General features: G+C 42.1%; 1 protein-coding gene and 1 non-coding gene across 3 annotated transcripts; both read right to left on the bottom strand.

The window, feature by feature from the left end:
* Positions 1–31,725: 31,725 nt before the first annotated feature.
* CF2H8orf37 (chromosome F2 C8orf37 homolog) lies at positions 31,726–55,158 on the bottom strand. 2 transcript variants are annotated; one of them, XM_030304066.1, is made up of 6 exons: positions 54,958–55,153; positions 49,570–49,657; positions 45,896–45,960; positions 45,289–45,354; positions 37,467–37,562; positions 31,726–33,863 (listed from the first exon to the last, which is right to left on the bottom strand). In XM_030304066.1, the coding sequence occupies exons 1-6, from the start codon at positions 55,110–55,112 to the stop codon at positions 33,710–33,712; spliced, it is 624 nt and encodes a 207-aa protein (XP_030159926.1). In that variant the 5' UTR covers positions 55,113–55,153; the 3' UTR covers positions 31,726–33,709. The 2 variants fall into 2 exon arrangements, with proteins under 2 accessions (XP_030159926.1, XP_030159927.1); XM_030304067.1 differs by lacking the exon at positions 37,467–37,562 and having other exon boundaries at positions 54,958–55,158.
* Positions 55,159–55,609: 451 nt separating this feature from the next.
* TRNAS-AGA lies at positions 55,610–55,691 on the bottom strand. The gene has a single exon. It is a non-coding gene; the product is annotated as a tRNA-Ser (tRNA).
* Positions 55,692–72,089: the final 16,398 nt, after the last annotated feature.

The following is a 72,089-nucleotide window of genomic DNA, read 5'->3' as shown; positions in this document are numbered from 1 at the left end:
CCAAAATCAAGAGTAAGATACTTAATCGACTGAGCCACCCTGGTACCCCTAGGAATTCCCTACTGTCTTAATGTTGATGCTTTGCTGGAGGGAAGAGCAGCCTTCACTCTACAATAGTGAAGCCTACAGTAATCTGTGTCTTTAGCATTGGAAAATCCCTTTAGAAACTTTGCCTTGACTTTCTCTCCCCCAACTCCATAGTATGTAAATCACTCTTCACAACTCCAGTTCAGCTCTTCCTGCCCACAGGTCCTGTCCCCGTGCTCTAATCAATTCACCTTTTTCTGCACCAAAGTTGTCTCAAGAATTCTTTCTTGGCCTTTGGCTCCGGACTCCACCAAAACCTCATTACCAGACATTAAGTGTTAGAATCTCTAAGGATAGGACTTAGGTATCTGCATTTTTAACCTTCTCACCAGATTATTTGGATACATCATCAGCTAGGAATTATTGACTCTAAAGGTACTTCCAACACGGCCCACCATTGCTGGACTGATACAAAGCAAGTGTGTGGGCTTTGGGGCGGAGCCCCATTCTCTCCTTGGGAAACTGATCATGGAATATGGAGACTTCTTGGTTCAGAAGAACCCTGAGCTGTGGGCAAGCCTGGGCAGGCTGAGTGCAGGGGTTTAGTAGTTATAAGGTGGCTAGCCTGGGATTCAGTGGGAAAGGCTTTGCTACTTATTCCCTGGTTGGTCTTAAGCAAACTGTTTAACTTCTATCTCAATTTTCTCATCTGTCAAGTGGGGCTACCAATAGAACCAACCTCAAAGTTGTTGAGAGGACTAATGAGGGCATGTAGGCAGTGCCTCACCTGATGAGCTATACAGCTGAATAAAGCAGATTTTTTGTGTTTGTTTTTAAATAATGGTGATGAATAAAACTAAGTTATAGCCTATCTAGAAGAGAAAAAAACTAGATTGAAATCACCATTACAAAGCCCAGTTGACATTTAGCTGTTTAGGAGCTAATGATCAAGTTGGTGAAAATAGGGTCAAGTATGCCTGAGGGTAAGCAATGATTCTCAATAGAGTGCACCTCAAACCCACTGTGTTCAAAAACATCAGTCTAACCTCGTCCCTGCCACCCCCATCCTGTTGAACTGTAATCTCTAGTGAGGAGGTATCTGTATTTAGAGAAAGAAAAAGAAAGATTTCCTATGATAAGAATCAAGTGAGAGCACTTGTAGAAATTACAGGTTTCCCGACCTCTCCTGGAGATTTTGCTTCAGGGCATTGGGGATGGGTTGTGGAATTTGCATTTTTTAAACAGGGGCTTCTGTTTAATTTTTTTTTTTTTTTCAACGTTTATTTATTTTTGGGACAGAGAGAGACAGAGCATGAACGGGGGAGGGGCAGAGAGAGAGGGAGACACAGAATCGGAAAGAGGCTCCAGGCTCTGAGCCATCAGCCCAGAGCCTGACGTGGGGCTCGAACTCCCGGACCGCGAGATCGTGACCTGGCTGAAGTCGGACGCTTAACCGACTGCGCCACCCAGGCGCCCCTAACAGGGGCTTCTGTTTAAAGCAAGTTTGACCTTCTCTAGCAGAGAGAATTTTGGTGTCATCTGACTAGTCTGGAGTCTCTTCCTTTACTACCCACATTGTGATGGTCCCACCCCCAGCCAGGACTCCAGCAACACTGTTTGTGGAGTGGAGACCTAAGAGTTGTCTGGAGGTTACAAATCAAAAACCTAAGTGCACGTATGTGTTTATAGAAACTAGTGCACACTCACACACACTTAGGAAAACGACCTAAGATGACATTAGAAAAAGGAATTGGCTAAAATCATTGAATTAGGGCACAGAGACTGTGCTCAGACGAATATTATGTCTAATAAATGAAAACAAAAGGATGAAGGGATATTCTTATGGATAGTTGGGGAGAATTGGGGTCTCAGTCCTGAATGGAGGCTCTTGCCACTGAAACCCAATAGTCCCCACTTCTGTCACCTACCAAGATAGTGCAGCTTCACAGACTGTTCCCACCTGGGAATTCTGGGAGGGCTAACACCTGTGTGCTTTATGCCTAGAAAATACTAGAACCAGTCCTGCTAATGGTGGAACAAGGAAAGTTCTTCTTAGCCAACCTCTCAGTGAGACATGAGCCAGGAGAGGCTAAGGCTCTTGCTCCCTTCCTCCCCATTGTAGAGGCCACCTTTAGGCAACAGGCTTGAGCAATAGAAACTAGCAAAGCAAAAGGGCCAACAGTGACCACTGAGCTGAATGCAAACAGGCTCACTGAGTGACCCACCTTGAAATAGCCATAGGCCCTAACTAACCAATGGGCTACTTATAACTGGGCACAGACCCTAAGATTACCAAAAAATATTCACTAAACTTCTCTCTCTTTTGTTCTGCCTTCGGTGAATTCTTTTACAGCCTGAACCCCGCCTCTGGCAAGCCCCCACCCACCTGACTGGAGCTTCCTACACCCACCTCTAAGGAACACTCTTCCCTGGGGAGCTATATGTGAGATTCCTCAGGCACTCCTGGCTGCCCAAGAACAAAGGAAAGGGGAAAACAACTGGTTGAAACTAATGGTCTTCATCAGTTTACTACCTTACTTATTTACTATCTTACTGTTATTGCTTTGCTAGAGGGAAAAACAACCTCACCTTGACAATAGCTAGGCCTCCAGTAATCTGTAAACCCTCTTTAGCATATGGAAATCCCTTTAAGAAACTTCCTCTTGACTTTACCTCCCCCAGCTCTACAGTATTTAAGCAACCACTCCTCCCCCCCCCCCCCCCCCCCCGTGCAGTTCTCACTGCTCACAGGTCCTGTCCTCCGTGCTTTAATAAAATCACTTTTTTGCACCAAAGACATCCTCAAGAATTCTTTCTTGGCCGTTGGTTCTGAACCCCAAAGCCTCTTCAGTAGGGCTCGTAGTATCTGCATTTCACACATGAGAAAACTGAAGCACAGTTTCAGGAAACTGCCCAAAGTCACTCAGCTGGTAAATGGCTGGCCACAGTTCAGCCTCAGGTTCTAAACTTTGTTGCACATTGGAAACATCTGGAGAGCCTTGTAATTCACTGGTGCCTGGTTCCTGTCCCTGGAGGTTCTAATTTTATTGATTTGGGGTGCGGCCTGAGCATCAGACTTTTTTTGGTTTTGTTTATAGCACACCAGGTGATTTTTTAATTTTATTTTATTTTAGGATACAAGTGGGGTAGAGGGGCAGAGAGAGAGACAGAGACAGAGAATCATAAGCAGGCCCACACTCAGCACGGAGCCCCACATGGGGCTTGATCCCACCACCCTGGGATCATGACCTGAGCAGAAATTAAGAGCCGTACCCTCAACCGACTGAGCCGCCCAGGTGCCCCTATAGCACACCAGGTGATTCTAATAAGAACCTATCTCCAGAGTCTAAGGTCTACAAGATCAAGGCTGTTCACTCCTTGCAGGCACCATGCCCATGGCTTGGGCAGCTGTTATTGATAGTATGGCTGAATTCCTCCATTTGGGGTGAATACAGGGAAGAATACGAGTTTCAGGACAGTGACCATGCTTGCAGGCTCTGCATTATTTGTCAGGCTTTGTTTGATCCTTGACCTTTGTTAGCATCCTCTCCCCACAGCTGAAGACCATGATCTCACCCTGAAGTCCAGCCCCACTCTACCCCAAGCCCTCGGCCCTAGTCTGGGCCCTAGGTGGGGCGGGCAACTCTTCAGCTCAAGAGTGTGTATCAACAACAAGAATTCGTGATTGTTAACCCACCTAACCGTGTGCTAAGTTCCTATGAGGAGCTTCTGGACTCTGTCCCTGGTCTGCCCTTATAACCTAGTTAAGGCAACTGTGTATCTGCCCAGCTTCCTGCAAACGAATTCTGTGTTGCCTTATACATATGTGGCCTTTGCATTTCACCTAGCAAGAAGCAGGTCTCTCTTCAGCCTTTGACCCCGTAGCTGGCCCCTCTACAATTACAGTCCTGAGTCCCTATCCTGTCTCCATTCCTGAGTGGATCTCCCTCTGTCTACTTTTGTGCTGGCTTCCTTCGGAGTCCTCGCAGGCAGCTGCCTAGGAAGTGGTCCTTTTTTTTTTTTTTTTTTTAATGTTTATTTTTGAGAGAGAGAGAGAGAGAGAGAGAGAGACAGAGCACAAACAGGGGAGGGGTGGAGGGAGAGAGGGAGACACAGAATCCGAAGCAGGTTCCAGGCTCTGAGCTGTCAGCACAGAACCTGATGTGGGGCTCGAACTCACTGTGAGATCATGACTTGAGCCGAAGTTGGACGCTCAATCTACTGAGCCACCCAGGTGCCCCTGAAATGGTCCTCTTAAAGACCCACACATTTGCCCAGGATTTACATTTTCAATTGTTTATCAATCTGCCCTTCAAAAATAGAGATGTAGAGTCCTCTAAAGTTAGTATGGAAATTAAGTTAGAAACACATGATGAAATACTCGAGAAGACCAAGTGGGAAAGGAGCCTCAGAAAATGGTGACCCACCTCAGGACTTCTCTGCCCAGAGTGGGGTGGGGGACTCCTCCCCACCCCAACCCCATGCCTGGACTGGCCTTGGCTGCAGGAGGGGCAGTTTCCCTACCCAGCCCTCCAAATTCAAGGTGGCTTCCTGCCAACCTTTACCATTAGAAGGCAGCTGCTGCAAGGAAACTGAGTCTCTAAATTTGACATGTTCAGCAGGAAACCGGCTGAACTCAATTGAAAAATGTGAGACCTGGGGCACCTGGGTAGCTCAGTCGGTTGAGCGTCTGACTTCAGCTCAGGTCATGATCTCTCCGTCTGTGAGTTCGAGCTCCGAGTTGGGCTCTGTGCTGACAAGCTCAGAGCCTGGAGCCTGCTTCGGATTCTGTGTCTCCCTCTCTCCCTGCCCCTCCCCCGCTCATGCTCTGTCTCTGTCTCTCTCTCTCTGTCAAAAATAAATAAACATTAAAAAAATTAAAAAAGAAAAGAAAAATGTGAGACCCTTGACTCTCATTGTTACTCTTTGTCCTGAATATGGACCCTCTTGTGGTCAACCACATGATGCTCTGACAGGCCAGCTCTTCGTCTTCTCACTGCTGAGCTCCCTCTCTCGGCTTTCAGGTTTGACTTTTAGAAACACTTCCTTAATGACACCCCACCCCCTCATGGCTTCTAGCTCTTTGCAGAACCTCCCTCCCCCTCCTCACTTCAGCTAAGGAACACAACTGCCTAGAGCTCTTGTGAGTGGAGGCTGTTTGTTCTCACACCTCCGATTTACATTAGGCCTCGAAGCCACTGTTGACATTCTTGTAACTTCTTATTGCTGTTTATAGGCAAATAAGGTTCCGTCCTTTGAGAACTATGCCATCCTCCTACACCATCTGTAATATTTAGGTTTAGTTCTTCTGCTGACAGAAAACTAAAGTAGCAGTGTCTCAAACACATAAGACTTTATTTTTAAGTTACAGAAGTCTCAAAGGTAGATAGCCCGGAGCAATTAAGTTGGCTTCTCGAGGTCCTCAGGGAACCGGTCTTCTTCCTGCTCACTTCTCTGCCATTCCTAGTTTGAGACCCTGGTCCTCATGGCCCAAGACACAGCTCAAGCTTCAGTTGTTACACAGGACTTCCAGGTTGGCCACGGAGGGAAGGAGATAAGAAGGCTTATAGAAGTACCAGAGAGCAGTCACCTGGCCACCCCAAGATGCCAGCTAGGTTGGGAAATGTGCTTTTAAAGAGCCTGGGTGATGGTGGTTCCAGCCAAAAATCAAACTCCGTATTGCAGAGGAAGAAAGGTCAGGTGGGTATTTGGCAGCAACTTTCAGTCTCTTCCATGCTCTTCTCTGCCATCCTTGTTGTGTCCTCTGGCTACTGCTTGGTTCTTCCTCACAAGCTCTGAGGACTTTAGTGCTTGCATCATCCTGGGAGACCTCAGCACCCCTGTCAACGACCGACTCTTTGACCTTCCTGTGCCAACAATCATTACCTCCATCCAGCCTTTCATCCCCATGGCCGCAGCGTGGAGCTAGTTGCCCCACCTCAGAGAGGGGTGGGGTGTTGTCTGAGCACAACCGCTTATCCTTCAAGCTCCCTCCTCCCTCCTACTGAGGGATTCTGTTCCAAGACCTCCTTAGATCTTGAGTTCCTTGACTCCTGCATTTAGCATCCTCAGTTCACTCCCCAGGGCACATGACGTCCTGCCCGTCTCTTCCCCACACCCCCAGCTCCCTCCCGCCCTCACTAACCCAGCCCATGCCTCTATCTGCAAAGCCCACTCCTACAGATGCCATACAGCCCAGACTCATGGTGTCCAATGGCAGCTGCCTCCACACACTACTTTTAATGTCTCTTACGTGGACTTTGTCAGCTCCTTCTCCCAATTCTCTCTGCAGAGATTTCAAACCCTAATGCCTCCCTTAAGCCCTCCCTGCCCCCCAGTAATAACCCTGCTTCTGCTTTAGCAAAAGGGTCCTCCACCTCCTTCCCCCCACTTGCAAGCTTCTTCAGTTTAGCCTTTTCCTTCTGCCCCCACCTCCAAGGAGGATGGGTCTCCTCACTGTGCCAAGGTTGAACCAGCTACAGGCAGTTATGCTTCTACTCTTCCTTTGAGTAGCCCCTCAATTCTTCTGTTCCTTCAACCTGTCTTCCTTGGCTTCTTCCTGCCTGAATAAGAATATGAAAAAGCCCTCGTGGGGGCTCCTGGCTGGCTCAGTCGGTTATGATCTCGCGGTTCATGGGTTTGAGCCTGGCATGGGGCCCTGTGCTGACAGCTCAGAGCCTGGAGCCTGCTTTGGATTCTGTGTCTCTCTCTGTCCTTCCTTGGCTCATGTTCTCTGTCTCTCTCTCAAAATAAATAAACACTGAAAAAAAAAAAAAAGCCCTCATGGATCTCACTCAATTGGCCTATAGAGATCCTTTCAGCCCAGTTTGCAGAAGAGTTGCCTACCTTCCCTTTCTCCACTTTCTCACCCCCTTCAGACTTCCACTCTTTCCTGTCTGGCTCCTACTCTTACTATTTGCTGGAAACTGGGCCAAGGTGCCTTTTCTTGGTGAGTCCCCTGGGGTAGGACTATCAGCCACTCCCTCCCTCCTTGGAAGTTCTCAGTCCCCTCACAGCTTTCCTGGCAACACCTTCTCTCGTTACCCTTTAAGGATCTCCTGTGTCAACTCCTTTTCCTCTGGCATAGATAGGAGTAATTCACACACCCTGTGATATGGAGACTGCCCCCATGGCCTGAACCACATCACAAATCTAAATCAGCCCAACTGATGGAAATGCCTCACTGTTAAGAAAAGCTAACATGGACCAATCACAATCCTCTAACTCAGCTTTAGCTTACCTTTCCCTAGAAAATCGGACCTGATGGCCTTATAGGGAAATTCCTGACCTTGGCATTCATACCCTGTTCCCCAGTTGCTGCTTCTAAAGCTCTATATAACTTGCTATTGCCCAAACATCTCTCTGGAAGAGCGCTCCACTGCTTGAGGGATACTGTATTCCCCATTCCACGGATTGTTTTCCCTTGCACAAAGGGCATCAGGCTCCTATTTTTGTCACCTGACAGAGTCTTGAGACGGTTGGGTTCTCCCCCCCCCCCCCCCCCCCCCCCCCGTTCCTCAGGCCCACTGCTCTTCTCAGGGTCCGTATCCCCTGTGATCTCCTTCTTACCCACATCCTGGCAGGACTCTCTGGTTTGAACTGAACTAAGTCCCCTGGCTCTCAGGCATGTTTGGGCATGTCTGGGGGCCAGTTGGATGGGATTGGCTCAGGTCTGTTGAGTAGTGGACTAGAGGTCTCCTGGGGGAAAAACACGTTTAATGTTTCAACTTCCTCCATCGAAGATCAACAGATTGATCACAGAGTTAATCCAGTACACATTAACACTCATCTAGACACTGGTGGAGGGCACTGGGGGCTGGTCAGCAGGGAACAAAAAAGACAAAATCTTGTCTTCATGGACACAGGCATAAACAGCAAAATAAGGAAGATACATTGTGAGAAATGCTGAGGAGAATAATCACACAAGGTGAAGGGATAGGAAGGGATAGGTGAAAGGATCGGAAGTGTGTGTACGTGTGTGTGTGTGTGTGTGTGTGTGTGTCGGCATTTGATATAGCATACTGAGATGGTGAGCCAAGACTGAAGGGGCAATGTGTGGCTGTATGAAGGGAGAGTATTCCAGGTGGAGGGAACAGGAAGTGTGAACGTCCTGAGAGGACAGAAAAAGTCCTTTGCTTGAGGACCAAAGGGAGCCAAGTGAATAAGGAAGAGCAGCTTAGAGATCAGGTCAGAACATTATGAGATGTGTGTGTGTGCGCGTGGCAGTGGGGCAGAAGGGGGCTGTGTTCAGGGCTTTGTAAAGACTTGGGTTTTATTTTGAGGTGGGAGGACAGGGGAGGGTTTTGAGCAGAGGAGCTACATGGTCTGATGGGTTTAAAAGTTCACTCAGATTGCCGTGTTAGGCATGGGTTAAAGGGCAGAAACAGGAAGACTAGCGAGGAGACTGTTGCAATAATCCAAGTAAGACATAATGGTGTCTGGGTCTGGGCTGAGAACAATGGAGGTGGTTAAGTGGTTAGAATTTGGGTAGGCTTTGAGAGTAGTGCCAACAGAATTTGCTAATGGTGGACCCATAGACGATATTTAAGAATGAACGATCCAGACTCTGGGTTACTGATTATGACCCACATGGACTATGCCTTCGGATTACACCATGTGAATGGGGTTAGGGATTTTTTTTTTTTTCCCCTGAAGCAAATTGATGTTTCCAACATCGATCATTGTGGAAAGGTGCCAATCCTGGGGTGGGAAGGAAGCCAGGCTTGGACTGGGGCCAGGCTGTGGAGATGCTAGGAGCATTCCTAGTGATGGTGGTGGTGGTTTAGGTGTTGGTGGCAGTGTGCGCTGAGTTAGTCCTGACCTAGGTGGGACCTGGCCTGCTAAGGGACTAGGGTATAATTGGGTTCTGTTGGTTTTCAGAGTAGCCACTTATAACAATGATCATACTTGATTTGCTTATTGCACATTTGTTCCTTTTTTTTCTTTCTTTTTTCTCTTTTTCTTTTGGTTTTTGTTTTTGTTTGAGAGAGAGAGAGCAAGAGGGAGAGAGAGAGAGAGAGACCACGTGAGCAGGCATATGTTCTAGCGGGGGAGGGGCAGGGAAGAGAATTTGAAAATGGCTCTGCACCTAGCGCTAGAGCTCACAGTGGGCCTTGTTCTCAAGACTGTGAGATCATGACCTGAGCTGAAATCAAGAGTTGGATGCTTAACTGACTGAACCACCCAGGAGCCCCTCATTGGTTCCTTTTCATGGTAGACATCAGTGCCCTGGATGGAGGACACTGGCTCCACCTGGGTCACGGCTAGTGTCATGGCTCTTAGAGAGCACTGGGCCCTAGGCATGGCTGAGCCCAGGTGGCCCTCAGTGAGCAGAACAGGGCGGGGGATGGGGGGAAACCATGGATACCATGTGGCAGCAGAGGACTAGTTCATGAAGTAAGTTCATGTAACATACACCCTCTTCACACAGCCAGAGGTCCCCAGATTTCCCTGGGATGTGTGTGAGAGGGGCTGGACTTTCCTAGGAGCAGGAGGAGATCCAGGCACAGAAAGACCATATTGGGTGACTCACTGTCATGCTATTTTCCATGCCAGGCTTCCGTTGTCTGGGAAATGTGCCTTCTCCTAGCTGGCTGACTCCTGGTCTCTGGGTCCAGGCTTGCTTTCTCTCCTGGTATCCATACCTCCCGGGCATCTTGGCTCTGGATATTCAGGAGCTCAAGCCCAACATGTCCCATAGTGAGCTCTTCTTCTTCTGCCAACCTCTCTCTGTCCTTTCAGTCTCCAGAACAATACCATCACCCAGCCAGCTGCTGGCCAGACCCTGGAGTGAAACTTGACTCCCTCTTTCCTTTTGTCTGTCACACCCAATTAATCATCTGGCTCTATGTGCCACCTCCCAAACACCTCGATTCCCTCTCCTTGTTTCCATCCTTGCTGCCCGGACAGAGTTCTAGGGTGACCCCTGGCAGATTACCCTCCCACCCTCCTCACTCCACAGTGCCCAGAGTGAACTTCCTAGTCTTCCTAGTGCTATCACCGCCCTGCTCACCATTTTTCAGTGGCTCCCCATCACCTTCAGGGATGAAGCTCTCCCTCGCTGCACACCATATGAGGCCTTGTGTGGCCAGTGTGGCCTCCCTCTGCAGCACTTCCCATGGCAGCCACTCTGAACACTACTGGGATGGGGTGGGCTGGAGTGGGGGCAGTTATTCCCAAGGTCTTCTGTTTCTATAGACTGGAAGGAGTTTCAGACTCCCCAGAGGGAATGGTTTAGAAGACGTACAGCCCTCCCCTCTGTTCTTCTGGGGCTGGGGTTGGGCCATTTGTTGACTTGGGAGAAAAACAACACTTTCAGCCAGGTATCTTCCCTTTCCTGTCCTGCAGAAAGGTGCATGTGGGCATGTTTTCCAATGTTTGTTGACTGAGGTGGGCTTTGCTTTGGGAAGGGGGAGGCCTGTGGTTTGGGGTGGGAGGAATTCACTTTATGGAGGACCCTTAGAAAGCCTACTCATTCCAGAGTGCTATTTATTATTCCCCTAAAACCCTTGCTAAATTAGGCACTCTCAAACCCTCATGCTTCAGCCTCTGCCCTTCCCTCCCTGAAAGGTCCTGTCCCTCTTCACTGTGAATTTCTTTCTTGTGTGTAATCTCACTCAGGTTCTGCATGAGCTGTGGTGGTCACCCCCAACCCCTTTCTCCAGGCCAACTCCAGGATCCTTCCTCTTGTTTCCACCATACTTTGTTAATCCTTCCATCCTTACAAGTTCCTAATTCTACTGGAATGTCTGTATGTCTAATGCAAGTTTTTAAAATTTCTTTGTTACCTCTTTTTCATCTTTGTAGCTCTTGTTCCTAGCACAAGCAAGGGCTGGCATGTTGTATTTTGAATAATTATGCTGAATAATTAGTTGTATGCTGAATAATTTAGTTCAATATTTGGTATAAATTATGTTCTAGGCAATCTAAGCATTGGGATACAAGAATGAATAAGATGGGGGCCCCTGGAGGTGTATGGTTCAGTGGAAAAGGCACCCATACTTGCAATTAAATAATTATCAAATACGCTAAATCCTAAACCAAATCTATGAAAGATGCAGTTCCTATATGTTTAAGTACTGGATCTGGAGTTATGACCCAGGCTTTTCTTTCTTTTTTTTTAAGTTTATGTATTTGTTTTTAAGAGGGAGAGCACAAGAACAAGAGCGTGCACACAGGGGATGGGCAGAGAGAGAGAGGGAGACACAGAATCTGAAGCAGGCTCCATAAGCACAAAGCCCAACAGGGGACTCAAACCCAGGAACCATGAGATCATGACCTGAGCCAAAGTCAGATGCTTAACTGAGCTACCCAGGTGCCCCAGGACTCAGAATTAAATCCTAGCTCCACAACCTCTGTTTTCACAGCTGTGAAATGGGAGCAACAGTACCTCTCTCAATAGACTAAGGATAAAAGGAAATAAAATATGCAGAAACATCCTGAGGGGTTCCTGGGCCCATAACGGATGTCCAGTTAGAGTTTGCAGAATTGTCTCTGCTGCATCATGTGGGAGCCTAGTGTTGGGCAGACTTCATGGAGGAGTGACACTGGCACTGGTCTCAGAGACAGCGCTCTAAGTTGCATTTCTAGAGAGAAGTGTCTCTGTGAGGGGGGCTGTCACTCTGTGAAGCCTCAGGCAAGGCAGTTTCCAGGGGAGAAGTGAGTGCACAGGAACAGTAATGAGATCTGGGGTAATGTGTCCCCAGCCTGCCTCTGAAGTTGCTGAGTTAGGCCCAGGCCCAAAGGGCTCTGTTTTGCTCCGAGGGAACTTGTGGCTGAAGGGACAGGCCTGGGCAGGGCCGGGTGAAGGGACTTTGTGCCCAGTTGTTTCCTGGGAGCAGCTCAAAGCCCTGCCCTGCTGGGCCCCTCCCCTTCCTCCCACCCCTGCAGGCAGCAGCCTCCTCCCTACCCCCCACCCCGGGAGCCTCAGCCCAGATTCCTAAAGTGAGTTCCAGCTAGGATTTACGGTGGGGATGTTTTTGGCCTGGGTTTTTTTTTGTTGTTTTTTTGTTTTTTTTGATCCAGCCCCCGAAGCAAAGAATTCCTGACTGGAAAGGTGGTTTCAGCCCGGGGTGAAATCCCAGGTCTTTGAGTTTGTAGCCTCGAGCGAGTAGTCTCGCCTCGTTAAGCCCAGGCGCTCTTCTGTAAAATGGAGAGACTACCACCAACCTCCCAGGATTGTTACCAGAATTAAGTAAGAAAAGCTGTGTTTTCTTACTTTGCACAAAGACCTTCATACCGAACATTTATTATTCTCAGGGGTCATTTGTGAGAGTGAAAGAAATGAACTAGAGACTCACCTCTGATCTAATCAAGCTTGGAGTTGCACAGAAATCAGTTTCCCAAACGTTCATGCCGCCCAGAAATCTGCACTATGGATTCTGATCCTGCAGGCCTGGGGTGGGAGCCGTATGTCTGTTTTTCTAACAAACTCCCAGCTAACAAGGGCTTCTCACCTCCTTCAGGGTTCCCTACCCTCTTCTCCTCATTGGCCTGGCTGTCTCCAGCCTTCCCCAACGCCCAAGTGGACCACTCATGGTTGCCAGACAAATCTTACTGAGGCGAAGGAGGAAATTTCTGATGTACAGCCATGAACGATGGCAGAATTAGGGCATCTTTGTCTCAGGAGTGGATGGGCTTTTATCTAGCAAAACATTTCGGAGGCTGCTTGGGCGTGGGAGGTGAATCACCCAGGGCTTGTTTTTAAGGAGACCTTAAGTGCTGTGAGGCAGAGCAAGAAAGGTGGCTATTTTTTTTTAATGTTTTATTTTTGAGAGGGGGGTGCGGACAGAGGATCTGAAGTGGGCTCTGTGCTGATAGCGGAGGGCCTGATGCGGGGCTGGAACTCATGAACCTCAAGATTATGACCTGAGCCGGAGTCAGATGCTTAGCCAACCAAGCTGCCCAGGTACCCTGAAAGGTGGCTATTTCAAATGTGACCTTTCTCCAAGTGGGGGATGGTTGCTGTTAGGCTTTTTGCTGGGACTCAGTTTCTCTGAGAAAAAGGCTGAACAGGTTTCTGGAATTCCTGGATGATTGGCAGTGAGGAAAACCTGTTCTAGGAGAAAGGCCAGATGCAAGGCCCAGAGTCAAATCTTTCTGCCCCCTCCCTGTTGAACTCCAGTGCCTCGAGGTGGGAGGAGAAGGAGAAGGCTTGGTTTAGTTCCTTAGCCTTTTAGAAACGATGATCACATAGGCATTCACACAGATCAAGGCCTGCATTAAAAAGCTGGCGCCGTATCCACAGTGTGCTTGGAGATACTCTGGAGAAAAGAAGAAAATGGGCAGACAGGTGCTGGGGAATAGTGTAGGTGTCTCTGTGGTGTGGTTCCCAGCATTGCCAGGTTCTGGATCCCACACAGGCCTTCCCCTCAGCTGGGACGACTTCCCTGTTTTCTGGTAGCTGTAGTGTCACCTAACAAGAACTGTGCTGCCTTCACATAGTTCAAATGTCAAGAAATATAAAATTGAGATTTAGTAAACTGCACAACACTGAAGGAGGAGTTGTGACTGGGCAAGGAGGGGGGTGGCGCCTGGAGTTGTAGCCAAAGATTCCGCCACCAGGGGTTGGAGTGGTTGATTTCTAAGGTCAGATTCTAAGAGCAGATCCGGAGGAACGTAATTTTCTAGCTGACGAATGAGAAAATGCAGATGGCAATTACTGCATATAAACTGCATTCAGGACACTGGGGCCCCTGTGAAGCTTTATGCACTTTTTTGGTCTCCTTGCATAAAAGAGATGATTGGCGTGAGCCTGGCTGGTCTGTTAGCTAAACACAGATGTGTGCTTGCAGCTGCAGCTAGACTTCCCGGGGCCGTCAGGAAGAAATTGCGTATTGTGCATTAGTGAGAGACTAATCAAGGAGAGGAAGCTGACGGTCCACCAGTGGTGGCTCTGATTCCACTCTAACAACATGGACATAAGATAAGGAAATGCTTTAAAACACGGGAGGGCCTGGAGTTAATCTGGCAAATTATTTTACACCCATGGTGGCTCTGTGAAAAAAACAAACGAACAAAAAACCAATACAAAACCCAACCAAACCCATTTCACAATCTTCTTCTTCCATTTATTTATTAATTTACTTCCAGAAAGTAATGGAGGCAACTTATAATTAAAAACACATACATAGCGGTGCCTGGGTGGCCCAGGTTTAGCATCCGACTTCGGCTCAGGTCATGATCTTATGGTCTGTGAGTTCAGCCCCGCATCGGGCTCTGTGCTGACGGCTCAGAGCCTGGAGCCTGTTTCAGATCCTGTGCCTCCCTCTCTCTCTCTGCCCTTCTCCTGCTTATACTCTGTCTGTCTTTCTCTCTCTCAAAAATAAAATAAACATTGGGGCGCCTGGGTGGCGCAGTCGGTTAAGCGTCCGACTTCAGCCAGGTCACGATCTCGCGGTCTGTGAGTTCGAGCCCCACGTCGGGCTCTGGGCTGATGGCTCAGAGCCTGGAGCCTGTTTCTGATTCTGTGTCTCCCTCTCTCTCTGCCCCTCCCCCGTTCATGCTCTGTCTCTCTCTGTCCCAAAAATAAATAAACGTTGAAAAAAAAAATTAAAAAAAAAATAAAATAAACATTAAAAAATATATATATATATGAACTGGATAGCTTGAATAGAGAGGAAACAGGGAGAAAATTCTGCCCAGAACCTAAGGTAAGGATTTTAGGCATTACTTGCTTGTTTTCTCCACCTTCTTATATATGTGACCCTGAAGAAGTTGCATTTCCCATGGCTCCCTCCCAAAAGAAGTTACGAAAAATTTCTCAAGGAGTTCAAAGCTGGAGCCTGGATCAGCTCTCAGGAGCTTTCAGAGTCCAGGGAGACAGTGCAGGACCATCCTTTTTGATTCTGTGGCCCAATGCTGTGCTGCCTTCTCCTTGCCCGGAAAGGTCACTGCCCCATGTTTGTTCTTGACCACAGACCCTGTGAAAGTCCCTGTCCTGGTCTCAGCTCACAAGATGGAAGTCCATTTGAGAGGCAGCCTTGGCGAGTACAGGGAGGACAGGTGCTGCACCTGACAACAGGTCTCGAGGACAGGCCCTTGGCTGGTGCTTGCACCTGGACCAATTCCCCTCTGAATGCTCATCTGAGTTGGGGGCGTAGCACTAGCAGTGCAGGGAGAAGCCAAGGTGGGAGAGACAGGAGGCTGGAGAGTGGACAGGGCACTGAAGGTCATGGTGAACATGGAACTCTGTGTTTTAAGCAGGGAATTGACCTGGGCAGATTTGATCCTCATACTCACATAGCACTGGGTCCCCAGGTACTGTGATGGATGACAGTCCTCAATGCTCCTGTGGTCCCTGTCATTCCTCAGGCCTGCTCTCTGAGATTCTGTCATATTGTAAATCTTTAAGTTCCTCTAAGGGGCTTCATTCTTTCCCATCCCTAGGCCTTTCCATGGGTTTCCCCACCTATGAATATGAACCCACAACCTTCACTTGGCTGATGACTGCTCCTTCCTTAGGGAACATGTCCTTGATGCTTTACCCTGGGACAGGTGACCCATGGCACCTTGTAGTTTCCCTTTGAAATATTCTCCTCACTTGAATTACATGGATAGGGTGGATAGTGCCTATTTTTTTTTTTTAATTTTTTTTTTTCAACGTTTATTTATTTTTTTTTTGGGACAGAGAGAGACAGAGCATGAACGGGGGAGGGGCAGAGAGAGAGGGAGACACAGAATCGGAAACAGGCTCCAGGCTCCGAGCCATCAGCCCAGAGCCTGACGCGGGGCTCGAACTCACGGACCGCGAGATCGTGACCTGGCTGAAGTCGGACGCTTAACCGACTGCGCCACCCAGGCGCCCCAAGATAGTGCCTATTTTTGTGGTCTAGCAGCCTATTTTGCATGTATAGCTACTGTACCTTTGTTTTATTTTGGGGTACCACCTCACCTCCACTCTCAACCTATGTGCTTTGGGTAATGTTGACCCCTACCCTGGGCTCTGAGAGTGGAGCATTTGACCTAGACTAGACCAATCAGTATAGTCCATCCCCCTTGGTTTCAGTGATTGGCTCAGGAATGGGCAGGTGACCTAAATAAGCCAATCGGGGCTAAGGGCACTCAATCCCCGAATATTTGAGTTTTGGGGATCATTGACTCACTCACTTCTAATGGCCTAAGGTGGTAATCATATGAACCTCAGGTTGCCTGGGCCACCATTAGTTGTCTGAGAATTGAACCCAGAGGGAGCAGAGCCAAGATGGCTCCTAGTGACATCATTTAAGCTCTGAATCAAGCTGTTCCTAAAGCCAACTCTATCCTTCTAGGCTTCAGGTATAGGAGTCAGTCAATTCTCTTTTTAAACATAAACCTGTTTGGGTTGGATTTACTGTCAGTTGCAGTTGAAATAATATAAATGAAAACTTTGGTCTATGTTGTCTTCCTTTTGCCCTGAGTGCAGGGACTACATCTGTGTCTCCAGGGCCTAGTTTAGTGTTTGGCCCATAGGAATGTTCAACAAATGAATCAAAGAATAAACAAAGGGGTCTCAGAGCTTCTCCAACTCCACCCCTCCTCCTTTCAGACTTGGAAATGAGGCAGTAGGTTGTGATTCTCTCTGGGTGATGATCTTATTACAGACTCCCATTGGAACTAATTTTCATTAGAGCAGGGAACATGGACTACAAGAAAGCAGCTGCTTATAAGTCATGTCCAAAGCGGTTTTGGGGAAGATCTGTTGCTCAATGAGATTTTTAGAATATGTCAAGTTCTACTGTCAAGATTTCTCTGGATTACAATTCTGAGAATTCTTTTAAGAATTCTCCGTTAACACATATCTGTATCTGCTTATATGAGTACAAAGAAACTCTGAAAAGGTATAGAAATGGTTATCTGCAGAGTTGAGATGGGAATTGGCTCAATGGAAAGTAGGCATAGGAATGAAAATTTTTATATTGTTTGAATTTGAGCCATATGAATTGAGCCTTTCCAAAAACTAAGAAAAAAAAAAAAAAGAATATCCATGAGTGCAGAACCACTAGGAGCCATTATCAGCTTTTAACAGCTGGGATGGGTAGCATTTATTTATCACTTGTTTTTCAAGTGGGAGAGCTGGTTTCAGTGGAGGAGGCCATGATAGTCTGGATAGGAGTGGTTTGTCTTGGTTGAGGGAGGGGAGGTAGAAAGAGGGATGAAGAACCTGGGGAACCATCTGGTGAGGTCCAACCTAAGCAGGCCGCCCATCTGACTAGGTGAGAGTTAGGAGAATTAGGTCAAAGGGAGGGGTAGGGCATCAAAAATACTCTTTCCTAGGGGCCTACCTGCCTCTGGCTGGACTTGATAATTTCCAAGACTCCTCTTATCTAAAAAAATTCCTGATGCTATTATCTCTATGTCTGTAGGCATGTCCTCTCAACTTTCTGAGATTGTTAACTTATCTATAAAATGAAGGGGCTGGATGTCTGATGTCCTTTTCAGTTCTGATGCTCTCATTCTAAAATGCTGTCTTCTCTTCTAGCAATCTGTTCTAAAGCCCTGCCCCATCCAGAAAAGACACAGGTTATAATCAGGGAATAATACATGTATCTTCAGGACATGCTTACAAAGTGTTTTTTTAGCGTTTATTTATTTTGAGAGAGAGAGTGAGCTGGGGGAGGAGCAGAGCAAGGGAGAGAGAGAGTCCCAAGCAGGCTCCGCTCAAACTCACAAACGGTGAGATCATGCATGACCTGAGCTGAAATCAAGAGTTGGACCCTTAAGTGACTGAGCCACCCAGGCAACCCTAGGACATGCCAAGCTTAACCACTGAAGAGAGTTTGGGATTTATAGTATCTAGCAAGGACGTTCACAGTTCCTTCCTGTATGTAAATGTTGCTCATGGAGGTTAAGTGGATAAGTGAGCATGTGATGGCTTAGCTGACTGTGCTGTTGACATGCTGCCCGCCATGCTCACCCTGCACCTCTGAGGTTCGCTTGCAGACCCTCTAATGCCCTCCTGATGCAGCAGACTCCTTCACTGGCTAGTGGGCTTTTGCAGAGCCAAAAACCTGTGCTGGTGACCATAACCCTAGAGAGGCTGCTGTCCCTCACCTCTCAGAGAATGGAGAAGGCCCTTACCTTAGAAGCGTAGCAGAGGTAGTTGCTGTGGTTGTCTGTCAGTGGCCAGGGGGCACCAAAGAGGGTACAGGTAGCATTTGGGGATGACTGGAAGAACATAGACCTGATGTAGGGTGATGGTGGAGAACCCAGGCTGGTTTGTAAGACTGGAAGATGGATGTGGACCCTTTGGCACAAGGTCTGTTAAGGGATGGAAAGACAGGAGGCCCAGAGGGCACATTCACCAAGTGCTCAGGTTTATATTTCGATATTACAGCAATAAATATAGGCACAGAGATATAGGGACAGGACTGGAAGGTGTCTGGCAGCTTCTGGCCTCCAGCTCTTATGGTAAAGCAAGAACAGCAGCAGCTGTTCACAGGTAGGAGAACAGAGCAGGGGTAAAGATGTCAATCAAGGCATGTAGGACCTACTGCCTATAATGTGCTGTTAAAAATAAAAGGAGGGGGTGCACCTGGGTCTCTCAGTTGGTTAAGCATCTGACTTCAGCTCAGGTCATGATCTCATAGTTCACGGGTTCGAGCCCTGTGTCAGGCTCTGACAGCTCAGAGCTCAGAGCCTGCTTCAGATTCTGTGTCTTCCTCTCTCTCTCCCCTCTCCTGTTCATGCTTTGTCTCTCTCTGTTTCTCAAAAATAAGTAAACGTTAAAAAATATTTAAAAAAATTAAGAATCTGCAACTTACACTAAAAAATTAAATAAAAAACAGATAATGAAAAGGTATATACACACATACATTTTATATATCATATATAATATATATGTGATTAAATTCTGTAATAATCTTGTGTGGCTTGTACTTTTGTGTTAATATAGTAATTTGCTCAATGTAATAATTTAAATGATATCAGAATTTTTGTGACCTTGTTTCGAGCGTTCATTTTCTGACTGACTGGGAAGCATAGCACATACAGGCAGACCAGGCTCTTCTCTGCCAGGAGGCCCTGTGGGGGAGACCGCTGTCCCCACTGAGCCCTCCTCTGCAGATGGTGGGCTTGAGTTTGCCCAGTCTGCTAATAGGACTCCATGTTTGTCTTTGTTAAAAAAAAAAAAAAAAAAAAAAAGTCAGTAAATATCCCTAATCATCCATCCATCCATCCAGGAGGATGGGCACCAGATGAACAATGTTTACCTCTTGGAATAGTGGAGGGATGTCTGCATTTTTATACATTGTATTTCAATACCCAAAAACGTGAGAGTTACAAGTGATTTTTTTTTCTTTTTTGTTTTTCTGTACATTTAAATAAGCAAAATTAAAAATAAAGCCAGATCCCGGTATTCTGGGAATATTTGTGCTGAATAATCATGCTCTAAGGTCATGAAGATAATGGTTTCCCGGTCTCAGAAGGCTAGTCAGCACAAACTTGTTCACCCCTGCAGTCTCCTCAATGGCCTCTGCCAAGCCTGTCATCTGGATTTCCCATCTTTTGTTGGTGGTGAGGAATCATTTCATTGCTCCTCTTTAACTTTCGACCCACTTAGATTCCTTGAAGTACTTAAGGAGTCTTTTTTTTAATTAAAAAAATTTTTTTAATGTTTATTTATTTTTGAGAGAGAGAGAGAGAGAGAGAGAGAGAGAGAGCGCGCGTGCGCACAAGTGGGGGAGGGACAGAGAGAGAGGGAGACACAGAATCTGAAGCAGGCTCCAGGCTCTGAGCCCCAAGCTGTCAGCACAGAGCCTGACGTGGGGCTTGAACCCATGAACCTTGAGATCATAACCTGAGCTGAAGTTGGATGCTTAACTGACTGAGCCACCCAGATGCCCCAGGGAGTCAATTTTTTGAAGTGAATTATTTACATTGTTCCAATTTTCTTCTAGAAGTGGGGCCACAAGTTCAAGATGACAAGGGCTTCCATGTAGAGAGGGCTGTTAAACTTCCTTGGTAAAACATCTAGTGTTTAGTGCCCACTCTTTTCTCCTAAAAACAGACAGATGGTTTAGACTGCAGAGGATTTCTAAATTCGGCCGGAGAAAAAACACTGAACTCCACCACTGCAGGATATCATTAACAACAGCAGGCAGACTGATGAAAAATGGAACGGATGATGTTTTAGAACAGTGTTATGGGTGCTTTTTCCAGACCACAGCCCAACAAAGAAATTTTATCCCATTCTCAGTGCCGGTCTGCCCCCTATTGGCTAGATTCTCAATTTATTAGTTTCATGGCTTTTCTTAAATCCCTAAGTCCCTAGAGTAAAATTTGTGTCTTTCTTCTCCACTGTAACTAGCTGTAGCTCCATAAAGACTTCTTCAGGACCGACCTCCTTCCTTTGCTGGGTTCTTCAGGCCTCAGGCATGGCCAGAGTTGGGTTCAGGATGTGACCCTATGACTCAACAGCTGACCTGAAATTACAGTAAGAATTTTAGACTATAAAAGGGGAAGTTTAAGCAAAGTGCTTTCCTTTCTCCTTGCCTGGGAGAAGTGTATGTTTCTAGAACAATTACTGGCACATAGATTAGCAGTTTCCATTTGGTCACATTATAACCAATGATGAACAAATGGCAGGGGGTGTCCTGTGCAGAATTTCACTAGGTTGTGAAATTGTCTATGTGTACCAAGTCTGCCTGTAGATGTCTGTATTTTGATGTTTGGTATTCACCAGTCAGACACTGAACATAAAAGAACTCATTATTACAGTTCCTTAAGAAATAACCCACTTTTGGGGCGCCTGGGTGGATCAGTTGGTTAAGCGTCCAACTTCGGCTCAGGTCATGATCTCACGGTCCGTGAGTTTGAGCCCTGCGTCGGGCTCTGTGCTGACAGCTCAGAGCCTGGAGCCTGTTTCAGATTCTGTGTCTCCCTCTCTCTGACCCTCCCCTGTTCATGCTCTGTCTCTCTCTGTCTCAAAAATAAATAAGCGTTAAAAAAAAAAAAAGAAATAACCCACTTTTTACCAACTCTACTCCTGGATATGACCAGCAAATCTGGGCCTGCTTGCTGCTAACCCAGCATAGTGCAGGTGGGCACTTTAAGTTAAACACACGTGTGATTTGAGGCTTCCTTTAAGTGGGTCATTTTGGGTTTCCGTATAAGAGGAAGCTTGGTGGTGGTGATACATGTTTAAGGCAAAATAGGAAGAATGCCGAAGGAAAAATACCTATCTAGAATTGTGGCAGAAAGTAGTGTTTAAGGTATGCACTTTTACATTGACAGAACTCAGCAAAGAATTCACACTTACTAAGCACTTACTATGCGCCAGGTGCTAAAAGCTAAAAGCTTTCCATTGATTGTTTCATTCGTTTCCTCCCACTAATTCTGTGAGGTAAGCGTTCTTACAACCTCTGTTCCACTAGTCAGGAAGAAGAGTCTCAGGGAGGATAAGTGACCTGCAGAACATCACATGCCCTGAAGTTGCACGTGACAAGATTCAAATCCAGGCAGTCTGACTACGGGTCTGTGCTCCTAACCTCACCTACTATAGCAGCTTATTTAGGGTTCAAGCTCCTGATTATTGGGGGCAAAGGCACAAGGGGCATCTGGCTCCTTCACTGAGGACATGGTGCATAGCTCCGTTCGTGGACACATCTATGCCTTTACAGGCGGGGTCATGCAAATCCCTTCCTTCTCAGTCCCTGGGTTTATCGCTGGACCTGGCATATTTCTGAATAAATTTGTGCTTGTAATTAGATTAAATATCCAACATTCTTCCATAAAAGCCAAGTGCAAAGTAAGCGGTCGAGGGAAACCAAGGCCAGAGATAAGGGACTTGGAAGACATTTGCTGGATCCTTCCGGGCACCAGATGTTGAGGCTGAAAATGATCATAATATGATATGCCTCAATCTACTGGGAAAAAACCTTGTTTAATCACCCATCCCTCAATAAAAATGTAAAAATAAGGCAGTACATTCTTTGAGAGCAGATCTTTTATAATTCTCCCCACACATCTTGTGGATGTCAATTAAAATAATCTTCAGTGTAAGAACTTACGATGGCTTCTAAGTTATGTAAAATTTCTCTATTGACTTAAAATTCTTTGCTATCTACTTTCTAGAGTCCCGGTTTCTACTTAATATTAGTAGCAAGGGCTGCTCTTTGCAGTGGAAGATGGTGCCAGTGACTCACTTTCTGGAGGGCCACATGCTCGGAGTGTCTTCTCCTCGTGGGAAGGATTTGCATCCTTTACATTTGGAGGTTGACGTTCTTCCCCATGTAAGGTGAATAGGTCATCGTGGGACTCAAACCTTAAACTCAGCATTGACACCACACTGTTTCCATGGACTAAGAAAAACACTAATGACAATATATGTTGAACCCTAAATGAAATACCTATTTTAGAATGATTATACCATGAAAAAGATTCATGAACATTTAATCCCAGAAGGGATGTTGAAAATCACCTACTGTAATCACCAGGGGCACCCAGGTGGCTCAGTTGGTTGAGCATTTGACTTCAGCTCAGGTCATGATCTCGTGGGTTCGTGAGTTTGAGCCCCACTCTGGGCTCGCTGCTCTCAGCCTGTCAGGGGAAAGCCTCTGTCCCCCTCACTCTGCCTCTCCCCTGCTTGTACTCTCCCCCCAAATAAATAAATATTAAAAAAAAAATCACCTACTGTAAGCTTATATTTTTATACTGGCAGTAAGAGGTTTTAACAAATAACTCTTTTTTACTTTATTTACTTAAGGATTTTTTTAAAACATTTATTCATTTTTGAGGGACTGAGACAGAGCACGAGTGGTGGAGGGGCAGAGAGAGAGAGGGAGACACAGAATCTGAAGCAGGTTCCAGGCTCCATGCTGTCAGCACAGAGCCCAACATGGGGCTCGAACTTGTGAACCGTGAGATCATGACCTGAGCTGAAGTCGGACACTCAACTGACTGAGCCACCCAAATACTTCTTTTTTTTTTTTTTTTTTTAAATGGGTGAGAACAATAAGCACCCAGAGGAATGTGATGTGCCCAAGATCCTATTGCTACTAGTAATCAACCCTGACTGCACAATGGAGTAACTGGGAGAGTTCTTTAAAAATACTGATGCTTGGGCCACACTGTAGACAGATGAATCAGAATTTCTGGGCCTCCACCCTGGGTACCGGCACTTTTTAAAAAGCTCCCAGGTGTCTTACTCTGAAGCCAAGAGTTGAGAACCACTGAGCTAGGCAAGAACCTAGAGTAATCAAATCCACTGTAGTCTGTCATTCCTCATCCCTGAGCCCATGACAGACTTGCCTAGTGGATCATGGAATGCTTTCCCGCTGTGCCTCACCTGGCCTCCTCCTCATACTGTTCCTGGAAGCTACCACCTGCCCATCGGCATTGGGTGACAACCTGAGACCTAGCTATTTCTGGGCACTCACGGTATCTTGCTTCCTCTAAACAAAATTCTAGAAAATATCTGAAGGTATTATTCTGGTCAAACCAGGATCGTATATTCTCATAGTCCAGCGTGTTCATCTGTTTGTCCATCAGGGCTCCGCTAGGGCATACCAGGGTGAAGGCCCTGGATTACTCAACTAAGGTTCTGCTCTAGCTCATCCTGTGGAAAACAATTTTCCCTTTCCCTCCACACACAGATGCAGTTGGGTTGATCTAGGTTTTTAAAAAATTATTTATTTTTTATTTATCTTAGGGAGAGAGAGAGAGAGAGAGAGAGAGAGAGCATGAGTCGGGGGGAGGTGCAGGGGGGAGAGAGAATCCTAAGCAGGCTCCATGCTCAGTGCAGAGCCCAATGCAGGGCTTGATTCCCATGACCCTGGGACCATGACCTGAGCAGAAATCAACAGTTGGATGTTCAATCGACTGAGCCACACAGGCACCCCAGGTTGATCGAGGTTTGAATCCTACTCTGCTATTTACAACCCATATGATTTTGGGCAAGTTCTTTATGTGTCAGTTTCCTCAACCCTTAGTAAGAATAATGATGAAACTGTCTCATGTGTTCATTCTTCTTGCCTCTCTTCTGGTATTGGTCTCTAGCAAATTGAGGCCTTCTTTATCTATCTGAACCCTCTGGGCTCCTTGATAACAGCTTGTTCTGACGAACAAATTCTTGACAAGGAAGGATTGGTGCTTAGGCCTCACTCCCTAGTACTCCAAGAGCCTATAATGGCCTTCTGAAGACAATGACTATGTTTCAACACATTTTTTTTCTTGGGGACTTTGTACTCCCCTAGCCAGAGATAAGCTTCGAAATTTCCTAACAATCTGGATTATTTGAATCGATTCTATTCAAAACTGAGAGCAAAGGATGCAGACTTTTGATCTGGATGCAGGAAACAGCAGTCCAGCAGCCTGGGTCACCACTCAGGGCCATGAGAGAGTCATGCAGACACTGCCTTGTTTCTAATTGGAACCAGAGTTTCATTTAGATCCTTGAGGCAGGCCAATCCCCCAGACCTCTGATCCCTATTGTTTTTTGGTTGAAGTGTGAAGTTCCTTCCAGCCTCTGCTTTCAACACTGCTCCATTCTTGGCCAACTCTGTTCACCACGAGTTCTGGAACTCCTGTTCTACGGTAAACTCCACATGCTCTCCCTCTGCCTTCACTGAACATAGCTTTCCTGGGAATGCCTCCTTAAGGTTCTTTCATTGTCAGGGTGTGGGATATCATTCTTAACCCTCTGAGCTCAACAGGTGAGGATGTGCAGTCCTCTTGGAGGGAGGGGAAAGAGTAATTGTGAACAAGAGCACCACACACACTCATGCCCCTCAGAAAAAGTGTTTGTCAGCTTTCTCTCTCAGCTGCTTCTCCCTGTTAGTTCAATTTCTATTCCATGGGACTGTAATGGACAGGTTTCCTCATTCAACCCTACTTGCCTGGGTAGCCTCAGATCTTACTGCTGCATTCCTCCACCCACATTCACTACAAAAAAATCAAACCATATCAATTTACTTGTAATTCTTCAAACACGTCAAGACAGCTTGAGAATAATCTTCTCCAAGGAGGAAGAACCTTCTTCTCTCCCAACCTGATTTAAATGCCTGTCCTCTGTAAGGACCCTGTTTACTTCCGAGAGCAGTCATGGTTTCTGTAGTAAGTGGTTCACTTGTTTTCCCCACTGACTGAAGGCTCTAAGAGGATGCATAGTGTCTTTTTGAAACCCATGTTTCTCTGACCCTAGAATCTGGGTACTTCTCCACTACAAGTACTGCACCTCTCAGTGTATGGATGGTACAACACTGGGTCCCCAAGTCCTTTTAAGAGGAACAGTATTCATACCATTTTTAAGCCAAAAGGAAACATGTTATTAAATCCAACTCTTATTTTATACATGGGCCAAAGACACAGTGGCTTCCCCATGGTGCCCCAGGAAGTTAGTGGCACAGCTGTCTCAGACAGTTCCTCATATACCAGTGAGAGATCATTCAAGACTTTAAAGAACTTGAAATCTAATCTTCAGGATGACTACAGTAAGCCACAAAAAATACAAGGTATTATATGAGAAAAAGAAAGTTTGAAAGCAGATGAAAGGGGGAGAAATCATATCTTCAGGCTGGCATGGGGTGTGGGTAAGGAGGATACAAAGGATTTGTAGAACAGCTCTCAACCTTTTTGGTCTCAAGACCCTTTTACACTCTTAAAAATTATGTGAACCCCAAAGAGCTTGTTTTTTGCAGTTATATCTGTTGATATTTATATTAGAAATTAAAACTGAGAACATTATTAAAAACTATTTAAAAGTAATGAACAATTATGTTGTTATATTTTTATGAAAATAACTATATTTTACAAAACAAATATAGTTAGAAGAGTGGAAATTTGGATTAATGGATGGCTCAGTTGGTTAAGCATTTGACTCTTAATTTTGGCTCAGGTCATGATCTCACAGTCATGGGTTCAAGCCCTGTGTCGGGCTCTGCACTGATAGCGCAAAGTCTACTTGGGATTCTGTCTCCCTCTTTTTCTCAAGATAAATAAACTTAAAAAAAAAAAAAGTGGCATTTAATGTTTCTGCCAATCCCTTTAACTCTGACTTACTAGAAGACAGCTAGGGTCTCATATCTACCACTGCCTTCAGTCTCTTGAGATCTTGTTTTGGTTGAAGACTTAGATGAAAATTCAGCCTCATGTAGACATGTATTCGGAAAAGGGAAGAGTATTTTAAGAGCCTCTTCAGGTAACTGTGGCTCTTCTTCAATACTACATCAAAACTCGAAAAGTGCTAGTTTCTTAAAAGCCAGTTACCCTATGGAAACGGAAATCCTATCGAACTTTTAGTACTCTCTTACATTAAAATCCATTGGTCTATCTTGTATCTTATTTGTATGTATGTATGTATGTATGTATGTATGTATGTGTGTGTATGTTTATCTTTGAGACAGAGAGACAGAGCATGAGCAGGGGAGGGGCAGAGCGAGAGGGAGACAGAATCCGAAGCAGGCTCCAGGCTCTGAGCTGTCAGCACAGAGCCCGACGTGGAGCCCAAACCTACTGTGAGATCATGACCTGAACCAAAGTCGGAGGCTTAACTGACTGAGCCACCCAGGTGCCCCATATCTTTCATTTTAAATGCATAGTTTTGTGATATCATGAGTTGGCCATTTAGCAATGTTGATTTGCTGAATTATACAGATTTTCCAAATATTTTCACATTTCATTACATAGTATGGAAAAAAAATCACTTGTCTATATCACCACTAGTCTCGTCAGGAAAGTCTTTAAGTATTCAGGATGATGTCATACAGTGCTCAATACCTTTTCCAGAATTCTTATTTTTGCTTTGAAGACTTGAATTTTATCATTGGCAACAAACACTGTCAGTTATTTTTTGGAGGTGACTCACTCAGTTTATTTTTGAGAAAACATATGCCAAATATTCAAGTCTGATTTTGCAGTGTTCTTTCACGCAAAAATGAATTCGATGGAAAAAGTGGTTTGTTCAGCTCACAACTCAATTGCACCAGTGCTTTTGGTGAACTCCCCATTTAGTCACACAGTGTATTAAAAAGATACGTTCTTGAAGACCAAGATTAATAATTTTTACTGCCTTTACCAAGGACATTCTTAAGTAAAACTGGCTTTTTCTACTGCATATGCCTGTGCCACTCACTACTTTATATCACGCTCAATAAGGTGTCAGGAGGTGGGCCTACATTTGCACCGTCAGTATGAATGTCAACACAGGGAAAAGGGAAGTTAATGTCTTCGCGTTATGAAAATAGGTTTGACCGTGTGGACCCTCCCCTGAGAGTGGACAAGGCTCTGACAACTATAAAAGGTACAGACTTTGAAAAATGAGTCAGATTTTGATAGGATAAGATGAAGGAGAGTAGGAACATCAAGAGGCTGTAAAACATGAGGCGTATCTAAGGAATAGTGGGTAGGATATATGTCTGGTTGGAAGAGGAGGGAAGCAGAGGCAGATAAGCTGAGGAGACACCCTGAAAGGCCCAGATGCCTCATGACAGTTATTTAGGTTTAAACCAGACAGGAAGAGGAGGCTAGGGTGAGTGGTTTTTTTCTTTTGTTTCTGAAAGCTTTAGTTTCAAGTTATGTAAAAATAAAGCTTGCCATGTTTACATTTGCTAGTTATGAAATAAAAATGAAAGCATAGTTGTTTTCCTCATAAGTAATGTTAGGGAATGAAAAATAAACATGTGGTCAAACGCTTTGCTGTACAAAACATGCTGCACTATTTGATTTAGACAGTATTATTTTCAGAAGGAAAAAGAATGAGAACATTTATTAAGCACTTATTGTGAACTAAACACAATGCTAGTCACTTTTTGTATAATTTAATCCTTACAACAAGCTTATAAAAGAGAGATCATTCATACAGATGAGGCAGAAAAACCCCAGAGAGTTGAGTAACTTTCCAAGGGACATGACTCAACTCTGATTTAGTAACATTTCATATTGTCACCTATTATTTCAACACATTTGGGGAGAGTTTGAAAACAAATTAACAACCACATACACATCAATATATCCATATATCCATTCGATCTTTCAAAATAGGGTATAAAATGGTGTCACAAACCCAAATAAATACATTAAATCTTTAAAAAGATGCATATTTTGAATTTTTCTTCCCTTCAAAAACTATTTTTTAAACAATAGGTAAAGCTGTATTACTAGTAGTGTGTTGGCTGACGGAAGTTTTGTTAGAATGTAGCATACGAGGGGTGCCTGGCTGGTCAGTTGGTAGAGCATGCGACTCTTGACTCTTGACCTCTTGACTCTTGATCTCAGAGTTGTGAGTTTGAGCCCCATAGTGGGCGTGGGGATTGCTTAAAAATAAAATCTTAAAAAAATAAAAAAGTAACAACAGAGAAAAGTCAGCATTTGAAAGTTACTGCTAAGCTTTACCATAGGACTTACTGGATGCAAACACCTTTTTATTCCATATTTTAAAATATCACAGAGAAAAGGAGGGAAAGCAATTCAAAATCATAGTCTGATGCAATCTTCTTTGGCCCAAGAGAAAAAAGACGCCGAGTTCACAGACGTCAACAAGGGTGTAGACGTATACCACCATACCAACATGGCTCGTTCTTGTACTTGGACCTGCTCCTTTGAATGTCAATGCTCCAGAAGCTTCCCTGCACAGTGTGGTTGTGTTTGCAGCCTGTGTGAGGAGGCACTTTGGAACCAGTCTCCTGGTGAGCAGCACACAGAAACCTGGAGCCGGTGGAGCCCACACCTAACCTGGAGCCCAGAAGGCCGTGAAGACAGTACCATTTCCTCAGTGGTGGACTGCTGCAGTAAGAATGTCTTTCCCCTCTCATTTGAGCTGCCCTCCCATGGGAATCCCAGCACTCCCATCAGGGATCCCGCCCCTACAGTTCCTGGCTTTCCTCCCCCTGTACCTCCAGGGACTCTAATGAGTCCTGTACCAATGAACATTATGGCTGCTACTGCTCCAAAGGTCTTAGTACCCACTGTGTCTATGGTTGGAAAGCATTTGGGAATAAGAAAGGATTATCCAGGCTTAAAGACTAAAGAAAATGATGAAAACTGTGATCCCACCACTACAGTTTTTTTGGTAACACTTCTGAGTAAGCCTTGGACATGCTTATAAGACAACTCCTTGCTAAATGTGGCTTGGTTTTGAGCTGGAAGAGAGTACAAGGTGAATCTGGAAAACTTCAAGCCTTCAGATTCTGTGAGTATAAGGAGCCTGAATCTATCCCTATGGCATTCAGGTTATGGCATGATCTGCAGATTGGATGGTAGAAGCTACTTGTTAAAGTAGATGCAAAGACAAAGGCACAACTGGATGAGTGGAAAACAAAGAAGAAAGCTTCTGATGGAAATGCCAGGCCAGAAACTCACTAACGATAAGAAGCCTCAGATGAAGAAGCAAAGAGATCAAATGGGCCTTTGGGCATTTGAACTTTTAATACTGAATACTCCAGTGAACTAAATGCCCCCCTCACAAGAATTTGACTCTCACCCCATGAAGAAGAAAAGAAGCACATTTTCCTCAGACTTCCAGCGGCTCCATTAATCCCTTACCCACTCACCACTAAGGAGGATATAAATGCTATAGAAATGTTAGAAGACAAGAGACCTGAGATCAGTAAATTCAGACACACACACAAGAAACTGGGAGAAAGGAAAAAAGGAAATGGAGAGACAGGAAATTGACAAAGGACAGAGAGAAGGAGAGAAGGAATGTGAAGGGGAGCAAGAAAGGTGAGAGTGGGCATGAAAAAGGGAGAGAACGTGAATGAGGAGAGGAGAAGGAATGGGCGAACAGGATAGGGACCGTGACTATGATTGGGAGAGGAGCTCACATAGGAATAAGCATTGGAGTTGATCAGGAGAAAAGAGCAGAGATCCTGAAAGGGAATGGGGAGAAAGAATGTAGAGAGAGAAAGGAAGTGGGAGTGCAGGGGGAGAAGACAAGAAGCAGGACTGTGAAGAGGGTGAAGATGCAGATGAATGAAGAAAACCTGAAAACTTTGAGAGAAAGAAGCTTCTTATCAAGAGTGCCTTAAGAATTGGGAATGCAGAGACTGGAAGAAAACCCAGGAGTATGAGAAAGAGGCTGAAAGAGAAGAGAGAAGAGAAATGGCAAAAGAAACTGAATGCCTAACGGAATTCTTGGAAGATTATGATGGTAAAGATGACCGAGTATTACAGAGGAGCTTCCTTCAGAAAAGGGTGCATGATAGGGAAAAGGAAATGGAAGCAGATGAACAGGATTGAGGAGAGAGAAGGAAGAACTAGAGGAAATCAGGCAGGGCCTTCTGGCTGAAGGGCGCCAGGATCCAGATGCAGAGCTCCAGAGGACGCAATGAGAGGGTGAGAGGGCGCAGACAAGTACAAGAAAAGCAAGAACCAGAACCAGAGGAAGGAGAAAAGCAAGAAAAAGAAGAAAAATGAGAAGAACCCATGAAAGAGGAAGAGCCAGAGCAAAAGCCTGGTCTCAAACTCACTCTGAGGCCATCACTTCTGCCCCATCTGTTCCCTCTGCCAGTGGCAATGCAACCCCCAAAAGTCTTGGGGATGAGTCTCCCTGTGATATTATTATTGCTCATGAAGACTCCCCAGATCAACAACAACCTGAAGAACATAGGCCAAACAATAGGGCTAAGTCTTTTTTTTTTTAATATTAATGTTTACTTATTTTTTTGGGGGGGGGGGAGGGGCAGAGAGAGAGGGAGACACAGAATCGAAAGCAGGTTCCAGGCTCTGAGCGGCCAGCACAGAGCCCCACGCGGGGCTCAAACTCACAAACCACGAGATAATGAAATGAGCTGAAGTCGGATGCCTACCCAACTGAGCCAGACAGGTACCCATGAGTAGGGCTAAGTCTTAAATGGGGTACTTCTAACAGTCTGGTCAGTCTAACTCTGTGAAGGGAGAGAAACTCCCCATAGATGGTATCTTAAACAAATTTGAGGATGAAGTCAGTGATGATATACTATGAAAAAGGAAACTTGGATTACCGTGAGGATGACAAAATGCTGCCCAAAGGCACGGTAAACACTGAAGAAAAGCACAAATGTATAAGAGTCTCACTGAGAAGATCCTTACAACCAAACCTGAGCTCTCTGCGTATCTCCCAGGTTGGTCTATTGTGGATTCTCTATTGACAGAAGGACAGATTAGACCATTGATTAATAAGAAAATCATAGAAGGGGCACCTGGGTGGTTCACTCAGTTGAGTGTCTGGCTCTTGGTTTCGCCCCAGGTCATGATCCCAGTGTTGTAAGATCGAGTCCCGTGTTGGGCTCCTTGCTGAGCATGGAGCCTGCTTAAGATTCTCTCTCTCCCTCTGCCTCTCTCCCCTGATCACTCTTTCTCTCTTAAAAATAAATAAATAAATAAATGAAAATCATAGAATACATAGGTGAAAAAGGAGCTACATGAGTTGTTTTTGTCTGTTCCAACGTTATGGCTCACAGTTTACCTCTAAGTATTTTCGATGATGTTGCCATGGCACTTGATAAAGAAACAGGAAGTTTTTATATCAAAACGTGGAGATTACTGATATATGAAACAAAAAAATTGGTCCCGTGAAGTGAGACTCTTTTTCACATTAGAAAAAAAATACCACTGCTCTTTTATCATACATGTACACACACACACACACTTAAACTTATGGCATGTTTCTCTTCTCCAATGTAAATAAATAAATTCTCTGATCAACTGGATGGTTTGAAACTCTTGTTATCATTTTAAAAGAAATTACTGAAATTATTTCAAATTAATCCTCATATGAATATTTTACTATAAAATAAAACAACTAAATACAGAATAAAGCTATTTATTATTTACAGGCAGGATTTATTATTTACTTATTATTCTAGGCAGGATAAGGATCTGAGAGTATAATACAGCTCAAGGAAAGTAGCTACCTAGCTTGACAAAAAATAGGTAATTGCTAAAGTAGAAAATGAGAAATATTGAAAACAAATAGGCAAAACATCTTGAAAGTTTTATAGACTTTGCATTTTAAAATTATAACTTATCAGAAACTATACTTTTCTTATGCATTGTTACTAAAATAGTTGCATTTTGGCTTAAATTATTTATCCATCAGTATACAAACAATATTCTTTCTACATTTTAGATTACAGATTGTACAACTGCCAACAACAATGTGAGCTCATATATATATTTCTGACATTGGGGAATTATGTTATGGAATGCCAAACATGAGCAATGTATCTAGGATACAGAATAGGTATGAAACAATAAAAAAGAAAAAAATTTTCAAATTAATGATTTAGTAAATTTGCACGTTTGAATATAAAGAAAACGTCATCATTATGACCAATGGTTTCTCAATCAAATCCCCTTGTTTCTCATATAATTACACACAGATAAAATTTTAGGGAGTAAAAACTTTTTATTCAAAAATAAAGTAAGTAAGGTCTGTATACATTGTCAATACAAAAATGTAAGCATCTGCCACTATGAGTTCCGTTGCAATGCTAGACCTACTAGAGTAAGTTTTACAGGTAAGCAAATGTGTCACGGCTAGGAAAAGGATTTTAATGGCTGATCCTTTTTCTTACTTGAATCAGGTGACTGGAATGGATTCAGCTTAAGACTAAGCAATCACAACTTTGCTTCAATTACTCTCTTTCAGCATACCTTGTGTCATACATTTGAATGATATCTTAGACACATGCAATAAAGAGCTTATGGTAGATTGGAAAGCCCCCAAAATTTCTTGATGGTGCTGGGAACTGATAGTTTTTAGGTAACTGACTTCCTGAATGGGCTGCTATTGTAGGGTTTCTCAAGTCTCAGTGATGTAAAGGAGAAGCCTAACAGATCACCTGTTGGTTCAATTATGCTTTATTTTTCTTTCATGCACTCCTGTAGTAAATAATATATTAACCTGATCCTACCAAAAAATCAACAGGCTGCCTGAGAAAATATCTTACTTGATGTTCACTTGATGGAATTTTAGGCACTGAAGGCTAGAAAGTACTTGGAAAAAATCTAACAATGATCTATCTGTATTAGGATTTTTCCTTGTGATTTTAGGTGCATCAAAAAAAAACTTTTTTTATATATAAATGGATTATTTGTTAAAATAGCAAACTAAGTAACTTTTGATATCTAAATCAACAAAAGAAGAAATAAGTTAAAACTAGTAATACATATTTATCATTATTATGCATATCACTGTGAGTTGTTGAGGTAAGGTCAGATATAGGCAGTGTTTTCATTTACAGCATACCAGTACTCCTAAAATTCCTTCAGTGAGCCACTGATCACATGGTTTCTGCCATGTATAAATTATGATTTTTGGCAACAACAGATTTGACCAGAGGAGATGATGTATACACCCCTCAGTGACCTCTCTACACTGGCTGGCTTTATCCCCTTTAAATATTATACGTGAGGAATATTTAGCTAAATGTATTAGCAGTGACTAATACTGCAGTTGCTAATGAATGGCTACATGTTTGTATAAAACGTCATAATTAAACTTCCATTTAACAGGAGATAGGTTAGCAAAGAATTTGGATGAACTGCTATCTTATTTACTAAGTAAAATGCCCATATATCGAAAAGAAATAATTCCAAAATTATTGGACACATTATCTTCTCAAGTCCATTTGGTCTTTGAAAATCTGTGCTGTATAGCCATTAAATGAAATTTCCTGTCTTTTTCCAAAGGGCATGATACTGCTATGTACCTTTACCTAAATATGATGATGATTAGTGGAGATTGCTCTCACGGATACATTTGTTTAAACACAAAAAGTTTGCATGCTTAATGTTTACCACAAACCCAACGAAGCTGATGTTCGGTCTGAAGGTCAGTCAGTTCTTCAATAGTTCTCCAGCTGCACTGGCAGGCATATGCCCGTGTTCCTTTCTTCTTTACCAACTTTGTTCTTAATTTGTGGAATTCTGGCATGTTGTTCCTATTAATAAAAAATGAAGATTTTAGCATAGTGGCTTTGTCTTATCAGAGATGACATGATACGAGAAGAGAGTAGGAGGGATGGTGGTTCATCTCCTACCTCAAATACTCACCTATACCATATTTTTAAAAGCCTGCAATATGGTCAGTGGAAGGCACATAAGAGGCATAAAGACAATAGGCTTCTGATGGGTTAACTATAGCAATTTCTCATTAATAGAGAAAAAGTGCCTGTTTTTTCTATTTGTTGAACTAATACTGTATCTTTCATTTATCAGCAAGATATACTATTAGCAACAGAATAAATGTCTATGCTGCATTAATGTTTATTCATTTTTGAGAGAGACAGAGAGACAGAGCATGAGCTGGGGGAGGAGCAGAGAGAGAGGGAGACACAGAACCTGAAGCAGGCTCCAGGCTCTGAGCTGTCAGCAGAGCCTGACATGGGGCTCGAACTCACAAATTGTGAGATCATGACCTGAGCCAAAGTCGCATGCTTAACTGACTGAGCCATCCAGGAGCCCCTGTCAGTAATGTTAAAACAATTAAATCAATGGGCAGAACCATTATAAAAAATGATAACTATCTGACTTGATGCTACTATAAAAAAAAAAGAAGTTAATTTAAGTTTAATTAACTGAAAATCAATTATGGTTTTCATGATAATCAATGTATCAAATTTATGTAACAGAAAAAAAGGAAAAATTCAAAATGAAGTGATGAAAAAGTACAAAGCAAAATTATGAAACACAGTATAAATATTAAAAAAAGAGACAAAAAGTGCTATTACTTTTGAGGTCACTGCAATGGAAGGCAGGCTACAAAGTGCCCTCTGGTGGCCAGTGGGCACCATACTCAGTACTGTATTGTACTAAACCCAGGCATAATTTAGGTTTGAACCTAACAAAATCTCAGAGATTTTCCTGGCCAACTTTGTTTTCAGGAAACTGACACTTTGACTAGGTAAGTGTTACAGCAAACTAGGGGAAGAAATGAATAATCTAAGTTTTATCAGAAAGGAAAAAACTCCACAAAACTGTGTTTAATGAAAACTAAGTGGTTAAATGAAGAAAACAAAGTTCTTTATTCAAGCTGTAATATATTGTGACAAATTTAACATTTGATACTTGACTGAATCCTTAATTGGAGATTTTATGAGCAGGAATCATGAGTAGCCAGGAAACTAATTAATGTATTCCGAATTTTTTAAGGAAGTACATATCTTAAAAGCTTAGAGGGGTCCCTGTTGGGGGGGCTCAGTCAGTTAAGCATTCGACTTTGGCTCAGGTCATGATCTTATGGTTTGCGAGTTTGAGCCCTACGTTGGGCTCTCTGCTGTCAGCACAGAGCCTGCTTTGGATCCTCTGTCTCCTTCTCTCTCTGCTCCTCCTCCACTTGTTCTCTCTCTCTCTCTCTTTCTCAAAATAAACAAATAAAAAAAAGCTTAGAAATATAATTTTCTGTAAAGAAAATGATTTAGTAGAAAAACACAAGCATTTTATTTAGCTATTATGGCAGGATGATCAAGTAGAGCTTATACTTCTCTTTGAAAATTCCAGAACTTGTCAAAGCTAGAATACACTATTTCTCTCATCTATAAAATAAGGACAATAAAACAAACCAAGGTACAGACTGACACCACTATAAATGGTTCCCTGTGTTCTGTCAGGCAATTAACGGCATCCTGCAAACGTTTTAACTTGCCTTCTTTGGTGACCACCTACTTGTGCTTTTCTTCAGCTGTGATTCCTTACCCTCCTCAAATGTTTCATCTTCCCTCCAGTCCTTTACTTTCTGTAGATCACATCCTCATTCAGACAGCTAGGCCATCAAATGTGAAAAATCTTCCATTTCCTAGCTTTCCCCCTGAATACATCACTATTTTACCTCCCTCTACTCAGTCACAGAGGGCTCATCCCAGCATTGATACTACATGCATTCTATTATTCTACACTAGTTTTATAAAAGTTTATGGTTTATACTGGTGACATATGGGGGTTACTGACCACTCATTACATTAACCGGAAATTAGTATAGAGCAGAGGATTGAGAAAAGTCAGAAATGGCAAAACGGATCTGAAATCACAAGCTAAGTTTTCCAACTCTAGAATTAACAAGTGGGCTAACCTGATCTGGGATTTGGGGACTTCACTAGGCTTTATTTGGGTTGGGAAATGTGAAACCTCTCAAATTGTAATTTTTCCATGTACTTGCATATTTGAAGTTTTGTGAAGCGGATTCAAAGTTTTCATAAGATTTTGAAAGCGGTTTGATGTGAGACAGTTTAAAAATAATTCAAGTAGAGAAGATTCCTATGGATTTACGTGAGAATGGCTGCCAAAAGAGGTGCAGAAGAAACTCTCACCTTTTTCCTTCTCTTCACTACTGGAGACAGCTGCAATATATTCTGATTACTTGTATCAGAAAATACAATTCTTATTCAGGCCCAGGTTTGGGCGGGGGAGAGGGGGTGCAAAATGCATGCCTTATGCGCTTTTATTAGTTTTTAGCTCTTAATTTTTATTTGAAAATGTGAAGTACAATTCAGATACATTTTTATAACTTACATCATCTTAAAAATGTTAGGTATGGTGTAAGTATTCAAGAATTTACACACTGTGGGGCACCTGGGTGGCTCAGTCGGTTAAGGGTTTGACTTGATTTCAGCTCAGGTCATGATTTCACGGTTCATGAGTTTGAGCGCTGTATCGGGCTCTGCACTGACAGCGAGGAGCCTGCTTGGGATTCTCTCTCTCTGCCCTTCTGCCACTCACACCAGTGCACTCTCTCTCTCTGAAAAGAGTCTGCCACTCGCACCAGTGCACTCTCTCTCTCAAAAGTAAATAAACATTAAAAAAAAAAAAAGAATGTGCAAACTGCAAAATATGAGTAAGACACTATCCTGAGCACAAGGAGGAAGGCAGACGTATACCAACTAAGATTTTCAATCTTCTATTCCAGTGAGTGCTATGATAGGTACAAAGTGCTGTGGAGACACAGGAAAAAACGAAATTACTTCCAAGTTGACAGGAGTGGTGAGGGAATCATGGAAGACACGCAATGAACTGTACCCTGAGGGGCAGTTCAGGTTTAAGTAGATAAATGGTGGGATGGTGGGAAGGTGTCCCAGGACGGGAAGAGCTTGCACTGTCCGAAGAAATGGCAGTACTAAGTACTCTGACGCAGCAAAAATCTTGTGAAGGTGAGAAGTAAACTGGGGAAGGACAAGGTGGATGACAGACAGATGGGGGCTAGCTTGTGAAGGGTCTTGCTCTGTACTAAGGAACCTGGACATGTTTCCATAAGCAGAAGACTTTTGGGCAAGAGAATGGCACCCTCAGAGTTATGCTTTAATTCTCAGCAAGGAAAGGGTGGTCAGAAAGAAGAGAAGGTAGGCAGAAAAATTAGTGAGGAGGCTCTTTCTACACTCCTGCCAGAAGTAACAAATCGTCACATAGCCTGACAGCAGATGGAGAGATGAAATGGTCAAGAGGTGGAGGCTACATGATCTTGCCAAGTCCACCAAGAGACGTTAGAGCAAAATAAGAAATAAAAAGGTATACTGGTACGTTTTTTCACAGAGGGAAGTTCTCTGGAAACATACCTGAAAAACAGATAATCGCATGATTTGTCCCACATAAAGTCGTCGTAGCTTACTACCCAGAAATCACATGCTACACAACGCAGATGGTCACAAGCTCTGTTCAGAGAAAAAGAACAGTACATTAAAGATTACTGGTAAAATTAAATAGGGAATTCTGGTGATTTATTAATAGGATACACCACATATTAGAGATGACTGAGTAAACAACAGAAAAGTAAAGATTAATGTGATTACATCTTATTTTTTAACTAAAGGACTGATTATTTTTCAGGTAAAAATTTTCAGGTTAAATTTCTGCACAAACTTGCAGGTTTGATTTCTGTACAAACCTACATATTTTACTAAGATCTTACATACTGATACACACACACACATGCATACTGTACAGATATAAGTCAGACAAAAGGGATATGCAGATCTTTTAGTTCAGTGGTTTTCAAATTGTGTCTGAGGGAGATCTTCACTTAGGATAACTTCTTTAAGTTGCTTCCCTTCCTATTGAAAATTCCAGGGGCGCCCCTATCACAGAATTTGCCACATTATATGGAAATGAATCTATCACCCCATAAGCTACTTAAATGCTGCGACAGTATCTTACTTGCTTCAGTTGCCCCACTATTTGGCATTAATGTATTCATTCAGTCACTTAAAAGATATTTACCCAAAGAATACTATGTGCTGGTAACACTCTGTCTTCATGGAGCTTAGATTCTAATGAGACAAGAAATAAACAATACTCATAATAACTAAATAATATAGTATGTTAGAAGGTGAAAAGTGCTTCCAGTTTTTGAAATGATAAGTAGAGTAAATAAAATTGGGAGTATCAGGAGGGAGTGGATTGCAATTTTAAGTAGTCTGCACAGGCCTCACTGAGAAGTACATCTGAGCAGATTCTTTAAAGGGAGTGAGAGGTGGTTAAGAAAACGGGTTAAGAGAAGGTTATATTTAAGAAGCCAGGAAAAAAAGTGTATTTTTTTTTTTTTTCAACGTTTTTATTTTTTATTTATTTTTGGGACAGACAGAGACAGAGCATGAACGGGGGAGGGGCAGAGAGAGAGGGAGACACAGAATCGGAAACAGGCTCCAGGCTCCGAGCCATCAGCCCAGAGCCTGACGCGGGGCTCGAACCCACAGACCGTGAGATCGTGACCTGGCTGAAGTCGGACGCTTAACCGACTGCGCCACCCAGGCGCCCCAAAAAAGTGTATTTTTATGTTGATGGTAAAGATGCAGAGAAAAGAGAAACACTGATGATACAGGAGAAAGAGGGTAGAATGACTGGAATGACACTTAACAGGTACTAGGTACTTACTGAAAATGTGAGGAATTGAAATGTCACATGTTTCTCAAAACTCATACTACACAGTAAGTTTAGGAGTAAAATGACAATATGTGGAAATACTTATGAACTGCTGCTGCAAACAATTTGATTTGTATAGTGACTGTGATTTACTTTAAAAAAGAAGACATTTCCTCCACTGTTTGAAGTATTTAAAAACTAGAATCAATGTACAGGGTGCCTGTGTGGCTCAGTTGGTTAAGCGCCATACTTCAGCTCAGGGCATGATCTCACGCCTTTGTGGGTTCGAGCCCCGAGTCGGGCTCTGTGCTGACAGCTTGGAGCCTGGAGCCTGCTTTGGATTCTGTGTCTCCCTCTCTCTCTGCCCCTCCCCCGCTCATTCATTTTCTCTCTCTCTCTCTCTTAAAAATAAATAAACATTAAAAAAAAATTAAACAAACTAGAATCAATGTAGATACACATTTGATCATCTAAAAATTAAAAGGAAATAAAAAGAGGCTTTTTAAGATACCAAAAACAAAGTGAAAAGACCAGTGGTGATAGAGTGGAAGAAAATATTTTCAACACATTGCTGAATACTTAACGCTATAAAAGAGTGCTTACAAGTGACAACAACAACAACAAAAAACCCTTAAAAATATATTCAATCTCTCTAATACAGGCATCATAGTATAGACGTGGAGATAGACTGCCTAGCTTCAAATGTGATTCTACTATTTACTAGCTGTAGTCAAAAAACTTCATTGTGACTCAGTTTCCCATCTATAAAATGGGGGTAATAAGAATACTTCTATACCTCCTAGAATTATTATTGGGACCTAATGAGTTAATACCGGTAAAGTGCTAGTAACAGTGCCTGGCATAGTGTTTGTTAAATAGTTAAAAAATAACATAATTAAAATTTAAAGCAACCACAAATAAATGTTTTAATCTAGCACTTTCAGAAATTCCTGGTGGGTATGTAAATTGCTATAACCTTTTGGGAAAAGTCTTAGCACTATCTTAAAATCAAAATTACCGCTAGCTGTTGCACTAGCAATCCCATTTTTGGGCACCTATTACATATAAACAAAAACATCAGTATATAAGCATTTATCAGGAATCTGTACTGAACTGCAGCACTGCTGAAGTGGCAAAAACAGGATAGCACCTGGATACTTATTAAAAAGGGAAAAGACTGAACAACATGAAATATATTTATACTATGGAATATTAGGTAGCTGGATGATAAAGAGAATTAGATTTATCTATTGACCTAGAGGGATGTCTAAAGTAAGGTGCACAGTTAACATATATGGCATGATCCTATTTTTGTAAAAACAACCGAAAAAATTTCCTATATAGGTGTTTGCAGGTTTGGAAGAACATGGAGAAAAGTGTGGAAGGTTATATACTATGTGACTAACACTGGCTGCCTCAGGGGTAGTGGGAATGGAGGGGAGAGAAGATTATTACCTTTCTCTTCATACATTTTTACATTTCGTTTTTATTTTTTAAAATAAGCATTCAAGACATCTGCAATTAAAAAATAATAAAAAAAAACCCCATCATTATATATATTTTTCACTTCTCTCTAAAATTCAGATATGGTAACTTCAAAATTGCGAATATTTTTTGTGCTGACAATTTCTTTGAAAATAAATGCTTTTATTTTAAAAATGATTACTCATAAAAAAAATAAACACTCAAAATCTATACAAGTTTCATAAACAATTCTGTATTTTCTTTCAAACTGTTAACAATTTATAGGGTTGTATTTGTACATATGGAAATTTAACACAATTACATTCGTACGTATTTGAACTTGGAGTTTGAACGTACAAGTCAGGAAATGCAAAATGATGATTCCCAAAGCTGCCGTAACTTGCTTTCTTATGCATATGTAGTTTATTACATGATTGCACAGAGTGTTAACTTTAATGCCTTAATACATATGTGCAATTTGGCTAAATTATTGCTGTTGCGGGAACTATAATTTAGAATCTCCTGACATTTTGTATGTGTAAAATCTCAACCATAATGTTAAATATAGCTTTTTAATTTAATTTAAAATTTAGTAGTTTATTCAAATCTACTCACACTACCACATTTTCCTACAAACACTGCCCTGTGAGAAAAATAAAACTAACTTGCAGCTAAGAAATCATTCTGCTGCTACAATTCACTCTATTAGATCATAATTAGTAGCAGCCTATGAAATAATCCAGTCTTACAAGTAGTTTAAAAAATAGGAGAGTAAAATTCGATCTGGCTTGAAAATAACACTTTGGTTTTATCTATACTTTACTAATGCCACCATGCTTCCTGCTACTACTCTTTCTCCTTTCCACCAACTGGGTAAAAGACTCAAATCTTTACACTCTAAATTCATTCAGCATTACTCCCAAACCAGAGCTTCAGCTACAAATCAGACAAATAAAACATATGGAAAATTAGACTCAATTTCCTTTATGCCCTTGGCATGTAAATAAGTGCTTATTTTTAGGGCTTAAATACATTTCTCTCTCATAACTATGTACATATTAGAGCACCTCTAAAAAAAAAAAAAGGCATGATTCTAATGAAAGATAAATTGTCAGGATTCTTCCTCCAAAATGTGGAGGGAACTCAAATACCAAGTTGTCACCATCAGCTTTGTCCTTTTGTCCAGCTAGTAAGTATAATCTTTACAATTTTAAAGATGTTCATGATGGGAATACCCAAAATACAGTCCAATATAGTCTTCTGCTTAGACTCTGGTTCTCAGTTAAATCCTGTCAGATATGCACAGTGGACTAGGAAGCCTTGATGTTTGGCAGTTGGAAAATGACAGTAGCAGCAATGGAAAAAACATCTAAGATTCATCCCTTTTGCATATATTACATGGTCTGCTGCAAACTGGTATACTAGAAAGCATCATAGGCCAAGAACACGTTACATATTTGAGTCCTCGATTTGTAATAATTTTTGTGACCTTGGCAAGGCACATTACTTGGGGTGTCATTCTTGACAATGTTCTCTCTTAATTCCCATAGCCATTTAAACACTGAGTTCTGTCAGTTCTAGATTCTAAATAGCATAGACATGACACCTTTTCCCTACAGCTACTGTCACTACTCAGGTTACAGCTACCATCACTGTCTCTTTCCTGGAGCACCATAACTACTACCTGCTGACTGGTCTCCCTGTGTCCTCACCAGTCTTGTCCCTCCAACTTCTTATCTATGTTCCATTCAGCAGCCAAAATGACTTCCTTTATCAATACAAATATGATTGTCACTCCATCTGCTAAAAACAAAATCCAGTCCCCCCTTCCCCAAACAAACAAAACAACTAATGGCTTCCACTGCATATATCAATACATTTTCTAAAATCCTCCAGAGGGCTACAGGACCCCAAACAAAAATGTCCCTCAACTACCTTGCCAGCCCCATCAAGAGCCATTCTCTCCCCCACTCACTATGCTCCAGCTCACCTGGCTGTCCTGTGCTACTCCAAAACTCCTTCCCAGCTCAGGGATCATCTAACACCATGTGCCCTCTGGCTCTAATGGTCCTCTCTTTGCTAATTCATTTTTCATGCTGTAGTCTGGTTAAATGTTATTTGCTTAGGGAAGCATTCTCTAACCCTTCCTATTAACTGGGTGCTAATTATCTAGGCTTATAGTACCCTGCACTTTCCCTTCAAATTATGTATTATATGGAAATTAAATACTTATTTGTGGAATTACCTATTTAAAGTCTCTCTCCTTATCTAGACTGATAACTCACTGAGGGCAGAGAAGTGTGCATTTATTTATCACTGACAACCTAGGACCTAGTAAACAGGTGGCTAATATGTGTTCAATGAATTTGACACCAGTGTCTCAATTTCCTTATTTATAAAATGGGGTTAAAAAATCTTGCTCTATTTGCATCCTGGTTTTTTTCCTGTGGAGTTGAACCAATAAGCATATTTAAAACAGTGCTCTGGACAGCATAAAGTACTTCACACATAAAATGTTTTACATGCATATGAACAGGTCTATCCTCACCCTCCTGTGGGTATAGATCTGTGTTATGAAGAGGATGGTCTATGAGGGTATCTTTGTAATGGTAAGGAAGAAAAGATCCATGAATATAAACATTTATCTATGCATATATATGCTAACAGTATGTGTTTTTTCCTTTTGTAGCTGTGCAGAAAGTCGGAAGGGGTTTGATGGATATTGGCATGCTCATGGGTCAATATTATCTAATAGGATCCCCCAGGTATAAAAATAGGCTGTTCTTTTGTCTACTTAAATTCCATCTGGAGCAAGACTCTTCTGTGCTAGAACCAAAGTACATGTAAAAAACACCATATAAAAGAAAATCTTCATGAAATATTTACTTTTTGGAAGTGAACCAGAATGTATTATCTTAGAGACCATTTGTAAAATCAGAAGACACCTGTAAGTAAACACTGAAACATATTTCCTGAGATAAAATGGAAAAGTAGTAGGAGAATACAGGACTAGCAGCACTGCCATTTGAGAAAGACCCACAAATAATTGCAAACTATTACTCAAAGTATCTTAGCTATGTTTTGCACCATCGGCATACTCTAATGTACCATTGCATTTAATCCTCACGATATCTCCATGGAGTATGTTCAGTTTTTACAGGTGAGGAAAATGAAGTTTTAGAAGATAGATCCCTTCTCTCAAGGCTTCCCATCTCGCAAGTGGCACAGTGAAGGATCTGAACTCAGGCATTCTGCCATCATTCTGCCCTTTCTCTTCATGCTCTGCAGGGGTCATCATTTGCTTCTTTACCAGTTCCTCTCCTGGATAGGGTTGTATGTATGTATGTATGTATGTATGTATGTATTTGTTATTTTTGGCATCTAGTATTTAGCATAAAGGCTGGGACATGCTGGGCATTTTAAGAATATCATATAAAGAAAAGAAAAAAGAAGCTCAAATAGAATGAGAAAAAAATCTGTAGACAAGAAAAGACAGCAAGGACATACATTAGAAAGGACAGTCATTCTAGAAAAAGGAATAAATGTGAAAAACATTCAGAGGCAGAAAAATGTAAGTGGAAAGTAGAGGATAACAAATGTTCTGGTGGAAGTGAGGTATCCTAACCCGGCTTTCACTGGAGGTGAAGCCAGGAAGAACACGATCTGGCAAAGCAAATAATGACTCTAGAGTTAATGTGAGATGAATGGTAGCTTTCATTTTCCCTCTGAACAGGGGAGATGTGCTCAAAAGAATATGTTAGGGATATTATCCTTCATGTTATATATGGGCGAAGCTAGAGAAGGAGTGGGTGGTAACGGGGAAACTACTGCAGTTCCTAGGTGATCTGAGAGAAGCTGGGGTTGGAGGGGGTGTGGTCTGGAAACACGGAGACAAGTCCCAGTGGCTCCACATGGGTAAGTAAGGACTGCCAGCAAGCAGACTGTACTCTTCTGTGAGGGCCAGCTTGTGTTTCTAATTCTTTGAATAGATGGCCCTCAATGCACAATGATTCAAGTGCTATTGTTATTTACAGCCCTTACAGCAGACAGCACCCTGGGGGACTTCTAGTAGCCCATCTGAGCCATTCTGCTGCCTGTTGTTTCCAATACAGGGTTCCCCACACTCCCAACCTCCCTTTAGTCCCATGGCCTTTCTTTCTAGGCTTCCTAGGATCTAGGCCAGCACCACTACAAACCCTCCTACAATGACGTTTTAGATCCCACTTCTATTATTCAATATAACCATTATTCCTCCTAAAATGTGGTCAACATGCAATTATATATCTCATTCTTTTCTTTCTTAAAAAATTAACAGAAAGTAGAAAAGTGTTTTAGAAATGACTAGACAAAATATAATAATCTAGACAAACAGGCCTCTGCAAAAACAGAATCAACAGTCTCAGGACAACAGAAAGATATGCTTAAACCAATTTGTTTCCCTACATTATGACAATGATAATGGACTATTCTAGCAGTAATGGGGTGGGTGGTATCAGGACCATAAGACTGTCCTGAAAGAAGTAATGAATGAGACAGTGGGTGTAAGGGGTGGGGAAGAGACAAAGAAAGGAGGGTTTCTGCTTTTTAAGCATGTAAAATCAAGCGACTATGTTTGAGAACTTTCTAGGTACTGAAGACCCAGCTTTCTTATGCTGTTTGGCCAAGACAGTGGGTAACACATCATGTAGCTGCACGGCCACATTTGCCTGTCTCATCCACTGGCTTCTACTGCCCAGAAGGCAAAAATGGCAAGGCAGAAGCTCTCTCTTGGTGTCCTGTGGAAAGCAGACTTGGATGGGAATGAACCAGGCACTTCACGTGGGGCTTAGAAATGGGCATCAACACAATGAACAGCACACACCCAACATCACAGCTTTCAACAGCTATCGCCCAGAATAACAAACATTTCAGTACAGTGTTCTTAACCTGGCTAATAAAATACACCTCTCATTACAAAACAGATGGATGCCAAGATGATAAGAACTACATTTTAAGGACAGGGTATCAACTGGGAAAAACCTAGTTACGAAAGATAATCTATTTCTGACCTCCTACCTCTGTGAAGTATTTGTTCCAATTCCACATGGAGCAGTGCTTCCACCAAGGTACACTGGGCTGCAGCTAGACGTGTTCAATAGATGGGAGAAAAAATTACAATAAAAAAACATGAGAAGTGAGTTTGGCCTCATTGACTCTATATACTTGTAATCAAACAGTATATTTTCCTGATCAGGCTAACTTTCAAAGAAGAGGTATTTATTCCAGGATCATTGTGTTATTGGATATAACCTGTACATTCCGGAACACTCAAGGAGTTAAAATGAGTCACAGAAAAATGTGTTTGCCAAATAATATAAGGGACAAAGTAAACACTGAAGAATATAACAGAACATTAATTTTGAGGAACTGTTCACACTTATTTTTTTTTCATGTGGCAGAAAATTATTTACAATGCAATAATCTTCCATTCAAGTTCTTTTACACTGTGGGGTCACAGACCGTAAGAACACCGAAGATATTGTTATTGGTCTTTCTCTTGAAAACCAACCAGTGCTTTGTTGTTCAATGTCACTGTTGTTTAAATGGTTACAAAATCTACTAGACTATGCTCATAGTGTTTGCTCACTAGTGTGTATAATTCACTAAAGCAATCTCAACTTACCTTTTACCAAGGCCTTGAATGGGAGCTCTGACAGATGTGTTACCTGAAGATTTAGATTTTAATTTCTGTTAAAAAAACAAAACAATAAAGGCCAAGGGTAACTTGAAGAATTCTAACATAAAATCTAATATTCTTTATTTTATAACAAGAATATTTTTTAAATGACTTAAATACAAATTTTGTATAATTTTAAAGTTACTGAAATAAAAACAATGATCAAAACCTTTTAAAGGCAAAAGGGAAGTAGACCTCCCTAAGGAATTTGTAAATTACTCAGCTTTTAGTCTAGGAAACTGATATACTGCCATTATTAGCATGCTAAGATTTAGAGTCACTTTATAACTCTTCAGTTAATACTAAGCTCAATGATTTAATATGAAGGACCTGCTATTTAAAACTTCATCCTGGAAAAATTCAATTGAGGAGGAAAAAAAACCTCAGACTCATTTTTAAAGGCTGTAAATGGTACTCACCTGAACTGAAAATAAACTAACCAAACTCCTGGGTAACTTCAGAAATATTAATTTTGATCAAATGGAATGGTACCAACCAATAGACATTCAAGGAAATTGTAGAACTACCTAGTTACAACCATACAGTAGTTCCTATATGGTTACATAACATCATCATTATTAGCAAGCATTTATTAAGTGTTAACTGGTATATGGTACCAAACAACATAAAAACCAACCACATACCAGGACCACCGCCAAGGAAAGGAAGTAAGATGGAGAAAATGCAATTTAAACTATGCAGAGACATGCCTTTATTTTACCTAGTAGGTGAGGAAATTTAACCGAGGCAGAAGTATTTTGTTTCACTATTTCTTTTTTATTTGATGTTAAACAGAACTGGAAAAAATTTTTGATGCATGCCTAAAAGATAAAAACGTGGATGAGTCTTTTTTTTTTTTATTTGGGGGAACATGTTTCATGTACCATCCAGGCTTGCACGCACAGTATTTGTTGTTCTTGGGCTTTCTTGTGTGGGTCTGAGAACAGTTCAGAAATTCAACAGGAGTGAGCAATGGGGGAGGAAGCAGTGCTCTCTTCTCTGGAAGATGAGCTGCTAAGATAAGAATAAGGTGGGCACAGATACCTCTTCAAAGACACCTCTCTTCCTCACCCAATCCATGTTTTACATAGATCTGCTCTCCTCCAGAAGTTTATTTAGATTGTTTTTTCCCCTCATGATCTGGAGAACTGAATACAATAACTAAAAAAAGGGAGTATCAGAAAAAAATGCAAAGAAGTTCACCTACCCACAATTGTAGAAATTATTATTTCAATTTAGTGTATTTTAAAGCCAAAGCAGAGAAGTATTTCCGTCTCCTTCTGAACTGTCTTGAACTAAAGAGATAGTATCTCACATAAAGATACATGCCCTGGGGCGCCTGGGTGGCGCAGTCGGTTAAGCGTCCGACTTCAGCCGGGTCACGATCTCGCGGTCTGTGAGTTCGAGCCCCGCGTCGGGCTCTGGGCTGATGGCTCAGAGCCTGGAGCCTGTTTCCGATTCTGTGTCTCCCTCTCTCTCTGCCCCTCCCCCGTTCATGCTCTGTCTCTCTCTGTCCCAAAATAAATAAACGTTGAAAAAAAAAAAATTAAAAAAAAAAAAAAAAAGATACATGCCCTATGGTACTTAGTAACAAATTGTTCAGATCCTTGAGTAACAAGAACATCATGCAGTTTTATCCTACTATTGATTAAATTAGCATTGCTATTTGGCATTTATGATGCATTCTTGTTTGCAGAGTACTCATCATTCTTACTATGTTGATATGTTAATCAACTGGGTCATCAGCCTATTAATTTACCATCTGCTTATGAACAGAAAATGTTAAATTTAGAGAAATAAAGATCTTAAGCTCTATACTAGTCATTTGATTTTTAGTCTGGCTACCAAAAATAAAAGTGGTTCTTATCTCTATCCTTACCACCACCACTGCCTAGTAATTTTCCCCCTTAAAAAAAAGCCTCTTTGAGGGGCGCTTGGGTGGCTCAGTTGGTTGAGCGTCTGACTTTGACTTTGGCCTGGGTCATGATCTCACAGTTTGTGAGTTCGAGCTCTGCACTGACAGCTCAGCGCCTGGAGCTGCTTCAGATTCTGTCTCCCTTTCTCTTCCTTCCTCAGCTTGTGCTCTCTCAAAAATAAATAAACATTAAAAAAGTCCTCTATGATAATATATTTTTCTTTCTTTTTTTTTATGTTTATTTTTTGAGAGCAAGCAAGCGAGCGTGAGCACACAAGCAAGGGAATGGCAGAGAGAGGGACAGAAGATCTGAAGTGGACTCTGTGACTGATAGCAGAGAGCCTGATGTGGGGCTCCAACTTATGAACCATGAGATCATGACCTGAGCTGAAATCAGGAGTCAGATGCTTAACTGAGCCACCCAAGCACCCCTGGTATTATATTTATCTCTTAGATTTTTTTTCCCTTCGTGGTCCCCGTAATTTAGACTTCCATCTGGCCTCCTTCTCTTAAATTTCACAAATGTATTTTCACCAAACCAGTAAAAATTAATGTATACAGCCTCTCATCCACTGCTGGCCACAATAGAAACGGTATAGTCACTTTAGAAAACGTTTGGCAATGGGTAGAAAAGTTGAAGATAAGCACACCTTATGACCTAGCAATTCCTCCTCTAGGTTTGTGCACCCTAGAGAAACTCTCGTACGTGGATAAAAGAAGCCATGCAAAGAATATTTGAAGAAGCAATGTTCCTAAATGCAACAACTGGTCACAATCTAAAGGTCTATTACCAGGGAAGTGGGTAAACAAACTGTGGCAGAATTACATAATGGACTATTGTACATCAGTTAAAATGGTTTAGGATTATATAAGTATGTAATTAAAATATAAAAGTATAGATGGAAAGGATAGGTTACCTGTGGGAAGGAAGGCAGTAGAGTAGGATTTGGAGTTCTTAAACTGTAATTTTTATTTCTTTAAAAATAAATCCAGAGAAGCGAATATGACAAAACATTAAGATATGTTCACTATGGGTGGTAAATATATAGCTGGCTGTTATATTATTTTATAAGCTTTTTATAAAGTTGATAGATACAAAAGCACTTAAACATTAAAATACAAACAATGTACTCATTGGTTCATGGGATAACAGCAATGTCATTGCATCTGAAACATTAAGCATATTTCTATAATTAAAGCTGTTTTCAATCTTTTATTTATTTTTATTTTGTTTTTAGAGAGACAGAGCACGGGTAGGGGAGAGGGGCAGGGAGACAGGGGTAGAGGGAGAGAGACAGACAATCTTAAGCAGGCTCCACATGGGGCTCAATCCCACAACCCCGGATCATGACCTGAGCAGAAATCAAGGATCTGATGCCCAGGTACCCGTTTTCAGTCTTTTAGAAAAGCGTTCTTAGAGTATACAAATAAATGTAAGAAACCTATTTCATCTGTGAGCTGACTTCTGCTCTAACAGCTTTTCTAGTTTCATTCTTGCTGAGAAATGAACAGCAAAACACATACTGAGAGTTTTTAATATTTTATTTTTTCTATAACTCTGAGTAGAATAATTCCTTTAAAATAATTGTATTTCTCAGAATTCAAAGGACTACAGATACTTGTGCATTCTATACATTTACAGACTATTCTAAACATGTCTTGAAATAATGAAAGAATTACTGCACATTTATAATACTTGACTTACAAAAGGTTTTTTGTCAAAGTTGGGCTCTTCAAATATTTCACTAATAAGACTGTCAAGATCATCTTCTTTTGCAAATGTTTCTGTTGATCTGAAAACAAAACAGCTGAAGCTTAAGTGCAGATAAAGTCAGTCAGTATCAGAAGAATTTTGTCTAATTGGTTTATTATTAGAGTTGATAACAGGAGGATAAATGTGATGTTAATTATTTTCCTTCTATAGACATAGTTGAAGACTGTTGACACAAAGATGCAGTTTATCAGGTACAAATTCACATATGTACTTTACTATTTCACACTTAAAATAAAACATTTAAAGCTATATTCAAGAGAAAGCTGGGCATTACCTTTCTAAATTACATCAACCACTTATTTAAAGAACACAAGATATGTACAATTATAAGTAGAACCTGAGAATTATAAACAAAGATAATTTTAATTAGTCTTTCTAATTGTTTCCCTAAGAGTTCCATTGTAAGTCAATAACCGTATCTCTTAACTACAGGAGCTGAATGTTATATAATCAAATGATCGATCGATCTATCTATCTATCTATCTATCTAACAAGAGCATTCACTTGACAGAATATCTCAACTACCTTTCTACTTTGTGCAGGGAAAGCCATCACAGGACTATTGATATGAACTGTTACTGCACAAAACTCTTTATTTTATTTTATTTTTAAAAAAAAAATTTTTTTTTCAACGTTTATTTATTTTTGGGACAGAGAGAGACAGAGCATGAGCGGGGGAGGGGCAGAGAGAGAGGGAGACACAGAATCGGAAACAGGCTCCAGGCTCTGAGCCATCAGCCCAGAGCCTGTGACGCGGGGCTCGAACTCACGGACCGCGAGATCGTGACCTGGCTGAAGTCGGACGTTTAACCGACTGCGCCACCCAGGCGCCCCTGCACAAAACTCTTTAATAGCTAACTAACATTTACTGAATACTTACTATATAGATGAAGAAGCAGGGACTGAGAGATTCAGAAACTCACCCAAGATCATACAACTAGTGGGAAGAGAGGTTTGGAATTCAATCTAGGGCAGTCCGCACACCTAATGCTAAACAAGAGGAACTCTTTTTAGAGTTTTTATAGATGCTTTATATCAACTTCATAACTTAATTAGACCATTAAGGTATATATTTTAGAAGATAAGTTTAGTCAGACTGATTTCAGAAATGTATCTACTCTGAAAATTCTTTTATTTATTTATTTATTTATTTGTTTATTTATTTATTTATTTATTTTAGAGAGAGAATCTTCAGCAGGTTTCACACTCAGCACAGAGCCTGATGTGGGGCTCGATCACATGACCTTGGGATCATGACCTGAGCTGAAATCAGGAGTTGGATGCTCAACCAACTGAGCTACCCAAGTGCTCCTGAAAATTCTTAACTTCAGGATTATAATCCTTCTTTGTTATTGCCTGGAGTAATTAACCCAATGTAAGAAAATCCAGACACTGAATGTCTGATTCCATCTATCTCCAGGCTTTGCCTCTTCAGTTGTTCCCTCTATAACTTTTACCCTTAAATTCTTCCACTCTATACTGGCTCGTTCCCTTGACTTACAAGTATATACAGGACTCCAAAAATTCTCTTGAGCTGCCACCCTCTCACTCGCTCCTGAAGTCTATATCCATTATTTCTACTCTCTCACAAATATATGGGATGGTGATCTGGGTGAGGGTTTCTCAAACATAGAACTACTGACATTTGGGACCACATCATTCTTTGGTGTGTGTGTGTGTGTGTGTGTGTGTGTGTGTGTGTGGTGGTGGTGGTGGTAGAAGCAGGGCTGTTGTGCACTGCAGGATGTTTTACAGCATCCCTAACTTCTACTCAACAGATGCCAGTAGCATACCCCTCCCCAGTTGTGACAAATATGCCAAGACATTGCCAAATGCCCTTGAGTGGTAAAATCATCACTGGTTGAGAGCTACTGACCTAGTTTAAACTTTTTAACCTCTCTGAACCTCAGATATTTTACCTGTAAAAATGAGATCTAGATAACTATTTAAGACTTTTTCCAGGTTTAATATACTATCTCTGGCCTCTACATCCCTCAACTGTAGTGAAACTTTTCTCTCAAATGTCAACACTGCCTACATCACTAAATTTAATGGCTGCTTTCAGTTCCACCCCCCTTTAATCTTTCGAAAATGTCCAAGGCTGTGAGGCACCAAGTCCTTCAATTTCTTTTATGACAGCAGGTTGCTAAGTTGTTCTCCTGAAATTCTCTCCTCCTTTAGTTTTTAGGATATTCACAATTTCAAGAATCAGATGCACTCAAACTTTATGAACCCAATAGAACTATTAGGGATCCACACTTACATAAGATTCTGGTCTGTTATACCATTTCATGATGCATACAATTGCCTATGCTTTATTATAGAAATGAAAAAAAGAGGAAAAGAATGCCATTATTTCAGTGAGAACTCATACAAATTTTAATGGACCCTATAATACTTTTTTTTGGTCTTTTGATGCTATAATACAGTAATCTTTTTTTTAGTTCATTTACTTATTTTTTTAGTAATCTCTACATCCAACATGGGGCTCGAATTCATGACCCCAAGATCAAGAGTTGCATGCTTTTCCAACTGAGCCACGAGGCATTCCTATAATACAATAATCTTAATCAAAGGTTAATAAACACTTATTGGTCCCCCCCAACTTGGCTTCTTATATTCTAATCTTGATTAAAGATACAGTTTTTGTCAAAAGTAAAAGGCATACTCTAAAATATATATACATATATATTTATATATATAGTATATATATATAGTATATATATAAAGTATATATATATATATACACACACACACACACACATATAAACAGTTGAGACCCAAATTAAATGTAAATGGTATATATAAAAGCTTAAATCTAGATCTACAATATCCTGGTAGACCTGGAAATATGACCTTGGGCAAGTAACTTTTACTTAGTTTGGTCAGTGAAATGGGGATAATAATATTATTTACCTCACAGGGTTGTGGATATTAAATGATATGACACATACAAAGCACTTAGCATATAGAAATGACTCAATAAATGTTGGCTATTATTATAGCTATCATCTAGGAGGTTATGATATTATCTGTAAATATTCCCATCTGTATCATCCTGAACCACTTTAGTCCTATTGCAGTTCAACCCAGTTTTTTTTTTTAAACTAACCAGTCCTTCTCTTTATCATTTTGAATACTTCAACAAATTGTATAGGTTTTGACCTCTTACATAAGCAGTTGTTCCTGGTATCCAGATGTAGCATGGTCATTTATTATTTGTGGAGCTATCATTTTAAGAGACAATTTCAGTATTTTAACTCTTATAAGGGGAAGAGATACTGGCTACATTGCTATACAATTGACAGGTAGTCTGTTAACAAATTCGTAAAAAAATAGGTTCCTAATTTTTTTTAAACATTTTAAAAAAAATTTTATTTATTTTTGAGAGAGTGAGAGACAGAGTGAGAGCAGGAGAGGAACAGAGAGAGAGGGAGACACAGAATCTGAAGCAGGCTCCAGGCTCTGAGCGGTCAGCACAGAGCCTGACATGGGGCTCAAACTCACGGACTGTGAGATCATGACCTGAGCTGAAGTCGGACGCTCAACGACTGAGCCACCCAGGTGCCCCGGTTCCTAATTTTTAGTATCAGTTTTGGCTCATGATAAAATTTTAATGTTTGACCTCATATACCAGGTAGGGACTGTATTTGGTTTTAGGTTTAGGGCCTTTGCTGCTGTTTTTTGCATAATTTACCTTTAGAAGTACATGGCCAAATGAAAAGTTTTAACACACAAATAACAGCAGTACTGGTTTGCTACAGCTTTTATAAAAGTATTACTTAAAAATCTGATGTAGTAAGATGGGATGGGATGCTAGAAACATTATGGATGGATTTTAGTAGTGCAAGAACAGGCCATGAAGAGGCATAAAGGACCCGTTTTTAAAGAGGATCCACCTCAGCAGCCCTTTCTATTTTGAGCAGCATGTTCCAAGACATCCTGTCCATCCGCATGCTAGCTCTCCTAAGATGAAGGCTTTGGAAAGCTCTTTGATAAATTCTCTCCATCCCCCAAAGGAATGAATAAAAAGAACCAAAGAAATTGTAAAATAACATTGCTGTGGAATGTGGACGGTGGGATGTACTGGGAATGAATACATAAGACCTCCAGCATACAAGGCAAAAATATATAAATTAATGAGTGATATTTGCATAACTGTTCAGTCAAATAAGTATTAGCTCCTTCAAAGTAATCATTTTAGTTGGCTCTACATTTGTTTTTTTAGAATACTGCCCAGTACTTAACTAATTTTTAGAATTTGTTTCTGAACTTTAGAATCTTTTCAATGTTTTTTATCTTCTGAGGGTCAATTTTTATAAACAAATGTCACTAGAGGTTAGGTCGGGTAATTTGGGTACCAATGTTGGGTAAATACTTCTGGGAAATCAAGCACCTGTACATCAAGGCCAAACAAAACCAAACTACAGACTCAGTCATAAATTGACAAGAATGACTTTCTTGAGTTGTTCCAAAGCTGCCTCTGTGTAATTACACAAACATTTCCAACATAGTCACTACAGAGATTCCCAGGCCATCACTTTGAAGGGCAATATTCATTCTGACACAAAAATTTTGACTTTTTGGGATTGAGGAAAAAGAAGTCTTATTATTTCATGATTATACAGAATCAAAAAGATGGACAAATTTGAAAGGTAGTTTTTAGGATCAAAACCCAGAATACTTAAGAAATCTCCTGAAATTTCAATTTGGATGCCTGAGATTCCCTGAGACCCTTACCTGGGGGCCACAGGGAGAAGATAGGTGGCTGTACTAACATTGTATTCACAATAATTAGCTATCCAAAATTTAATATTACTCACTTCTCTGAGTTTAAAAAAAATTAGCTAATGATGACACAGTATAGAACGGAATCGTTTTCTCGAACAACCGGCCCAAGGATTATTCTGCCTGGGGAATTGGATCAGAGGCGATAGGCTGAGGTTCTTTGTGCGAACGAATCTTACAGTGGGATGAAGACTCACGCTAAGGCAAAGACCCTGGTCAGAGTGGCCCTCTAGGGCGGGTCTCAGGAGAGGACCCCAAAGCTGCACCTCGCACTCCCCCGCCCCATTTGAGCCCCCGGGACCTGTCTAGGTGAAAGAGACTGGCTGAGGGCTCTCACGGGCGGATCGCTGGTCCTTGCTAAGAAATGCCCAAATCCTCCCGGACAGGGAGTTGACGTGTATGCTGCCTTAGGAGTGAGAGCTCAGGATCTCGGCCCGACTAGGGAGAGGAGCTGGAGATCGTAGGCAGCGGGCGGCTTTAGGGCGTGTAGCAGGCTTTACCCAGGACAGCTCACCCCTCCCGCCTGTTAACCTGAGATTCTCTTTCGCTTCGGCTTGGTTCCGGTCGTTGCTGAGGATGCCGCCGACGCAGCCTCTGGGCCGCTCGACCATGCCCAGTCTGAGTGGGTCTGGTCTGCAAAACTTGGATTCGACCTCATCCAAGAGCTCGTCCAGGTCCTTCGCCATCTTGAATCGTTACGTCTTTCTCCCGTTCCCGTCGCGACAGCGCCGGGTGGTTTCCAGGGGCAACGCGAGGATATTACAGATCGCGCTCTCGCTCGCGGCCACTCCCGCGCATGCGCTTGTCGTCCCAAGGCAGCCCAGGCGTCCGAGAGGCCCGGACGCTGACGTGCTCGCGCAAAAGGGCGCAGGGGGTCCGCGAGTCCTGGCGGAGCTGGCCAGCCCGCGGGGCCGGAGGTCGGAGCTGTCCCTTTTTGCGCGACCTCGCGACGCTTTGCTTTTCTTCGCTCCATATTGGCGTGTTTTGTTCCTTCTCCCCCTCCTGGGCTCAGGTTGTAACCACAATCACGCGACACCCTAGCTCCCTCACGCGCTCCTTTTACGGTCCCATTGGGGTCCCCATTGTATTCCAACCGTTCAAAATTCCTTAAATAATCTGCGGGAAACACTGGGAAGAACTCTCCGAAACGAAAACAAGTATCGGCAGCAAAAGTTCACCTTCCCGTAGTCGGCAGGATTCGAACCTGCGCGGGGAGACCCCAATGGATTTCTAGTCCATCGCCTTAACCACTCGGCCACGACTACTGCTGCTGTTAATTTTGGCAGTGAGATCTATGTAGACTCTTCACACGAGTGTGTACAGTGTAACAGGTATGTTTGGATCGGGGAGAAAAACCATTCAAAGCTGTTCTGTCAGATAAAAGCGTATTTGAATGTTATGGTTCTAATTTATGAGGGATTCTTAGAGGATATCCCGTCCAACTCTTTTCTATCAGAAAAAACTGAGTTCTAGTCTGACTTCTTAAGTTAGAGTCAGAAAACAGGAGGGAGCTAGGAAAGCCTGGTACTAACGTACACCTGCTTTCTCAGTAATGGAGCCGTTTCCGGGACGGAATCTGGAACCTAGGGGCTCTGGCCAGCTCTAGGCTTCCTTGCCTGGCTCCCAGTTCCTTCCTTACACTTCTCTCTTGTACGGATAGCTCCCAGGAATTTCTTTTCATGCACCAGACACTAAAATGCTATTATTACTCACCGTTTTAAATTCACTACGCAGGATCAGACTGTCCCATCGTGCCCTAAACTTGGAAGAGTGTAATGCGTGATACAAATGTAAGGTGTTGTCATTTAATGGTATCCCTGTCAATACTACCCACAGTGTAACCCTTGGAATCCCTGAAAATAGTTTGATCCAGGTGATTTAGTAGCTTCATTTATTTGGTTTGTTGTTTGTTTAAAATGTCTTTAATGTCCCTGAAGAACAAAATGCAGTGGTGTGCTGGAGCCAATGGTACCTGCTCACTAGAGCCCACCTTTATATTTTTATGAATTTTGGGAGCCAATTGTTAAATGCAACCATTAATTAGAACTAAATTATATAAACTTACAATTAACGACACTAAAAACAACAGTAATGCTCAGAATTCACCATAGTCTAGTTATTTCCCCACATTTTATTATAATTTATGCTGTTGAGATTAGTTATGTCTTTGTGTCTGAAATATACAGAGGTTGTTACGGTGAATCTCATGCAGGGATATCACTTTGGGTAGTTTGAAATCAGCCTTCATGGGTGTAATAACACCAGGGAAATTGCAAATGCTATAAAACATGGCTTTTTCCTCCATAAGAGCTGATTGTCAAGCATCTACGAGCAACTACTAATGTTACTATCAGACCAACTGAATATTCCCAGCAAGGCAACACTCCTCTTATCTGTAGGGCTGCCCTGCTTATTCTTCCTGCAGCTTTGTTTTAGCCATAAGAATCCTGACATACTGTCTGATTTCCTACTCAATTCTTTAAAGTTCCCCTCCCTTGCCACCCCTCCAAGTTGCCTTACTAGGTGATTGTACTCGGAAATGGCCTCCAGCAGAAAGACAGGAGTAAGCCATTTGATACTGAAGTTGCCCTTGCAACGTGGGTTCCAGGGGGAGTAATGCACAGTCGCCATCCAGTTTAACAGGCTTAAATTAATGATTTGATTTTTCTCTAGAAATGATGACATCTGAGGTGGTATGGCCAATAGTTGAAAGATCTATTAGCATGTAGAAGATTTGCATGAAGGACCGTGAGAAGTTAAAAGTGGAAATGCTTGTAGTTGTGTGTTTTGTTTGTTATGAATATTAGAAAAAATTGGAGCTTGTTTCCATCTTCTTCCACTCACATCCTCATTTTAATAAAATACCACGTATGGATAGATCATCCAGAGGTTGGTGCTTTCAGAATTTTGCTTACAGCTCATTCAACTCTCCATTGGGTCTCTTGACTTTAGTCATGTTGTCTTTCTGGTTTGCCTTAGAGAAAAGTTCAGTGTTTACAAGGAGAAATGTCACATGTCACATATGTGTGTGGCTATGTGATAAACTGTAAATCATAGAGAGTAGACTATTAAAAATCTCTAGGTGTCAGGAGTGATACCAGGTGTGCTTCAGTGGACTGTAAACAATGGAAGTGGATGTACATGATGAATGTATACGTAATTTTAGAAGATTCTACATTCATGCAAATCATATTAGATTAAAAAAAACTATTATATATATATTTTTGGTATTTTCTTTTTGTTTTCCAAAGTGAGGAATCTTATTTATTATTTCTATAGTTGTTAATATGTGTAGACAGTTATGTAAATCCTTGTCCCCTAAGTCTTTCCCAGTTTTGGAAAGCATAGTGTCAGATGTGTCGTAAGGGAGAATAGCCAAGTGTCTTCAGATGATACAATTATTAAACATGGTAAAAGGAGCATGCTGTGTATTATTACGTTACTTAGTATTCCAAGGAAGTATTTTAGGAAAAAAGTGTCCAAAATAAGAAAATAAAGCCCTGTTGGCTTTTCCAAGTAACTGAAGAAAGCTCTGAGCCTGCCTTCTTGCTAGCACTGTTCTAAATGAGTTAGGGGTGGTGATACAGCTGGTTCTGTTGTCCCACACAGCTCCAGGCCAACCTCTTCAGTTACAAGGTGTTTTATAATCCTCCTGGCCATTCACATAATGAATTGCAAGGCCTCTTTAAATTCCCATGTACTTGAGTTTAATTTCCCCAGCCCTGCTTTTCACCCACACACCCCAGACCTTCTAAATGAACATCCACTGTTGCCCAATGACAGTGGTGCGAGGGGAGGCATCCTCCCAGAACATTTGCCAGCCCCCCAGCAGCTGATGCTGTGGAAGAAACAGAACAGCACTGAGGCAGCTCCGGTTCTTTTAAGTGGTCCCTGAGTTAGGCCTCGATGTCGTGTAGGTAAATTCAGTCCAGAACACGCAGGATCTTTATTGGAATTTGCCCATTCTACTCTCACAGCTGTGGAGAGTTTAGACTAATCACAACCCTCACTGGGATACTATCATCTTCATAATTTGAAAAAGGATCAGGAGCCTGCAGGCTTGGAACATCTTGAGAAAACTCTGGCCCCAAAATACATCATCACACGTGGGGGACACCACTCACAGCATCATCGCAGAGGGCTTAAGAATGCTGAAATCAAGTATTTCTCTGGCGTGATTTCAAATGGCCTGAGAAATCTGAGAACTGCTTTTTTTTTTTTTTATCTTTAAATCTTTTTTTACTGCAAAACAGATTCTTTCCTCTTCCATCAACCCTGTTGCTGTCAATGTGTCCGATGTTAGGTGCCAGAAATGAGCATAGCCTCTTAATGATAACAATGCCAAGGTTAACATGGCCGCCAGGGGCTCTCTCAGAAATCTGTTAGGGTGTATTTTGATCCACAGACACGTTCGGAAGGCGTGCACCTCCTTAGTCTTTCCAGTCTCAGTACATTTCTCTTCAGCAGCCTGGATAAAACCTGTCACTTTTTGCCAGACCTTCTCATGCTTGGGGGCCCTTGGACACTATTTTTCATTGACCCCATGTGTCCATATGGCAGAGCTAGGTTCAAAGTTGGTATTTGGGAAGCAGCCTCTGACAGCACAGAAGCCTGGTGAACTATGGTCATTTGTTCAAAAGGCCAGTATTCACAGATGTGCTCTAAGAGTGTAATACAATTTTTGACCCCACCCAAATAGATATTTTATCACCCTCCATATAGCAACCAACCAACAGATCAGTCTGAGGAGGCCAGTGCTAATGTATGTGGCTCAAACCACTTAGCCCTCTGAGGAGTCAGTAGTCAGCCTTTCTTTTGAGGCTTAAACATTAAAATGTTCCTTTCAGTTCTACAGTTCTCTGAGTACAGCTCCCTTTCCCCCAATTCCTTGTTTCATATTAGTTTTTTCTTTATGATTTTCAACCTTCAGAAAGTTAAACCTGACTCAAGAGAAAAAAAAAAAAAAGGATCAATTGGAGAACTATGTGGGAGGGGGAGTAGGAATTACAGCTGGGTGTTAGAATGAAAGCAAAGTGAGAACCAAACTGACCGAGGCAATCAGAAATGTCTCAAGGCCAGGGCTTAAGTTTTGTGTCTATCAGTCTTCCATTCCCTGATTGGCCATATTGCCTTTTAGGGAGGAACCCAGAGTTTTAAGCAGACCTGTCTGCTCTGTTTTCTCAGTCACATTTCCACATGTCAGCCATTCTATGGCCTTAAAAAAAAGATGTCTATAGGTTTCTGAAAATCCAAAAGTTCTCCACATCCACAAAAAACTCGTGGAAGTCCCTAAGGATAAAGCCAACAGGGCTATCTCTCTTATGGTAAACTGCCCAAAGACTATTTGGAAGCTGGAAAAGACTTTGGTGATTATGTATAAAACTCCTCCATTTTATAGAAGGAGCAATCAAGGCCAGAGAATTGAAACAATCAAAAAAAATTTTTTTGATTAAAATTTTGATTAAAATTTTGATTTTTTTTAATGTTTATTTATTTTTGAGACAGAGACAGAGCATGAATGGGGGGAGGGTCAGAGAGAGAGGGAGACACAGAGTCTGAAGCAGGCTCCAGGCTCTGAGCTGTCAGCCCAGAGCCCGACGTGGGGCTTGAACTCATGGACCAAGAGATCATGACCTGAGCTGAAGTCAGACACTTAACTGACTGAGCCACCCAGGTGCCCCTTAAAAAAATTTTTTTAACATTTATTTATTTTTTTGAGAGACAGATAGAGGCAGAACATGAGCAGGGGAGGGGGAGAGAGATACAGAATCTGAAGCAGGCTCCAGGCTCTGAGCTGTTTGTTAGCACAGAGACTGACGTGGGGCTCGAATTCATGAACTGCAAGACCGTGACCTGAGCTGAAGTTGGACACTCAACCGACTGAGCCACCCAGGCACCCCGAGAATTGAAATAATTTAGAAATTCTTTGATTATTAAGAGTTTTTCATTGCAGCCATTACATTGTCTTATTTCATTATCATGCTGGGTTATTCTGGATAAGACTCTTTCTGGTGGCCATGAATGATGATACAAGTTTAATATCAGATTGCCACATTTAGGAACCCTTTCATGCCTGCATTGATATATCAATAAAAACATCTCTTATCCCTTCAAGTTCTTTAATCTCTGATTGTCTGTGTCACTCTAATGTACCCACTGCTTTATAGTTTAGTGGTTATGTGTAGACCTCATATTACATATGAGAGCACAGGCTCCTTGAAGTACAGGGATGCATATCTGTTTGTATGCAGATGTAACTGATGCATATCTGTTTCTTTTGTAGTGCCTAGGAGGGAGAAGTATGGCTTTTGAGAAAATCTAAGCTGAAATCCTATTATAATGGTACTTTTAGGGGTCAGTGAATCCTGCTGTCTTCTAACAATAAGACAGATTCTGTGACTTGTGACTTGGAAGCCTATAGAGATGGTCAGTTCTTCCTTTCCCTGATTCTTCTTTCTTGCTAACATGGGCATAAAATGCCACAGAAACTTTTGGCTGACTGAAGGAGAATGAGTCTTGTCCCACATGCAGGGAGGTCTTGTTCTAAGAGAGACTGGGGGGGGGCTACAGGGGGGCACTGACCGGAGGTGGAGCTCCGGAGGGCAAAGCCTGGCCTCAGCTCTGTGCCTCTAGTGCTGACATGTGCCTAGCATGTGACTTCTCCATTGTAGGAGAAGCATGTTTTGTGGCTTTTTTATCCCTCCGCCGAAACCAACTCATCTTAGACTGCATATGACCAGGTTCTACAAGATATTTATCATTTATTAGCAGAACATCACTGATTGCTCTGTCCGTTCCTGTTTGCCTGCTCTCCTGTGGGTACTGAAATATCTCACCTGAAGGATGAACTCCACCAGCCTCTGAGTCAGCTCAGCACTTGCTCACTCTTCTCCATCAGGGTTCAATCTGGAATTGGTCTGGATAGCCTAACTCTGGTATCTGGTAAGTGAAAGGCCATGCTGCTGTCTGCCCCATGAACTCCTGTGTGATGGACTTCTCTTCTACCATTAGATTGAACTCTGTTTCTATTCTTGGGCTTGAACTTCACCCAAACCTCAAACCACTGTCCAGGGCTGCAGTAGTTTGCTAGTGCTGCCAATAACAAATTGCCACAAACTTGGTGGTTTAAAAGAACAGAAATTATTCTCTCAGTTCTGGAGGCCAGATGTCTGAAATCAAGTTGTGGGCAAGACCACACTCCGTCTGAAGGTTCAAGGAACAATCTATTCCTTGTCTCTTCCAGCTTCCCATGGCTATTAGCATTCCTTGGCTTATAGGCTCATCACTCCAATCTCTGCCTCTGTCTTCACACTGCCTTCTCCTCTGTGTGTCTTCTCCTGTGTGTCAGTTTTAAAGGAGACATGTGATTGCCTTTAGGCACTCCCAGATAATCCAGGATGAGCTCCTTCTTTCAGGATCCTTAACTTAATTACATCTGCAGAGACCCCCCCCCCCCCCTTTTCTAAATAAGGTAACATTTATAGAGTCCAGGGGTTTAACATGGATAGGTTTTTGGGGGCCATTTCTTTTTTTTTTTAATTTTTAAAAATGTTTTTATTTATTTTTGAGACAGAGAGAGACAGAGCATGAGCAGGGGAGGGGCAGAGAGAGAGGGAGACACAGAATCCGAAGCAGGCTCCAGGCTCTGAGCTGTCAGCACAGAGCCTGACTTGGGGCTCGAACTCACGGACTGTGAGATAATGACCTGAGCCGAAGTTGGACGCTCAACCGACTGAGCCACCCAGGCACCCCTTTGGGGGCCATTTCTTAGCTTACCACAAGGACCCTGACAAACTCCTGGCCCATGCTGACCTCTTGTCTCTTGTGGTTATGACATTCAACATGAATGGGTCTGTCTGGAATCAAATTCTGTCATCCACTTAACTATGAATATCTCCACAGCTCACACATTCTTACTGCCTTTCCAGGCCTCCACTTCCATCCTCTTGGGTATCAGTGTCAGGCTGGATCAGATCCAAGCTTGCCTTTGAACACTATGATTTTTTCCTGGTGGACTCCTTTTCTACAAATAAGTCCAGAGTCAGGTCAGTTCTTTTAGCCTCAGCCAAACTGCAATGGTTTTTATCCTCTTGTCAGCCTGGCAGTGAGGTGTCCACATGCCTCAGGGCAGTGATCATTTGGGTGTAGTAGTCTCATGTCTATAATATAATTTATTGTACGTACACTTACCATTTTCTGATGTCTTTCTATAACTTATTTTATTTAATTGTCACAGCTGAAGAACTAGGGACAGAGAGGTAGAGTTACTTGCCCAAAGTCATATAGCTTGGGTTTTGAAATTGGGTCTAAGTCATGTTCATTTTACCATGTCATACTATAGTTTACATGTTTTCATTATTTATTTTAAGGTTATTTTTTCTCCTCCCCATTAAAAAAAGAAACTGAGGCAACGGTAGGAATTTGCTTTCTTTTATTGTTTTTAAAGTTTATTTATTTATTTTGAGAGTGAGAGAGAGAGAGAGACCATGCGCATGCCAGTGAGGGAAAGGACAAAGAGAGAAAATCCCAAGCAGGCTCTGAACTGACAGTGGGGCTTAAACTCACAAACTATGAGATCATGACCTGAGCCAAAATCAAGAATCAGATGTGTAACCGACAAAGCCACCCAGGTGCTCCAGATAACTTAATTCTTAAAAAATTTTTTTTTTAACATTTATTTATTTTTGAGAGAGAGAGAGAGACAGAGCGCAAACAGGGAAGAGGCAGACAGAGAGGGAGACAGAGAATCCAAAGCAGGCTCCAGGCTCCGAACTGTCAGCACAGAGCCTGACGTGGAGCTCAAACTCATGAACTGAGAAATCATGACCTGAGCTGAAGTCAGACGCTTACCTGACTGAGCCACCCAGGCGCCCCAGACAACTTAATTCTTAAATTTTGTCTGTGGGAGATCTTTTTAGTTCAGGGTCTTTGAGTGTATATAAGTTCATACGTCTCTTCCTAGTTGACATTATTCCACAGTTATTGCGATTCCCCACTGTGTGTAGAATCTGTCTGTACCCTCTTAACACTCTCCAGCAACCATCCTGTGTACACGGAGAGGATGAGATGTAGTGTAAAGGAAAATGCTAACAAGTTCAATCAGCCAGAAAGAGTTTAAAAGTGTATTTCAGGGAAGAAGTTGTGCAATGAATTTATACACTGGCTTCTGACAAATTCAGACCAATGTCTATGCTCTGAGTATAGTTAGATTAAAATTCTTTGAACCAACAGCTGTTTGTCACTTAGCCCTGCTAGCCTTGGTCTTGGATCTAGCTCTGTCACTGGCTTATGTCTTAGACGAGACATTGAAACTTCTTGTTTTTTAGTCTTCCGATTGAATACCTGATATGCTTCCATACCTTAGCTTTCTGTGGTACGGTACAGTAAAATCAATCTTAAAAAATTTAAGCTTTCCTAATATAAAGGAAACATAATCTAATGAAAGGCAGTGTGTCAATGGTAGTAAACACGTGACCTTAGAAGTCACATGGACCTGGGTTGCAATCTCATTTCTCCTCTTTACTAGCTGAGGGTGGTGGGTACTTGAAGACATTGCTTATCTTCTCTGTCGGTTTCTTCATCTGTTAAAAAATGGAGTTACTAATATAGTACTTATGTGACAAGGATGCTGTGAGGGCCGAATGGGAGCCCAGGGTGGAGGCAACAGAAGTGCAGAGCTACTGAGAGAGTCAGGAAGGCCTCTAATGATGAGCCCAAGAGGAAAAGACCATCTTCAGGGCCATCCACCTCTCTGGGCTTGTCTAATGTTTTGTCCCCAAAGCCAGGATATATTTTGTAACAGACAGGTTACTGGACCAACGAGAGAGAAGTTACTTTCATTATTTTAAAACAACCCTACACGTCAGTGACTGCTTTGCTTGAGCTCTGGGGAGGGGTGCAACGTGGAAGTTAAGTCTTCTGCTAGGAAATAGGCAGGCAAGTCAGAAGGAGCCTTCAAAGGACCCCTGTAGAGGGCACAGAGAACAGGAGAATGAGGTCGAGTGTAGATGAAGTCAGAGAAAACATGCATGTATTACACAAAACCCTTTCTGTTGAATTCAGCTGCTATCACCCAATTCAGTCTTCTCCATGACTAAAATATCTACAAATATCCTCTCACTGGTTTCCCTGCCTTCAGACACTCTTCCTCTAATCAGATCAGTTTGCTTGCACTCCTGGCAATCTTCTTAGAGCTGATGGCTTCCCACTTTTGGACCCTGACCTACAGTAAGAAGGATGGATCTATCTATCCATCCATCCATTCATCCATCCATCCATCCATCCATCCATCCATCCATCCATCCAATCACTTACTTACTTACCTGTATGTTACCTATCTAAAGTGAGACAGAAGTTTTATAAAATTGTATTTTAGTCAACAAGAGATGCATTCTAATATTTTCTATTTCAATCTGTTCTTTTTATTAAAAAAAGGTGCTAGTTAAAACCCACTTAAATAGATCCCATGATGTACTAATAAATAGTAACCCACAGTTTGAAGTATTCTGTTCTTAGAGCATTGCTCTGATTATGTCCTTAGTTTCTTACTAAATCTTTGATGTCCTTACTTTGCCTGCCATATGAAGTCCAGGCATCTAGTACCGCCTCAGATCCATTTCCCATTACTCCTGGCAGGTGACATTAGATGTAGTGGGGCCTTTAGAGTCAGATGGGCCACAACTGAAGGCTGGTCAGTGACACTTACCAGTGCTGTGGCCTTGAACAAGTTAACTTAATTTTTTATATCCCTGTACCCTTACCTGTAAGGGAATAATGGTGTCTACCTCGTCAGGCTGTTGTGAGGATCAGATGAGAATGTACACACTAAATACTGAGTAAATGTTGATGGTGTCGTTATTCTGTTCAGTATATGCTCCAGTTTCTAACATACTCCATTATTGGCTATTTTCCAGAAGCATTTGGTGTTTTCCATGACTCCTTCCCTGACCATACTGTCTTTTTTGGGAAATCTTATCAATCTTTTATTATTCAGCTAAAAGAGACCACTACTTTAGTCTTCCCTGACCAGTCGATGAGAAGTATTTCGCTCCTCTCTTGAGTATCTGTACCCCTATAACTACATTGTGGCACTTATTATTGTTGTCTGTCATCGTTCTTTCTTTTTTTTTTTTTAATGTTTATTTTTGAGAGAGACAGAATGTGAGTGGGGGAGGGGCAGAGAGAGAGGGAGACACAGACTCTGAAGCAGGCCCCAGCCCGATACAGGGCTCCAACCCTCGAACCGTGAAATCATGACCTGAGTCAAAGTCAGACGCTTAACCAACTGAGCCATCCAGGCACCCCTTTCATTGTTACTTCTGATGTCACAGGGATGTGAGATCCATGAGGATGGGGAATGTTTTCATCCCATGTGTGCTTCCCTAGTGTACACCCCCTCAAAACAGCTAGCACAGATAATATGGTGAACGATCATATAGAATTGCCACTTGCTATAGGAGGCTGAGGTGAGCATGGCTCCAAGTTTTCCAGTTAAAATAGAATGTCTGATACTGTGTATCTGAGGATGTCTTGCTTACCCTGTATTTTTAATTCCACTAGAAATAAAGTAAAAATAATCTTTGGTTGTCTGAACTTTTCATATAGACACAAACTACCCAGGTAAATGACCAGCTTGTGGCTGGTTTTATATCAATGATATCAATACTGTCAATACTGATTGTCATTCCTAGAACTGTCTTGTGTGCATGTGTATATATGTGCTCTAACTCTTGTAACAATGCATGGTGGGGGAAATGAGTTAGCAAAACAACAGAATGGCACAGTTCTGGAATGAATCCTGGCTTAAGAACACAGGGTGGTGGTTATGGGTTAGGCTCTGAGCCTAAACCTCCTGAATTTAAACCCTATTTTAAGGGACATCTGGGTGGCTCAGTCCCTTCAGCACCTGACTTTGGCTCAGGTCCTGATCTCATGGTTTGTGGGTTTGAGCCTGTGTTGGGCTCTGCCTGGAGCCTGGAGCCTGCTTCGGATTCTCTGTCTCCTTCTCTCTCTGCCCTTCCCCCACTTGTGTGTGTGCGCTCCCCCCCTCTCTCAAATAGGTAAACATTTAAAAAATAAACCATATTTAAATAGAATTCATCTATTTACTGGCTGTGTTATTTAACGTATTTAATTTTCAGTGCTTCTAATTACGCTTCTGTAAAAATGGGGACCAATGATATCACTCTCACTGTTAGGACTGTTACGAGGATTCAGTGAATTAATACATGTGAAGCACTTAAACCATATTTGGTTAGTGTCTGCTAGTGGAACAATGCATATCGTATGTGCTGGCAATTCCACTTCTAGGTGTATATATAATATATATGAATACATGTATTTACCAAAAGACATGTTCTAGAATGTTCACAGTTGCAGGATTTATAATAGCCTCAAACTGGAAGCTACCAAATGCCCATCAACAGTGGAATGGATAAATAAACGGCAGTGTATTTATGTAATAGAATATTATATGGCAACAATAATGAATAAACTGTATGTACTTGCAAAAAAATAAATGAATCTTGGGGTACCTGGGTGGCTCAGTCGGTTAAGCATCTGACTCTGGATTTCGGCTCAGGTCATGATCTCATGTTTAATGAGTTTGAGGCCTGAGTCAGGCTCTGTGCTGACAGTGCAGATCCTGCTTGGGATTTTCTCTCTCTCTCCCTCTTTCTCTGCCCCTCCCTGGCTTGTGCTTTCTCTCTCAAAATAAATAAATAAACTTAAAAAAAAAATTAAAAAACATGGATGAATCTCACAATGTATTGTAGAATAAAAGAACCAGATACAAAAGGTAAATGCAGTGTGATTTTATTTATATAAAGATCAGAAACAGGCAAAACTAGAAAATAGGATAGTGACTGCCCTAGTTGGGGAGAATGACTAGCTAGTGGCATGAGGAGGGTTTCTGGGGGTGCTAGAAATGTTGTGTTCCCTGTTGTGGTACTGACTATGTGGGTGTGCTCAGTTTTTGAAAATTCACCAGGCCGCATATTTGTGATTTGTGTACTTTTCTGTATGTACATTAATTAAAAAAATTTTTTTAAAGTACATGGTGATATAAAGTGCTTAATGCACATTAGATATTATTATTATCAGCCAAAAAGCCCAAGTTTCGAGTGCTGACTTTGTGGTTATTGAGATGGCCCAATTTTTTATTTAAATTTAAATTAAATTAAATTTAATTTTTAAATATAATTTATTGTCAAGTTAGCTAACATACAGTGTATACAGTGTGTTCTTGGTTTCGGGAGTAGATTTCCATGATTCATCACTTACATATAATACCCAGGGCTCATCCCAACAAGTGCCCTCCTCAATGCCCATCATCCATTTTCTCTCCCAACCCCCCCACCCCCTGCCTTGTTATACGAATCTCTTATGGTTTGATTCCCTCTCTGTTTGAAACTATTTTCTCCCCTTCCCTTCCCCCATGGTCTTCTGTTAAGTTTCTCAACTTCCACATATGAATGAAAACATTTGATATCTGTCTTTCTCTGACTGACTTATTTCACCTAGCATAATACCCTCCAGTTCCATCCACATTGCTGCAAATGGCAAGATTTCATTCTTTCTCATTGCCAAGTAGTATTTCATTGTATCTATAAACCACATCTTTATTCATCAGTTGATGGACATTTGGAGACAGCCCCATTTTTTAATTCTTCCTTTTTAAAACTCCTCCTTTAAAATTCTTTTAAATTCTTCCCTTCTAAAACAATAAACAGAAATCATGATGCCTGTCTTGAGGAGATTTAGGTGCTATTGAGAACTAGTGAGATGAGATTTTTACACACTTTTAAAAAAAGTTTTATTTATTTTGAGAGAGAGAGCGAGAGAGAGAGGGAAAGAGAGAGATATTAAGCACACATGCAAGCAGGGGAGGGGGAGAGAGAGAGAGACAGAGGGAGAGAGAGAATCCCAAGCAGGCTCTGCACTATCAGTGCAGAATCCAACAGGTGGGGCTCAAGCTCATGAACCGAGAGATCATGAGCTGAAATCAAGAGTCAGACCCGTAATTGACTGAACCACCAAGGTACCCTGGTGAGATGAAATTTTTAAAATGGAACCAGCCTCTAATGTCCACCAGCAGCCGTAGAGCCAATTTTTATTATAATAGGAAAAGTCATGTGAGTGCCTCCCTTAGTTGTGAAAAAGTAAGGCCAGTAACCTCTTACCCCTGAGGTAATATTATTAAGGGATTTTTGTTTATGGTTTGACAAAGGTAGCCCCCTCACCATAGAACTTGGTAAATAGAACTGATCTTGAGTAGAAGTTGGTGATTTTGCCAATGTTTAGTATGCCCATGATATAGCCACGAAAGCAATGGTACCTGGTGAGCTAGTAGAACATTCTAGTTATTTCTCTCACCTGGCATTTGGAAGTATGATTGACCTTTTATTTTACTTATTTTATTTATTTTAAATGTTTATTATTTATTTATTTATTTATTTAACGTTTATTTTTATTTTTGAGACAGAGAGAGACAGAGCATGAATGGGGGAGGGTCAGAGAAAGAGGGAGACACAGAATCCGAAACAGGCTCCAGGCTCTGAGCGGTCAGCAGAGAGCCCGACACGGGGCTCGAACTCACGGACCGCGAGATCATGACCTGAGCTGAAGTCGGACGCTTAACCAACTGAGCCACCCAGGCGCCCCTAAATGTTTATTTTTGAGAGAGACAGAGACAGAGTGGGGGAGGGGCAGAAGGAGGGGGAGGGGCAGAGAGAGAGGGAGACACAGAATCCCAAGCAGCCTCCAGGCTGTCAGCACAGAGCCCGAAGCAGGGCTTGAATTCATGAATGGTGAGATCATGACCTGAGCTGAAGTCAGACACTCAACCAACTGAACCAACCAGATGCCGCTGATTGACCTTTTAGAACTGAAAAAGGCCCTAGGATGTTGAGCCGTGTAAGGATGGAGGAATGGGGAAGGCCCTAAGGAAGGAGTTCCAGACTTCCTGCTGATCTCAAGCAGTTCTTTGGGTCTCCAGCAGTTCACTAGAAGGGTAAAATGTATTCTGAGCTAGTAAAGCATACATACTGGTTAAGAATAATAGCTCTGGGGCACCTGGATGGCTCAGTGGGTTAAGCATCTGACTTTGGCTCAGGTCATGATCTTGTGGTCCATGAGTTCAAGCCCTGTATTGGGTTCTGTGCTGACACCTCAGAGCCTGGAACCTGTTTTGAGTCTGTGTCTCCCCATCTCTGCCCTTCCCTGCTCGCTCTCTGTCTGTCTCAAAAATAAGTGAACATTAAAAAAAATAATTATAGCTCTACTAAAAGCTATCATTTATTGGACACTTACTGTGTGTCCAGCATGGAGACTGATTTTTGTTCACCACAATTTGTCCTCTCCTCCTTCCTAGACATGTGACTAGACTAACTTTCTCAACATCCTTTGAGTTACCTGTCATTCTGTGACTAATTTCAGAGGAGCAACATTGTATAGTACTTCTGGTGTTAGACCTCAGGGCAATTGAAGGTTCTCCTCTGGTGCTCTCTTCTTCTGCTGCTGTTTGGACTCCATAGTTATCCAGGCAGTAGTTAGCAATGTCCTAGGGATGACAGAGCAACATAAAGGAAAGAAGCTGGGTCCCTGAATGACTGTGTGGAGTTAGGCTTCCCTGCTACTCTGCACAGGAACTGTTATGAGAGGAAAAGTAAATTTCTTTGATTTCTGAGCTTGCATTTCCCAGCTTTAAGGGGCACAAAAATTACTTGGGGATCTTGTTAAAGTGCAAATCCTGATTCAGTAGGTCTTGACTGGGGGTTTGAGAGTCTGCATTTCTAATGAGTTCCTAAGTGATATTAGTGATATTAATGATGTTGGTAGTCCATGTGTACTTTAAATCCTTCCCCTGGGAATTCGGATTTAATTCGCTGGGGTGGGGTTCAGGGACATATGGTTCTAATCACCTTCCACCCCCACCCCTCCCCAGGTGATTCTAATTTACAGACAGGATTAAAACCCACTGGATGGGAGGAATATTTTCTGAGGGTTCAGGAATCCTTTTCCGTTCCTGGTGCCCTTCAGAGGAGGAGATTATTCCTTATAGCTCTTCTAAGCAACCTTGTCATCCTATCTTTTTATTAACCACTTATGGGTAATGCTTCTGGTTACTTGTCTGCACTGTTGGGAGTACTTGTCTTCCTAAACTTCATTTCAGCCAGAAACTTCTTTTTTTTGACATCTTCTTGTTTGACATCTTGTTTTGGATGCTCAGCCTTGTCTTTGAACAAAATAATTCAAGATGGTGATGTACAGAGAAGCTGATTGTTGGCTGTTCCCAAAACCTGCCTTTAGGGACCACATATTGAGCACTGAGTCTTAAACCCTGCAGCAACAGTCTAACCTGGGATCTCAGTGCTGAGACAGACACTCTCCATTACGGAGATGGATGATGTAATAATTAAACTACTATTTTGTGCAATCAGTTTCACCTGAAGGTTCTAAAGCCTTAAGAACATCTGGTGGCAATTTGTAGTTAACACAACATTATTTTGCATTTATTAAGTGTTGATAATGCCCTAGGTGTTGTTACAGAATACAATCCCTGTTCAGAGGTCAAGACAGAGGGCAAATATGTCCCATAAGAAAGGAGGTGAGGCTCATAATAGTTAAGGACTTTTCCTAAAAACCCCTCTATCTAGGTTAGTTGAAACTTTATAATTTTGGAAAAGGCTGCCATTTGTATAAATTTTCTGCAGTTTATAAAATGTTTTTACATAGATTATCTAATTTTAGGTAATGTCTATTTCATAGGGGAGTGGGAGGGTGGAGGGGTGACCTACAGTGACAGGCTTGGGTGCCTGAACCAATTATTGGCAAGGAAGGATGGGATTATTATGATTGGCATAGACTATTCAGGATCCACTCTTGGAGCTGAGCATGGAGTTCATTATCCTTGGGTCACATGGAGCAGGGGAGATGAATGAATAAAGTCAGGGTACTGATAGGAAATAAGCAGGGGGGAATGGTTGCTGGTAACTCTCAATGGGGTGTAGTCCAAGTATTTGGTGTCACTTTATAGAGGAAAAACACCTGGGGTTATGGAAGTTGAGTGACTGCCCAAGTTAGGTGGGTGGCAGAACAGAGACTTATTACAAACTGTTGTCCACCTTAATGGCAGAACCAACACAAGGTGCTCCTCAAAGCGGAGGTTTGTCTGAAGTGCCTCCTTTCCTCCTACTCTCTCAACCTATTTCCCTTACAGTTTAGGGGGAAAAAGCATTAACTGGCATTGTTGTGTCCTCCCAGCCTATACAGTGATGCTCTCAGCTAAAAATGCCTGAGGCATTTGCCAAGCCCAGCTGGTATTATTTGTAGGAAGCCCCTGCAGACATTTCCCTAGCCTGGGCCAATGTTGTGGCTGTACTGGCCCTTGTGGTTTTTATTATGATTATGGCATGCACTCAGCAAAACCATCAGGGAATTTTGAGGATCAGGGTTTATTACTCATGAGTCCTGAAGGGTACACGGCACACCCAAAGGCCACAGTGAAGTGAAAAGCAAGAGGGTGAGGTGGAGAGAGAGAGAAAGAGGGTGGCGGGGGTGCAGGGAGGGGAGAGGAAATGAACCTGGGATTTTGTTTTGGTTAGGGTCTGAGGGTAGGATGTCCAAGGTTTGCAAGTTCACTTTTTATTGGCTAATTTAGAGCA

This window comes from Lynx canadensis, chromosome F2 (assembly GCF_007474595.2).
Source record: "Lynx canadensis isolate LIC74 chromosome F2, mLynCan4.pri.v2, whole genome shotgun sequence".
Taxonomy (NCBI): Eukaryota; Metazoa; Chordata; class Mammalia; order Carnivora; family Felidae; genus Lynx; species Lynx canadensis.
This window is presented reverse-complemented; position numbering and strand designations above follow the sequence as displayed.

What these genes read in the sequence shown, in the direction of transcription:
- CF2H8orf37 (XM_030304066.1), bottom strand. Translation starts at nt 55,112, where the DNA reads ATGGCGAAGGACCTGGACGAGCTCTTGGATGAGGTCGAATCCAAGTTT. An exon ending in GAAGCGAAAGAGAATCTCAG is followed by an intron (nt 49,658 to 54,957) that starts GTTAACAGGCGG and finishes TTTTGTTTTCAG; the next exon opens with ATCAACAGAAACATTTGCAA. An exon ending in TGCGATTATCTGTTTTTCAG is followed by an intron (nt 33,864 to 37,466) that starts GTATGTTTCCAG and finishes TTTTATTAATAG; the next exon opens with GAACAACATGCCAGAATTCC.